Raw genomic sequence first — 72,089 nt, forward strand, 5'->3', positions numbered from 1 at the left:
TAAATTTGATCTCAAATGTCCAACAGAAACATTAAGCCCACATCAACTATGAAGACTGCTTTAGGAGACTTAGGAACAGTAATAAAATGAACAACCTACTGGCTTTGGGAAGGGAAAAACGAATTGCAGGCTGTAAGATGCCTATAAACTCTATCAGAGCTAAAGAAGTGACTACTGGTCAACAGAGATTTCCACTTAAACCTTGTGGAATTTGAACCTGGGTCTCCCATATGGGAGAATCAGTGCTCCAACCACTAGACTACAGAGGATGAGTTGGAGCTGGGCCAGCAAAACCTGGTCCTGTGTATTGCTGCCTATGCTAAGACTGTTGGCTGGCTGGTACAGTCAGAGTCAAACCCACAAATACATGAAAACTATCAGATCTAAAGAAGATTTGTTTGCTTCTTTCAAACCCCAAAGACACTGTTGGCATCTGATGCATTTTTGCTAATTGTATGTCTTGGTCTCTTTCTTAAATTGAAACTTACATGGATATATTTTGCCTGAAAGCACTAAATGCTATGTCCAGTACTCTATGTTAAATTTGATCTCAAATGTCCAGCAGAAACCTTAAGCCCACATCAACTATGAAGACTGCTTTAGGAGACTTAGGTACAGTAATAAAATGAACAACCTACTGGCTTTGGGAAGGGAAAATAGAATTGCAGGCTATAAGATGCCCACAAACTCTATCAGAGCTAAAGAAGTGACTACTGGTCAACAGAGATTTCCACTTAAACCTTGTGGAATTTGAACCTGGGTCTCCCATATGGGAGAATCAGTGCTACAACCACTAGACTACAGAGGATGAGTTGAAGCTGGGCCAGCAAAACCTGGTCCTGTGTATTGCTGCCTATGCTAAGACTGTTGGCTGGCTGGTACAGTCAGAGTCAAACCCATAAATACATGAAAACTATCAGATCTAAAGAAGATGTGTTTGCTTCTATCAAAACCCAAAGACACTGTTGGCATCTGATGTATTTTTTGCTAATTGTATGTCTTGGTCTCTTTCTTAAATTGAAACTTACATGGATATATTTTGCTTGAAAGCACTAAATGTTATGTCCAGTACTCTATGTTAAATTTGATCTCAAATGTCCAGCAGAAACCTTAAGCCCACATCAACTATGAAGACTGCTTTAGGAGACTTAGGAACAGTAATAAATTTAACAACCTACTGGCTTTGGGAAGGGAAAAACCAATTGCAGGCTGTAAGATGCCCATAAACTCTATCAGAGCTAAAGAAATAACTACTGGTCAACGGAGAATTCAACTTAAACCTTGTGGGATTTGAAACTGGGTCTCCCATATGGGAGAATCAGTGCTCTAATCACTAGACTACAGAGGATGAGTTGAAGCTGGTCCAGCAAAACCTGGTCCTGTGTATTGTTGCCTATGCCAAGACTGTTGGCTGGCTGGTACAGTCAGAGTCAAACCCACAAATACATGAAAACTATCAGATCTAAAGAAGATTTGTTTGCTTCTATCAAAACCAAAAGACACTGTTTGCATTTGCTGTATTTTTTGCTAATTGTATGTCTAGGACCCTTTCTTCAAGTGTAACTCACATGAACATTTGGCTTGAAAGTACTAAATGTTATGTCCAGTACTCTATGTTAAATTTGATCTCAAATGTCCAGCAGAAACCTTAAGCCCACATCAACTATGAAGACTGCTTTAGGAGACTTAGGTACAGTAATAAAATGAACAACCTACTGGCTTTGGGAAGGGAAAATAGAATTGCAGGCTATAAGATGCCCACAAACTCTATCAGAGCTAAAGAAGTGACTACTGGTCAACAGAGATTTCCACTTAAACCTTGTGGAATTTGAACCTGGGTCTCCCATATGGGAGAATCAGTGCTCCAACCACTAGACTACAGAGGATTAGTTGAAGCTGGGCCAGCAAAACCTGGTCCTGTGTATTGCTGCCTATGCTAAGACTGTTGGCTGGCTGGTACAGTCAGAGTCAAACCCATAAATACATAAAAACTATCAGATCTAAAGAAGATGTGTTTGCTTCTATCAAAACCCAAAGACACTGTTGGCATCTGATGTATTTTTTGCTAATTGTATGTCTTGGTCTCTTTCTTAAATTGAAACTTACATGGATATATTTTGCCTGAAAGCACTAAATGCTATGTCCAGTACTCTATGTTAAATTTGATCTCAAATGTCCAGCAGAAACCTTAAGCCCACATCAACTATGAAGACTGCTTTAGGAGACTTAGGAACAGTAATAAAATGAACAACCTACTGGCTTTGGGAAGGGAAAAACGAATTGCAGCCTGTAAGATGCCCACAAACTCTATCAGAGCTAAAGCAGTGACTACTGGTCCATGGATAATACCCCTTAAACCTTGTGGGATTTGAACCTGGGTCTCCCATATGGGAGACTCAATGCTCTAACCACTAGACTACAGAGGATGAGTTGAAGCTGGGCCAGCAAAACCTGTGTATTGCTGCCTATGCTAAGACTGTTGGCTGGCTGGTACAGTCAGAGTCAAACCCACAAATACATGAAAACTATCAGATCTAAAGAAGATTTGTTTGCTTCTTTCAAAACCCAAAGACACTGTTGGCATCTGATGTATTTTTTGTTAATTGTATGTCCAGGACTCTTTCTTAAATTGAAAATTACATGGATACATTTTGCTTGAAAGCACTAAATGTTATGTCCAGTACTCTATGTTAAATTTGATCTCAAATGTCCAGCAGAAACCTTAAGCCCACATCAACTATGAAGACTGCTTTAGGAGACTTAGGAACAGTAATAAAATGAACAACCTACTGGCTTTGGGAAGGGAAAAACGAATTGCAGGCTGTAAGATGCCTATAAACTCTATCAGAGCTAAAGAAGTGACAACTGGTCAATGGAGAATACCCCTTAAACCTTGTGGGATTTGAACCTGGGTCGCCCATATGGGAGAATCAGTGCTCTTACCACTAGACTACAGAGGATGAGTTGAAGCTGTGCCAGCAAAACCTGGTCCTGTGTATTGCTGCCTATGCTAAGACTGTTGGCTGGCTGGTACAGTCAGAGTCAAACCCACAAATACATGAAAACTATCAGAAGATTTGTTTGCTTCATTCAAAACCCAAAGACACTGTTGGCATCTGATGTATTTTTTGTTAATTGTATGTCTTGGTCTCTTTCTTAAATTGAAACTTACATGGATATATTTTGCTTGAAAGCACGAAATGCTATGTCCAGTACTCTATGTTAAATTTGATCTCAAATGTCCAGCAGAAACCTTAAGCCCACATCAACTATGAAGACTGCTTTAGGAGACTTAGGTACAGTAATAAAATGAACAACCTACTGGCTTTGGGAAGGGAAAATAGAATTGCAGGCTATAAGATGCCCAGCAACTCTGTCAGAGCTAAAGCAGTGACTACTGGTCAATGGATAATACCCCTTAAACCTTGTGGGATTTGAACCTGGTTCTCCCATATGGGAGAATCAATGCTCTAACCACTAGACTACAGAGGATGAGTTGAAGCTGGGCCAGCAAAACCTGGTCCTGTGTATTGCTGCCTATGCTAAGACTGTTGGCTGGCTGGTACAGTCAGAGTCAAACCCACAAATACATGAAAACTATCAGAAGATTTGTTTGCTTCTTTCAAAACCCAAAGACACTGTTGGCATCTGATGTATTTTTTGTTAATTGTATGTCCAGGACTCTTTCTTAAATTGAAACTTACATGGATACATTTTGCTTGAAAGCACTAAATGTTATGTCCAGTACTCTATGTTAAATTTGATCTCAAATGTCCAACAGAAACATTAAGCCCACATCAACTATGAAGACTGCTTTAGGAGACTTAGGAATAGTAATAAAATGAACAACCTATTGGCTTTGGGAAGGGAAAAACCAATTGCAGGCTGTAAGATGCCCATAAACTCTATCAGACCTAAAGCAGTGACTACTGGTCAATGGATAATACCCCTTAAACCTTGTGGGATTTGAACCTGGGTCTCCCAATGGGAGAATCAATGCTCTAACCACTAGACTACAGAGGATGAGTTGAAGCTGGGCCAGCAAAATCTGGTCCTGTGTATTGCTGACTATGATCAGACTGTTGGCTGGCTGGTACAGTCAGAGTCAAACCCACAAATACATGAAAACTATCAGAAGATTTGTTTGCTTCATTCAAAACCCAAAGACACTGTTGGCATCTGATGTATTTTTTGTTAATTGTATGTCTTGGTCTCTTTCTTAAATTGAAACTTACATGGATATATTTTGCCTGAAAGCACTAAATGCTATGTCCAGTACTCTATGTTAAATTTGATCTCAAATGTCCAGCAGAAACCTTAAGCCCACATCAACTATGAAGACTGCTTTAGGAGACTTAGGTACAGTAATAAAATGAACAACCTACTGGCTTTGGGAAGGGAAAATAGAATTGCAGGCTATAAGATGCCCACAAACTCTATCAGAGCTAAAGAAGTGACTACAGGTCAACAGAGATTTCCACTTAAACCTTGTGGAATTTGAACCTGGGTCTCCCATATGGGAGAATCAGTGCTCTAACCACTAGACTACAGCGGATGAGTTGAAGCTGGCCCAGCAAAACCTGGTCCTGTGTATTGCTGCCTATGCTAAGACTGTTGGCTGGCTGGTACAGTCAGAGTCAAACCCATAAATACATGAAAACTATCAGATCTAAAGAAGATGTGTTTGCTTGTATCAAAACCCAAAGACACTGTTGGCATCTGATGTATTTTTTGCTAATTGTATGTCTTGGTCTCTTTCTTAAATTGAAACTTACATGGATATATTTTGCTTGAAAGCACTAAATGTTATGTCCAGTACTCTATGTTAAATTTGATCTCAAATGTCCAGCAGAAACCTTAAGCCCACATCAACTATGAAGACTGCTTTAGGAGACTTAGGAACAGTAATAAAATGAACAACCTACTGGCTTTGGGAAGGGAAAAACCAATTGCAGGCTGTAATATGCCCATAAACTCTATCAGAGCTAAAGAAATAACTACTGGTCAACGGAGAATTCAACTTAAACCTTGTGGGATTTGAAACTGGGTCTCCCATATGGGAGAATCAGTGCTCTAATCACTAGACTACAGAGGATGAGTTGAAGCTGGGCCAGCAAAACCTGGTCCTGTGTATTGTTGCCTATGCCAAGACTGTTGGCTGGCTGGTACAGTCAGAGTCAAACCCACAAATACATGAAAACTATCAGATCTAAAGAAGATTTGTTTGCTTCTATCAAAACCCAAAGACACTGTTTGCATTTGCTGTATTTTTTGCTAATTGTATGTCTAGGACCCTTTCTTCAAGTGTAACTCACATGAACATTTGGCTTGAAAGTACTAAATGTTATGTCCAGTACTCTATGTTAAATTTGATCTCAAATGTCCAGCAGAAACCTTAAGCCCACATCAACTCTGAAGACTGATTTAGGATACTTAGGAACAGTAATAAAATGAACAACCTACTGGCTTTGGGAAGGGAAAAACGAATTGCAGGCTGTAAGATGCCTATAAACTCTATCAGAGCTAAAGAATTGACTACTGGTCAATGGAGAATACCCCTTAAACCTTGGGGGATTTGAACCTGGGTCTCCCATATGGGAGAATCAGTGCTCCAACCACTAGACTACAGAGGATTAGTTGAAGCTGGGCCAGCAAAACCTGGTCCTGTGTATTGCTGCCTATGCTAAGACTGTTGGCTGGCTGGTACAGTCAGAGTCAAACCCATAAATACATAAAAACTATCAGATCTAAAGAAGATGTGTTTGCTTCTATCAAAACCCAAAGACACTGTTGGCATCTGATGTATTTTTTGCTAATTGTATGTCTTGGTCTCTTTCTTAAATTGAAACTTACATGGATATATTTTGCCTGAAAGCACTAAATGCTATGTCCAGTACTCTATGTTAAATTTGATCTCAAATGTCCAGCAGAAACCTTAAGCCCACATCAACTATGAAGACTGCTTTAGGAGACTTAGGAACAGTAATAAAATGAACAACCTACTGGCTTTGGGAAGGGAAAAACGAATTGCAGGCTGTAAGATGCCCACAAACTCTATCAGAGCTAAAGCAGTGACTACTGGTCCATGGATAATACCCCTTAAACCTTGTGGGATTTGAACCTGGGTCTCCCATATGGGAGAATCAGTGCTCTAACCACTAGACTACAGCGGATGAGTTGAAGCTGGCCCAGCAAAACCTGGTCCTGTGTATTGCTGCCTATGCTAAGACTGTTGGCTGGCTGGTACAGTCAGAGTCAAACCCATAAATACATGAAAACTATCAGATCTAAAGAAGATGTGTTTGCTTGTATCAAAACCCAAAGACACTGTTGGCATCTGATGTATTTTTTGCTAATTGTATGTCTTGGTCTCTTTCTTAAATTGAAACTTACATGGATATATTTTGCTTGAAAGCACTAAATGTTATGTCCAGTACTCTATGTTAAATTTGATCTCAAATGTCCAGCAGAAACCTTAAGCCCACATCAACTATGAAGACTGCTTTAGGAGACTTAGGAACAGTAATAAATTTAACAACCTACTGGCTTTGGGAAGGGAAAAACCAATTGCAGGCTGTAATATGCCCATAAACTCTATCAGAGCTAAAGAAATAACTACTGGTCAACGGAGAATTCAACTTAAACCTTGTGGGATTTGAAACTGGGTCTCCCATATGGGAGAATCAGTGCTCTAATCACTAGACTACAGAGGATGAGTTGAAGCTGGGCCAGCAAAACCTGGTCCTGTGTATTGCTGACTATGATCAGACTGTTGGCTGGCTGGTACAGTCAGAGTCAAACCCACAAATACATGAAAACTATCAGATCTAAAGAAGATTTGTTTGCTTCTATCAAAACCCAAAGACACTGTTTGCATTTGCTGTATTTTTTGCTAATTGTATGTCTAGGACCCTTTCTTCAAGTGTAACTCACATGAACATTTGGCTTGAAAGTACTAAATGTTATGTCCAGTACTCTATGTTAAATTTGATCTCAAATGTCCAGCAGAAACCTTAAGCCCACATCAACTATGAAGACTGATTTAGGAGACTTAGGAACAGTAATAAAATGAACAACCTACTGGCTTTGGGAAGGGAAAAACGAATTGCAGGCTGTAAGATGCCTATAAACTCTATCAGAGCTAAAGAAGTGCCTACTGGTCAATGGAGTATACCCCTTAAACCTTGTGGGATTCGAACCTGGGTCTCCCATATGGGAGAATCAATGCTCTAACCACTAGACTACAGAGAATTAGTTGAAGCTGGGCCAGCAAAACCTGGTCCTGTGTATTGCTGCCTATGCTAAGACTGTTGGCTGGCTGGTACAGTCAGAGTCAAACCCACAAATACATGAAAACTATCAGATCTAAAGAAGATTTGTTTGCTTCTTTCAAAACCCAAAGACACTGTTGGCATCTGATGTATTTTTTGTTAATTGTATGTCTTGGTCTCTTTCTTAAATTGAAACTTACATGGATATATTTTGCTTGAAAGCACGAAATGCTATGTCCAGTACTCTATGTTAAATTTGATCTCAAATGTCCAGCAGAAACCTTAAGCCCACATCAACTATGAAGACTGATTTAGGAGACTTAAGAACAGTAATAAAATGAACAACCTACTGGCTTTGGGAAGGGAAAAAAGAATTGCAGGCTGTAAGATGCGTATAAACTCTATCAGAGCTAAAGAATTGACTACTGGTCAATGGTCCTGTGTATTGCTGACTATGATCAGACTGTTGGCTGGCTGGTACAGTCAGAGTCAAACCCACAAATACATGAAAACTATCAGATCTAAAGAAGATTTGTTTGCTTCTTTCAAACCCCAAAGACACTGTTGGCATCTGATGTATTTTTGCTAATTGTATGTCTTGGTCTCTTTCTTAAATTAAAACTTACATGGATATATTTTGCCTGAAAGCACTAAATGCTATGTCCAGTACTCTATGTTAAATTTGATCTCAAATGTCCAGCAGAAACCTTAAGCCCACATCAACTATGAAGACTGCTTTAGGAGACTTAGGTACAGTAATAAAATGAACAACCTACTGGCTTTGGGAAGGGAAAATAGAATTGCAGGCTATAAGATGCCCACAAACTCTATCAGAGCTAAAGAAGTGACTACTGGTCAACAGAGATTTCCACTTAAACCTTGTGGAATTTGAACCTGGGTCTCCCATATGGGAGAATCAGTGCTCCAACCACTAGACTACAGAGGATTAGTTGAAGCTGGGCCAGCAAAACCTGGTCCTGTGTATTGCTGCCTATGCTAAGACTGTTGGCTGGCTGGTACAGTCAGAGTCAAACCCATAAATACATGAAAACTATCAGATCTAAAGAAGATGTGTTTGCTTCTATCAAAACCCAAAGACACTGTTGGCATCTGATGTATTTTTTGCTAATTGTATGTCTTGGTCTCTTTCTTAAATTGAAACTTACATGGATATATTTTGCCTGAAAGCACTAAATGCTATGTCCAGTACTCTATGTTAAATTTGATCTCAAATGTCCAGCAGAAACCTTAAGCCCACATCAACTATGAAGTCTGCTTTAGGAGACTTAGGAACAGTAATAAAATGAACAACCTACTGGCTTTGGGAAGGGAAAAACGAATTGCAGGCTGTAAGATGCCCACAAACTCTATCAGAGCTAAAGCAGTGACTACTGGTCCATGGATAATACCCCTTAAACCTTGTGGGATTTGAACCTGGGTCTCCCATATGGGAGACTCAATGCTCTAACCACTAGACTACAGAGGATGAGTTGAAGCTGGGCCAGCAAAACCTGGTCCTGTGTATTGCTGCCTATGCTAAGACTGTTGGCTGGCTGGTACAGTCAGAGTCAAACCCACAAATACATGAAAACTATCAGAAGATTTGTTTGCTTCATTCAAAACCCAAAGACACTGTTGGCATCTGATGTATTTTTTGTTAATTGTATGTCCAGGACTCTTTCTTAAATTGAAACTTACATGGATACATTTTCCTTGAAAGCACTAAATGTTATGTCCAGTACTCTATGTTAAATTTGATCTCAAATGTCCAACAGAAACATTAAGCCCACATCAACTATGAAGACTGCTTTAGGAGACTTAGGAACAGTAATAAAATGAACAACCTACTGGCTTTGGGAAGGGAAAAACGAATTGCAGGCTGTAAGATGCCTATAAACTCTATCAGAGCTAAAGAAGTGACTACTGGTCAACAGAGATTTCCACTTAAACCTTGTGGAATTTGAACCTGGGTCTCCCATATGGGAGAATCAGTGCTCCAACCACTAGACTACAAAGGATGAGTTGGAGCTGGGCCAGCAAAACCTGGTCCTGTGTATTGCTGCCTATGCTAAGACTGTTGGCTGGCTGGTACAGTCAGAGTCAAACCCACAAATACATGAAAACTATCAGATCTAAAGAAGATTTGTTTGCTTCTTTCAAACCCCAAAGACACTGTTGGCATCTGATGTATTTTTGCTAATTGTATGTCTTGGTCTCTTTCTTAAATTGAAACTTACATGGATATATTTTGCCTGAAAGCACTAAATGCTATGTCCAGTACTCTATGTTAAATTTGATCTCAAATGTCCAGCAGAAACCTTAAGCCCACATCAACTATGAAGACTGCTTTAGGAGACTTAGGTACAGTAATAAAATGAACAACCTACTGGCTTTGGGAAGGGAAAATAGAATTGCAGGCTATAAGATGCCCACAAACTCTATCAGAGCTAAAGAAGTGACTACTGGTCAACAGAGATTTCCACTTAAACCTTGTGGAATTTAAACCTGGGTCTCCCATATGGGAGAATGAGTTCTACAACCACTAGACTACAGAGGATGAGTTGAAGCTGGGCCAGCAAAACCTGGTCCTGTGTATTGCTGCCTATGCTAAGACTGTTGGCTGGCTGGTACAGTCAGAGTCAAACCCATAAATACATGAAAACTATCAGATCTAAAGAAGATGTGTTTGCTTCTATCAAAACCCAAAGACACTGTTGGCATCTGATGTATTTTTTGCTAATTGTATGTCTTGGTCTCTTTCTTAAATTGAAACTTACATGGATATATTTTGCTTGAAAGCACTAAATGTTATGTCCAGTACTCTATGTTAAATTTGATCTCAAATGTCCAGCAGAAACCTTAAGCCCACATCAACTATGAAGACTGCTTTAGGAGACTTAGGAACAGTAATAAATTTAACAACCTACTGGCTTTGGGAAGGGAAAAACCAATTGCAGGCTGTAAGATGCCCATAAACTCTATCAGAGCTAAAGAAATAACTACTGGTCAACGGAGAATTCAACTTAAACCTTGTGGGATTTGAAACTGGGTCTCCCATATGGGAGAATCAGTGCTCTAATCACTAGACTACAGAGGATGAGTTGAAGCTGGGCCAGCAAAACCTGGTCCTGTGTATTGTTGCCTATGCCAAGACTGTTGGCTGGCTGGTACAGTCAGAGTCAAACCCACAAATACATGAAAACTATCAGATCTAAAGAAGATTTGTTTGCTTCTATCAAAACCAAAAGACACTGTTTGCATTTGCTGTATTTTTTGCTAATTGTATGTCTAGGACCCTTTCTTCAAGTGTAACTCACATGAACATTTGGCTTGAAAGTACTAAATGTTATGTCCAGTACTCTATGTTAAATTTGATCTCAAATGTCCAGCAGAAACCTTAAGCCCACATCAACTATGAAGACTGCTTTAGGAGACTTAGGTACAGTAATAAAATGAACAACCTACTGGCTTTGGGAAGGGAAAATAGAATTGCAGGCTATAAGATGCCCACAAACTCTATCAGAGCTAAAGAAGTGACTACTGGTCAACAGAGATTTCCACTTAAACCTTGTGGAATTTGAACCTGGGTCTCCCATATGGGAGAATCAGTGCTCCAACCACTAGACTACAGAGGATTAGTTGAAGCTGGGCCAGCAAAACCTGGTCCTGTGTATTGCTGCCTATGCTAAGACTGTTGGCTGGCTGGTACAGTCAGAGTCAAACCCATAAATACATAAAAACTATCAGATCTAAAGAAGATGTGTTTGCTTCTATCAAAACCCAAAGACACTGTTGGCATCTGATGTATTTTTTGCTAATTGTATGTCTTGGTCTCTTTCTTAAATTGAAACTTACATGGATATATTTTGCCTGAAAGCACTAAATGCTATGTCCAGTACTCTATGTTAAATTTGATCTCAAATGTCCAGCAGAAACCTTAAGCCCACATCAACTATGAAGACTGCTTTAGGAGACTTAGGAACAGTAATAAAATGAACAACCTACTGGCTTTGGGAAGGGAAAAACGAATTGCAGGCTGTAAGATGCCCACAAACTCTATCAGAGCTAAAGCAGTGACTACTGGTCCATGGATAATACCCCTTAAACCTTGTGGGATTTGAACCTGGGTCTCCCATATGGGAGACTCAATGCTCTAACCACTAGACTACAGAGGATGAGTTGAAGCTGGGCCAGCAAAACCTGGTCCTGTGTATTGCTGCCTATGCTAAGACTGTTGGCTGGCTGGTACAGTCAGAGTCAAACCCACAAATACATGAAAACTATCAGAAGATTTGTTTGCTTCATTCAAAACCCAAAGACACTGTTGGCATCTGATGTATTTTTTGTTAATTGTATGTCCAGGACTCTTTCTTAAATTGAAACTTACATGGATACATTTTCCTTGAAAGCACTAAATGTTATGTCCAGTACTCTATGTTAAATTTGATCTCAAATGTCCAACAGAAACATTAAGCCCACATCAACTATGAAGACTGCTTTAGGAGACTTAGGAACAGTAATAAAATGAACAACCTACTGGCTTTGGGAAGGGAAAAACGAATTGCAGGCTGTAAGATGCCTATAAACTCTATCAGAGCTAAAGAAGTGACTACTGGTCAACAGAGATTTCCACTTAAACCTTGTGGGATTTGAACCTGGGTCTCCCATATGGGAGAATCAGTGCTCCAACCACTAGACTACAGAGGATGAGTTGAAGCTGGGCCAGCAAAACCTGGTCCTGTGTATTGCTGCCTATGCTAAGACTGTTGGCTGGCTGGTACAGTCAGAGTCAAACCCACAAATACATGAAAACTATCAGATCTAAAGAAGATTTGTTTGCTTCTTTCAAACCCCAAAGACACTGTTGGCATCTGATGTATTTTTGCTAATTGTATGTCTTGGTCTCTTTCTTAAATTGAAACTTACATGGATATATTTTGCCTGAAAGCACTAAATGCTATGTCCAGTACTCTATGTTAAATTTGATCTCAAATGTCCAGCAGAAACCTTAAACCCACATCAACTATGAAGACTGCTTTAGGAGACTTAGGTACAGTAATAAAATGAACAACCTACTGGCTTTGGGAAGGGAAAATAGAATTGCAGGCTATAATATGCCCACAAACTCTATCAGAGCTAAAGAAGTGACTACTGGTCAACAGTGATTTCCACTTAAACCTTGTGGAATTTGAACCTGGGTCTCCCATATGGGATAATCAGTGCTCCAACCACTAGACTACAGAGGATAAGTTGAAGCCGGGCCAGCAAAACCTGGTCCTGTGTATTGCTGCCTATGCTAAGACTGTTGGCTGGCTGGTACAGTCAGAGTCAAACCCATAAATACATGAAAACTATCAGATCTAAAGAAGATGTGTTTGCTTCTATCAAAACCCAAAGACACTGTTGGCATCTGATGTATTTTTTGCTAATTGTATGTCTTGGTCTCTTTCTTAAATTGAAACTTACATGGATATATTTTGCTTGAAAGCACTAAATGTTATGTCCAGTACTCTATGTTAAATTTGATCTCAAATGTCCAGCAGAAACCTTAAGCCCACATCAACTATGAAGACTGCTTTAGGAGACTTAGGAACAGTAATAAATTTAACAACCTACTGGCTTTGGGAAGGGAAAAACCAATTGCAGGCTGTAAGATGCCCATAAACTCTATCAGAGCTAAAGAAATAACTACTGGTCAACGGAGAATTCAACTTAAACCTTGTGGGATTTGAAACTGGGTCTCCCATATGGGAGAATCAGTGCTCTAATCACTAGACTACAGAGGATGAGTTGAAGCTGGGCCAGCAAAACCTGGTCCTGTGTATTGTTGCCTATGCCAAGACTGTTGGCTGGCTGGTACAGTCAGAGTCAAACCCACAAATACATGAAAACTATCAGATCTAAAGAAGATTTGTTTGCTTCTATCAAAACCCAAAGACACTGTTTGCATTTGCTGTATTTTTTGCTAATTGTATGTCTAGGACCCTTTCTTCAAGTGTAACTCACATGAACATTTGGCTTGAAAGTACTAAATGTTATGTCCAGTACTCTATGTTAAATTTGATCTCAAATGTCCAGCAGAAACCTTAAGCCCACATCAACTATGAAGACTGATTTAGGAGACTTAGGAACAGTAATAAAATGAACAACCTACTGGCTTTGGGAAGGGAAAAACTAATTGCAGGCTGTAAGATGCCTATAAACTCTATCAGAGCTAAAGCAGTGACTACTGGTCAATGGATAATACCCCTTTATCCTTGTGGGATTTGAACTCGGGTCTCCCAATGGGAGAATCAATGCTCTAACCACTAGACAACAGAGGATGAGTTGAAGCTGGGCCAGCAAAACCTGGTCCTGTGTATTGCTGCCTATGCTAAGACTGTTGGCTGGCTGGTACAGTCAGAGTCAAACCCACAAATACATGAAAACTATCAGATCTAAAGAAAATTTGTTTGCTTCTTTCAAACCCCAAAGACACTGTTGGCATCTGATGTATTTTTGCTAATTGTATGTCTTGGTCTCTTTCTTAAATTGAAACTTACATGGATATATTTTGCCTGAAAGCACTAAATGCTATGTCCAGTACTCTATGTTAAATTTGATCTCAAATGTCCAGCAGAAACCTTAAGCCCACATCAACTATGAAGACTGCTTTAGGAGACTTAGGAACAGTAATAAAATGAACAACCTACTGGCTTTGGGAAGGGAAAAACGAATTGCAGGCTGTATGATGCCTATAAACTCTATCAGAGCTAAAGCAGCGACTACTGGTCAATGGATAATACCCCTTAAACCTTGTGGAATTTGAACCTGGGTCTCCCTTATAGGAGAATCAATGCTCTAACCACTAGACTACAGAGGATGAGTTGAAGCTGGGCCAGCAAAACCTGGTCCTGTGTATTGCTGCCTATGCTAAGACTGTTGGCTGGCTGGTACAGTCAGAGTCAAACCCACAAATACATGAAAACTATCAGATCTAAAGAAAATTTGTTTGCTTCTTTCAAACCCCAAAGACACTGTTGGCATCTGATGTATTTTTGCTAATTGTATGTCTTGGTCTCTTTCTTAAATTGAAACTTACATGGATATATTTTGCCTGAAAGCACTAAATGCTATGTCCAGTACTCTATGTTAAATTTGATCTCAAATGTCCAGCAGAAACCTTAAGCCCACATCAACTATGAAGACTGCTTTAGGAGACTTAAGAACAGTAATAAAATGAACAACCTACTGGCTTTGGGAAGGGAAAAACGAATTGCAGGCTGTAAGATGCCTATAAACTCTATCAGAGCTAAATAAGTGACTACTGGTCAATGGAGAATACCCCTTAAACCTTGTGGGATTTGAACCTGGGACTCCCATATGGGAAAATCAGTGCTCTTACCACTAGACTACAGAGGATGAGTTGAAGCTGGGCCAGCAAAACCTGGTCCTGTGTATTGCTGCCTATGCTCAGACTGTTGTCTGGCTGGTACAGTCAGAGTCAAACCCACAAATACATGAAAACTATCAGATCTAAAGAAGATTTGTTTGCTTCTTTCAAAACCCAAAGACACTGTTGGCATCTGATGTATTTTTTGTTAATTGTATGTCTTGGTCTCTTTCTTAAATTGAAACTTACATGGATATATTTTGCTTGAAAGCACGAAATGCTATGTCCAGTACTCTATGTTAAATTTGATCTCAAATGTCCAGCAGAAACCTTAAGCCCACATCAACTATGAAGACTGATTTAGGAGACTTAAGAACAGTAATAAAATGAACAACCTACTGGCTTTGGGAAGGGAAAAACGAATTGCAGGCTGTAAGATGCCTATAAACTCTATCAGAGCTAAAACAGTGACTACTGGTCAATGGATAATACCCCTTAAACAATGCGGGATTTGAACCTGGGTCTCCCATATGGGAGACTCAATGCTCTAACCACTAGACTACAGAGAATGAGTTGAAGCTGGGCCAGCAAAACCTGCTGCCTATGCTAAGACTGTTGGCTGGCTGGTACAGTCAGAGTCAAACCCACAAATACATGAAAACTATCAGATCTAAAGAAGATTTGTTTGCTTCTTTCAAAACCCAAAGACACTGTTGGCATCTGATGTATTTTTTGTTAATTGTATGTCTTGGTCTCTTTCTTAAATTGAAACTTACATGGATATATTTAGCTTGAAAGCACTAAATGCTATGTCCAGTACTCTATGTTAAATTTGATCTCAAATGTCCAGCAGAAACCTTAAGCCCACATCAACTATGAAGACTGATTTAGGAGACTTAGGAACAGTAATAAAATGAACAACCTACTGGCTTTGGGAAGGGAAAAACAAATTGCAGGCTGTAAGATGCCTATAAACTCTATCAAAGCTAAAGAAGTGACTACTGGTCAATGGAGAATACCCTTTAAAGCTTGTGGGATTTGAACCTGGGTCTCCCATATGGGAGAATCAGTGCTCTAACCACTAGACTACAGAGGATGAGTTGAACCTGGGCCAGCAAAACCTGGTCCTGTGTATTGCTGCCTATGCTCAGACTGTTGGCTGGCTGGTACAGTCAGAGTCAAACCCACAAATACATGAAAACTATCAGATCTAAAGAAGATTTGTTTGCTTCTTTCAAAACCCAAAGACACTGTTGGCATCTGATGTATTTTTTGTTAATTGTATGTCTTGGTCTCTTTCTTAAATTGAAACTTACATGGATATATTTTGCTTGAAAGCACGAAATGCTATGTCCAGTACTCTATGTTAAATTTGATCTCAAATGTCCAGCAGAAACCTTAAGCCCACATCAACTATGGAGTACTCTATGTTAAATTTGATCTCAAATGTCCAGCAGAAACCTTAAGCCCACATCAACTATGAAGACTGCTTTAGGAGACTTAAGAACAGTAATAAAATGAACAACCTACTGGCTTTGGGAAGGGAAAAACGAATTGCAGGCTGTAAGATGCCTATAAACTCTATCAGAGCTAAAGCAGTGACTACTGGTCAATGGATAATACCCCTTTAACCTTGCGGGATTTGAACCTGGGTCTCCCATATGGGAGACTCAATGCTCTAACCACTAGACTACAGAGGATGAGTTGAAGCTGGGCCAGCAAAACCTGGTCCTGTGTATTGCTGCCTATGCTAAGACTGTTGGCTGGCTGGTACAGTCAGAGTCAAACCCACAAATACATGAAAACTATCAGATCTAAAGAAGATTTGTTTGCTTCTTTCAAAACCCAAAGACACTGTTGGCATCTGATGTATTTTTTGTTAATTGTATTTCTTGGTCTCTTTCTTAAATTGAAACTTACATGGATATATTTTGCTTGAAAGCACTAAATGTTATGTCCAGTACTCTATGTTAAATTTGATCTCAAATGTCCAGCAGAAACCTTAAGCCCACATCAACTATGAAGACTGCTTTAGGAGACTTAGGAACAGTAATAAAATGAACAACCTACTGGCTTTGGGAAGGGAAAAACGAATTGCAGGCTGTAAGATGCCTATAAACTCTATCAGAGCTAAAGCAGTGACTACTGGTCAATGGATAATACCCCTTAAACCTTGTGGGATTTGAACCTGGGTCTCCCATATGGGAGAATCAATGCTCTAACCACTAGACTACAGAGGATGAGTTGAAGCTGGGCCAGCAAAACCTGGTCCTGTGTATTGCTGCCTATGCTAAGACTGTTGGCTGGCTGGTACAGTCAGAGTCAAACCCACAAATACATGAAAACTATCAGATCTAAAGAAGATTTGTTTGCTTCTTTCAAAACCCAAAGACACTGTTGGCATCTGATGTATTTTTTGTTAATTGTATGTCCAGGACTCTTTCTTAAATTGAAACTTACATGGATACATTTTGCTTGAAAGCACTAAATGTTATGTCCAGTACTCTATGTTAAATTTGATCTCAAATGTCCAACAGAAACATTAAGCCCACATCAACTATGAAGACTGCTTTAGGAGACTTAGGAACAGTAATAAAATGAACAACCTACTGGCTTTGGGAAGGGAAAAACGAATTGCAGGCTGTAAGATGCCTATAAACTCTATCAGAGCTAAAGAAGTGACTACTGGTCAATGGAGAATACCCCTTAAACCTTGTGGGATTTGAACCTGGGTCTCCCATATGGGAGAATCAGTGCTCTTACCACTAGACTACAGAGGATGAGTTGAAGCTGGGCCAGCAAAACCTGGTCCTGTGTATTGCTGCCTATGCTCAGACTGTTGTCTGGCTGGTACAGTCAGAGTCAAACCCACAAATACATGAAAACTATCAGATCTAAAGAAGATTTGTTTGCTTCTTTCAAAACCCAAAGACACTGTTGGCATCTGATGTATTTTTTGTTAATTGTATGTCTTGGTCTCTTTCTTAAATTGAAACTTACATGGATATATTTTGCTTGAAAGCACGAAATGCTATGTCCAGTACTCTATGTTAAATTTGATCTCAAATGTCCAGCAGAAACCTTAAGCCCACATCAACTATGAAGACTGATTTAGGAGACTTAAGAACAGTAATAAAATGAACAACCTACTGGCTTTGGGAAGGGAAAAACGAATTGCAGGCTGTAAGATGCCTATAAACTCTATCAGAGCTAAAACAGTGACTACTGGTCAATGGTCCTGTGTATTGCTGACTATGATCAGACTGTTGGCTGGCTGGTACAGTCAGAGTCAAACCCACAAATACATGAAAACTATCAGATCTAAAGAAGATTTGTTTGCTTCATTCAAAACCCAAAGACACTGTTGGCATCTGATGTATTTTTTGTTAATTGTATGTCCAGGACTCTTTCTTAAATTGAAACTTACATGGATATATTTTGCTTGAAAGCACGAAATGCTATGTCCAGTACTCTATGTTAAATTTGATCTCAAATGTCCAGCAGAAACCTTAAGCCCACATCAACTATGAAGACTGATTTAGGAGACTTAAGAACAGTAATAAAATGAACAACCTACTGGCTTTGGGAAGGGAAAAAAGAATTGCAGGCTGTAAGATGCCTATAAACTCTATCAGAGCTAAAGAATTGACTACTGGTCAATGGAGAATACTCTTTAAACCTTGAGGGATTTGAACCTGGGTCTCCCATATAGGAGAATCAGTGCTCTAACCACTAGACTAAAGAGGATGAGTTGAAGCTGGGCCAGCAAAACCTGGTCCTGTGTATTGCTGACTATGATCAGACTGTTGGCTGGCTGGTACAGTCAGAGTCAAACCCACAAATACATGAAAACTATCAGATCTAAAGAAGATTTGTTTGCTTCTTTCAAACCCCAAAGACACTGTTGGCATCTGATGTATTTTTGCTAATTGTATGTCTTGGTCTCTTTCTTAAATTGAAACTTAAATGGATATATTTTGCCTGAAAGCACTAAATGCTATGTCCAGTACTCTATGTTAAATTTGATCTCAAATGTCCAGCAGAAACCTTAAGCCCACATCAACTATGAAGACTGCTTTAGGAGACTTAGGTACAGTAATAAAATGAACAACCTACTGGCTTTGGGAAGGGAAAAACGAATTGCAGGCTGTAAGATGCCTATAAACTCTATCAGAGCTAAAGCAGTGACTACTGGTCAATGGATAATACCCCTTAAACCTTGTGGGATTTGAACCTGGGTCTCCCATATGGGAGAATCAATGCTCTAACCACTAGACTACAGAGGATGAGTTGAAGCTGGGCCAGCAAAACCTGGTCCTGTGTATTGCTGCCTATGCTAAGACTGTTGGCTGGCTGGTACAGTCAGAGTCAAACCCACAAATACATGAAAACTATCAGAAGATTTGTTTGCTTCTTTCAAAACCCAAAGACACTGTTGGCATCTGATGTATTTTTTGTTAATTGTATGTCTTGGTCTCTTTCTTAAATTGAAACTTACATGGATACATTTTGCTTGAAAGCACTAAATGTTATGTCCAGTACTCTATGTTAAATTTGATCTCAAATGTCCAACAGAAACATTAAGCCCACATCAACTATGAAGACTGCTTTAGGAGACTTAGGAACAGTAATAAAATGAACAACCTATTGGCTTTGGGAAGGGAAAAACCAATTGCAGGCTGTAAGATGCCCATAAACTCTATCAGACCTAAAGCAGTGACTACTGGTCAATGGATAATACCCCTTAAACCTTGTGGAATTTGAACCTGGGTCTCCCATATGGGAGAATCAGTGCTCCAACCACTAGACTACAGAGGATGAGTTGAAGCTGGACCAGCAAACCTGGTCCTGTGTATTGCTGCCTATGCTAAGACTGTTGGCTGGCTGGTACAGTCAGAGTCAAACCCATAAATACATGAAAACTATCAGATCTAAAGAAGATTTGTTTGCTTCTATCAAAACCCAAAGACACTGTTGGCATCTGATGTATTTTTTGCTAATTGTATGTCTTGGTCTCTTTCTTAAATTGAAACTTACATGGATATATTTTGCTTGAAAACACTAAATGTTATGTCCAGTACTCTATGTTAAATTTGATCTCAAATGTCCAGCAGAAACCTTAAGCCCACATCAACTATGAAGACTGCTTTAGGAGACTTAGGAACAGTAATAAAATGAACAACCTACTGGCTTTGGGAAGGGAAAACGAATTGCAGGCTGTAAGATGCCTATAAACTCTATCAGAGCTAAAGCAGTGACTACTGGTCAATGGATAATACCCCTTAAACCTTGTGGGATTTGAACCTGGGTCTCCCATATGGGAGAATCAATGCTCTAACCACTAGACTACAGAGGATGAGTTGAAGCTGGGCCAGCAAAACCTGGTCCTGTGTATTGCTGCCTATGCTAAGACAGTTGGTTGGCTGGTACAGTCAGAGTCAAACCCACAAATACATGAAAACTATCAGATCTAAAGAAGATTTGTTTGCTTCTTTCAAAACCCAAAGACACTGTTGGCATCTGATGTATTTTTTGTTAATTGTATGTCCAGGACTCTTTCTTAAATTGAAAATTACATGGATACATTTTGCTTGAAAGCACTAAATGTTATGTCCAGTACTCTATGTTAAATTTGATCTCAAATGTCCAACAGAAACATTAAGCCCACATCAACTATGGAGACTGCTTTAGGAGACTTAGGAACAGTAATAAAATGAACAACCTACTGGCTTTGGGAAGGGAAAAACGAATTGCAGGCTGTAAGATGCCTATAAACTCTATCAAAGCTAAAGAAGTGACTACTGGTCAATGGAGAATACCCTTTAAAGCTTGTGGGATTTGAACCTGGGTCTCCCATATGGGAGAATCAATGCTCTAACCACTAGACTACAGAGGATGAGTTGAGCCTGGGCCAGCAAAACCTGGTCCTGTGTATTGCTGCCTATGCTCAGACTGTTGGCTGGCTGGTACAGTCAGAGTCAAACCCACAAATACATGAAAACTATCAGATCTAAAGAAGATTTGTTTGCTTCTTTCAAAACCCAAAGACACTGTTGGCATCTGATGTATTTTTTGTTAATTGTATGTCTTGGTCTCTTTCTTAAATTGAAACTTACATGGATATATTTTGCTTGAAAGCACGAAATGCTATGTCCAGTACTCTATGTTAAATTTGATCTCAAATGTCCAGCAGAAACCTTAAGCCCACATCAACTATGAAGACTGATTTAGGAGACTTAAGAACAGTAATAAAATGAACAACCTACTGGCTTTGTGGCGGGGAAGGGAAAAAAGAATTGCAGGCTGTAAGATGCCTATAAACTCTATCAGAGCTAAAGAATTGACTTCTGGTCAATGGAGAATACCCCTTAAACCTTGGGGGATTTGAACCTGGGTCTCCCATATGGGAGAATCAGTGCTCTAACCACTAGACTAAAGAGGATAAGTTGAAGCTGGGCCAGCAAAATCTGGTCCTGTGTATTGCTGACTATGATCAGACTGTTGGCTGGCTGGTACAGTCAGAGTCAAACCCACAAATACATGAAAACTATCAGATCTAAAGAAGATTTGTTTGCTTCTTTCAAACCCCAAAGACACTGTTGGCATCTGATGTATTTTTGCTAATTGTATGTCTTGGTCTCTTTCTTAAATTGAAACTTACATGGATATATTTTGCCTGAAAGCACTAAATGCTATGTCCAGTACTCTATGTTAAATTTGATCTCAAATGTCCAGCAGAAACCTTAAGCCCACATCAACTATGAAGACTGCTTTAGGAGACTTAGGAACAGTAATAAAATGAACAACCTACTGGCTTTGGGAAGGGAAAAACGAATTGCAGGCTGTAAGATGCCTATAAACTCTATCAGAGCTAAAGCAGTGACTACTGGTCAATGGATAATACCCCTTAAACCTTGTGGGATTTGAACCTGGGTCTCCCATATGGGAGAATCAATGCTGCCTATGCTAAGACTGTTGGCTGGCTGGTACAGTCAGAGTCAAACCCACAAATACATGAAAACTATCAGATCTAAAGAAGATTTGTTTGCTTCTTTCAAAACCCAAAGACATTGTTGGCATCTGATGTATTTTTGTTAATTGTATGTCCAGGACTCTTTCTTAAATTGAAACTTACATGGATACATTTTGCTTGAAAGCACTAAATGTTATGTCCAGTACTCTATGTTAAATTTGATCTCAAATGTCCAACAGAAACATTAAGCCCACATCAACTATGAAGACTGCTTTAGGAGACTTAGGAACAGTAATAAAATGAACAACCTACTGGCTTTGGGAAGGGAAAATCGAATTGCAGGCTGTAAGATGCCTATAAACTCTATCAAAGCTAAAGAAGTGACTACTGGTCAATGGAGAATACCCTTTAAAGCTTGTGGGATTTGAACCTGGGTCTCCCATATGGGAGAATCAATGCTCTAACCACTAGACTACAGAGGATGAGTTGAAGCTGGGCCAGCAAAACCTGGTCCTGTGTATTGCTGCCTATGCTAAGACTGTTGGCTGGCTGGTACAGTCAGAGTCAAACCCACAAATACATGAAAACTATCAGAAGATTTGTTTGCTTCTTTCAAAACCCAAAGACACTGTTGGCATCTGATGTATTTTTTGTTAATTGTATGTCCAGGACTCTTTCTTAAATTGAAACTTACATGGATACATTTTGCTTGAAAGCACTAAATGTTATGTCCAGTACTCTATGTTAAATTTGATCTCAAATGTCCAACAGAAACATTAAGCCCACATCAACTATGAAGACTGCTTTAGGAGACTTAGGAACAGTAATAAAATGAACAACCTATTGGCTTTGGGAAGGGAAAAACCAATTGCAGGCTGTAAAATGCCCATAAACTCTATCAGACCTAAAGCAGTGACTACTGGTCAATGGATAATACCCCTTAAACCTTGTGGGATTTGAACCTGGGTCTCCCAATGGGAGAATCAATGCTCTAACCACTAGACTACAGAGGATGAGGTGAAGCTGGGCCAGCAAAACCTGGTCCTGTGTATTGCTGCCTATGCTAAGACTGTTGGCTGGCTGGAACAGTCAGAGTCAAACCCACAAATACATGAAAACTATCAGATCTAAAGAAAATTTGTTTGCTTCTTTCAAACCCCAAAGACACTGTTGGCATCTGATGTATTTTTGCTAATTGTATGTCTTGGTCTCTTTCTTAAATTGAAACTTACATGGATATATTTTGCCTGAAAGCACTAAATGCTATGTCCAGTACTCTATGTTAAATTTGATCTCAAATGTCCAGCAGAAACCTAAAGCCCACATCAACTATGAAGACTGCTTTAGGAGACTTAGGTACAGTAATAAAATGAACAACCTACTGGCTTTGGGAAGGGAAAATAGAATTGCAGGCTATAAGATGCCCACAAACTCTATCAGAGCTAAAGCAGTGACTACTGGTCAATGGATAATACCCCTTAAACCTTGTGGACTTTGAACCTGGGTCTCCCATATGGGAGAATCAGTGCTCCAACCACTAGACTACAGAGGATGAGTTGAAGCTGGGCCAGCAAAACCTGGTCCTGTGTATTGCTGCCTATGCTAAGACTGTTGGCTGGCTGGTACAGTCAGAGTCAAACCCACAAATACATGAAAACTATCAGATCTAAAGAAGATTTGTTTGCTTCTTTCAAACCCCAAAGACACTGTTGGCATCTGATGTATTTTTGCTAATTGTGTGTCTTGGTCTGTTTCTTAAATTGAAACTTACATGGATATATTTTGCCTGAAAGCACTTAATGCTATGTCCAGTACTCTATGTTAAATTTGATCTCAAATGTCCAGCAGAAACCTTAAGCCCACATCAACTATGAAGACTGCTTTAGGAGACTTAGGTACAGTAATAAAATGAACAACCTACTGGCTTTGGGAAGGGAAAATAGAATTGCAGGCTATAAGATGCCCACAAACCTGGTCCTGTGTATTGCTGCCTATGCTAAGACTGTTGGCTGGCTGGTACAGTCAGAGTCAAACCCATAAATACATGAAAACTATCAGATCTAAAGAAGATTTGTTTGCTTCTATCAAAACCCAAAGACACTGTTTGCATCTGATGTATTTTTTGCTAATTGTATGTCTTGGTCTCTTTCTTAAATTGAAACTTACATGGATATATTTTGCTTGAAAGCACTAAATGTTATGTCCAGTACTCTATGTTAAATTTGATCTCAAATGTCCAGCAGAAACCTTAAGCCCACATCAACTATGAAGACTGCTTTAGGAGACTTAGGAACAGTAATAAAATGAACAACCTACTGGCTTTGGGAAGGGAAAAACGAATTGCAGGCTGTAAGATGCCTATAAACTCTATCAGAGCTAAAGCAGTGACTACTGGTCAATGGATAATACCCCTTAAACCTTGTGGGATTTGAACCTGGGTCTCCCATATGGGAGAATCAATGCTCTAACCACTAGACTACAGAGGATGAGTTGAAGCTGGGCCAGCAAAACCTGGTCCTGTGTATTGCTGCCTATGCTAAGACTGTTGGCTGGCTGGTACAGTCAGAGTCAAACCCACAAATACATGAAAACTATCAGATCTAAAGAAGATTTGTTTGCTTCTTTCAAACCCCAAAGACACTGTTGGCATCTGATGTATTTTTGCTAATTGTATGTCTTGGTCTCTTTCTTAAATTGAAACTTACATGGATATATTTTGCCTGAAAGCACTAAATGCTATGTCCAGTACTCTATGTTAAATTTGATCTCAAATGTCCAGCAGAAACCTTAAGCCCACATCAACTATGAAGACTGCTTTAGGAGACTTAGGTACAGTAATAAAATGAACAACCTACTGGCTTTGGGAAGGGAAAAACGAATTGCAGGCTATAAGATGCCCACAAACTCTATCAGAGCTAAAGCAGTGACTACTGGTCAATGGATAATATCCCTTAAACCTTGTGGGATTTGAACCCCAACCTTGTGGGATGCTCTAACCACTAGACTACAGAGGATGAGTTGAAGCTGGGCCAGCAAAACCTGGTCCTGTGTATTGCTGCCTATGCTAAGACTGTTGGCTGGCTGATACAGTCAGAGTCAAACCCACAAATACATGAAAACTATCAGATCTAAAGAAGATTTGTTTGCTTCTTTCAAACCCCAAAGACACTGTTGGCATCTGATGTATTTTTGCTAATTGTATGTCTTGGTCTCTTTCTTAAATTGAAACTTACATGGATATATTTTGCCTGAAAGCACTAAATGCTATGTCCAGTACTCTATGTTAAATTTGATCTCAAATGTCCAGCAGAAACCTTAAGCCCACATCAACTATGAAGACTGCTTTAGGAGACTTAGGTACAGTAATAAAATGAACAACCTACTGGCTTTGGGAAGGGAAAATAGAATTGCAGACTATAAGATGCCCACAAACTCTATCAGAGCTAAAGCAGTGACTACTGGTCAATGGATAATACCCCTTAAACCTTGTGGAATTTGAACCTGGGTCTCCCATATGGGAGAATCAGTGCTCCAACCACTAGACTACAGAGGATGAGTTGAAGCTGGACCAGCAAACCTGGTCCTGTGTATTGCTGCCTATGCTAAGACTGTTGGCTGGCTGGTACAGTCAGAGTCAAACCCATAAATACATGAAAACTATCAGATCTAAAGAAGATTTGTCTGCTTCTATCAAAACCCAAAGACACTGTTGGCATCTGATGTATTTTTTGCTAATTGTATGTCTTGGTCTCTTTCTTAAATTGAAACTTACATGGATATATTTTGCTTGAAAGCACTAAATGTTATGTCCAGTACTCTATGTTAAATTTGATCTCAAATGTCCAGCAGAAACCTTAAGCCCACATCAACTATGAAGACTGCTTTAGGAGACTTAGGAACAGTAATAAAATGAACAACCTACTGGCTTTGGGAAGGGAAAATAGAATTGCAGACTATAAGATGCCCACAAACTCTATCAGAGCTAAAGCAGTGACTACTGGTCAATGGATAATACCCCTTAAACCTTGTGGAATTTGAACCTGGGTCTCCCATATGGGAGAATCAGTGCTCCAACCACTAGACTACAGAGGATGAGTTGAAGCTGGACCAGCAAACCTGGTCCTGTGTATTGCTGCCTATGCTAAGACTGTTGGCTGGCTGGTACAGTCAGAGTCAAACCCACAAATACATGAAAACTATCAGATCTAAAGAAGATTTGTTTGCTTCTTTCAAAACCCAAAGACACTGTTGGCATCTGATGTATTTTTTGTTAATTGTATGTCCAGGACTCTTTCTTAAATTGAAACTTACATGGATACATTTTGCTTGAAAGCACTAAATGTTATGTCAAGTACTCTATGTTAAATTTGATCTCAAATGTCCAACAGAAACATTAAGCCCACATCAACTATGAAGACTGCTTTAGGAGACTTAGGAACAGTAATAAAATGAACAACCTACTGGCTTTGGGAAGGGAAAAACGAATTGCAGGCTATAAGATGCCCACAAACTCTATCAGAGCTAAAGCAGTGACTACTGGTCAATGGATAATACCCCTTAAACCTTGTGGGATTTGAACCTGGGTCTCCCATATGGGAGAATCAATGCTCTAACCACTAGACTACAGAGGATGAGTTGAAGCTGGGCCAGCAAAACCTGGTCCTGTGTATTGCTGCCTATGCTAAGACTGTTGGCTGGCTGGTACAGTCAGAGTCAAACCCACAAATACATGAAAACTATCAGAAGATTTGTTTGCTTCTTTCAAAACCCAAAGACACTGTTGGCATCTGATGTATTTTTTGTTAATTGTATGTCCAGGACTCTTTCTTAAATTGAAACTTACATGGATACATTTTGCTTGAAAGCACTAAATGTTATGTCCAGTACTCTATGTTAAATTTGATCTCAAATGTCCAACAGAAACATTAAGCCCACATCAACTATGAAGACTGCTTTAGGAGACTTAGGAACAGTAATAAAATGAACAACCTATTGGCTTTGGGAAGGGAAAAACCAATTGCAGGCTGTAAGATGCCCATAAACTCTATCAGACCTAAAGCAGTGACTACTGGTCAATGGATAATACCCCTTAAACCTTGTGGGATTTGAACCTGGGTCTCCCAATGGGAGAATCAATGCTCTAACCACTAGACTACAGAGGATGAGGTGAAGCTGGGCCAGCAAAACCTGGTCCTGTGTATTGCTGCCTATGCTAAGACTGTTGGCTGGCTGGTACAGTCAGAGTCAAACCCACAAATACATGAAAACTATCAGATCTAAAGAAAATTTGTTTGCTTCTTTCAAACCCCAAAGACACTGTTGGCATCTGATGTATTTTTTCTAATTGTATGTCTTGGTCTCTTTCTTAAATTGAAACTTACATGGATATATTTTGCCTGAAAGCACTAAATGCTATGTCCAGTACTCTATGTTAAATTTGATCTCAAATGTCCAGCAGAAACCTTAAGCCCAAATCAACTATGAAGACTGCTTTAGGAGACTTAGGTACAGTAATAAAATGAACAACCTACTGGCTTTGGGAAGGGAAAATAGAATTGCAGGCTATAAGATGCCCACAAACTCTATCAGAGCTAAAGCAGTGACTACTGGTCAATGGATAATACCCCTTAAACCTTGTGGAATTTGAACCTGGGTCTCCCATATGGGAGAATCAGTGCTCCAACCACTAGACTACAGAGGATGAGTTGAAGCTGGGCCAGCAAAACCTGGTCCTGTGTATTGCTGCCTATGCTCAGACTGTTGGCTGGCTGGTACAGTCAGAGTCAAACCCACAAATACATGAAAACTATCAGATCTAAAGAAGATTTGTTTGCTTCTTTCAAAACCCAAAGACACTGTTGGCATCTGATGTATTTTTTGTTAATTGTATGTCTTGGTCTCTTTCTTAAATTGAAACTTACATGGATATATTTTGCTTGAAAGCACGAAATGCTATGTCCAGTACTCTATGTTAAATTTGATCTCAAATGTCCAGCAGAAACCTTAAGCCCACATCAACTATGAAGACTGCTTTAGGAGACTTAGGTACAGTAATAAAATGAACAACCTACTGGCTTTGGGAAGGGAAAAACGAATTGCAGGCTATAAGATGCCCACAAACTCTATCAGAGCTAAAGCAGTGACTACTGGTCAATGGATAATACCCCTTAAACCTTGTGGGATTTGAACCTGGGTCTCCCATATGGGAGAATCAATGCTCTAACCACTAGACTACAGAGGATGAGTTGAAGCTGGGCCAGCAAAACCTGGTCCTGTGTATTGCTGCCTATGCTAAGACTGTTGGCTGGCTGGTACAGTCAGAGTCAAACCCACAAATACATGAAAACTATCAGAAGATTTGTTTGCTTCTTTCAAAACCCAAAGACACTGTTGGCATCTGATGTATTTTTTGTTAATTGTATGTCCAGGACTCTTTCTTAAATTGAAACTTACATGGATACATTTTGCTTGAAAGCACTAAATGTTATGTCCAGTACTCTATGTTAAATTTGATCTCAAATGTCCAACAGAAACATTAAGCCCACATCAACTATGAAGACTGCTTTAGGAGACTTAGGAACAGTAATAAAATGAACAACCTACTGGCTTTGGGAAGGGAAAAACGAATTGCAGGCTGTAAGATGCCTATAAACTCTATCAAAGCTAAAGAAGTGACTACTGGTCAATGGAGAATACCCTTTAAAGCTTGTGGGATTTGAACCTGGGTCTCCCATATGGGAGAATCAATGCTCTAACCACTAGACTACAGAGGATGAGTTGAAGCTGGGCCAGCAAAACCTGGTCCTGTGTATTGCTGCCTATGCTAAGACTGTTGGCTGGCTGGTACAGTCAGAGTCAAACCCACAAATACATGAAAACTATCAGAAGATTTGTTTGCTTCTTTCAAAACCCAAAGACACTGTTGGCATCTGATGTATTTTTTGTTAATTGTATGTCCAGGACTCTTTCTTAAATTGAAACTTACATGGATACATTTTGCTTGAAAGCACTAAATGTTATGTCCAGTACTCTATGTTAAATTTGATCTCAAATGTCCAACAGAAACATTAAGCCCACATCAACTATGAAGACTGCTTTAGGAGACTTAGGAACAGTAATAAAATGAACAACCTATTGGCTTTGGGAAGGGAAAAACCAATTGCAGGCTGTAAAATGCCCATAAACTCTATCAGACCTAAAGCAGTGACTACTGGTCAATGGATAATACCCCTTAAACCTTGTGGGATTTGAACCTGGGTCTCCCAATGGGAGAATCAATGCTCTAACCACTAGACTACAGAGGATGAGGTGAAGCTGGGCCAGCAAAACCTGGTCCTGTGTATTGCTGCCTATGCTAAGACTGTTGGCTGGCTGGAACAGTCAGAGTCAAACCCACAAATACATGAAAACTATCAGATCTAAAGAAAATTTGTTTGCTTCTTTCAAACCCCAAAGACACTGTTGGCATCTGATGTATTTTTGCTAATTGTATGTCTTGGTCTCTTTCTTAAATTGAAACTTACATGGATATATTTTGCCTGAAAGCACTAAATGCTATGTCCAGTACTCTATGTTAAATTTGATCTCAAATGTCCAGCAGAAACCTAAAGCCCACATCAACTATGAAGACTGCTTTAGGAGACTTAGGTACAGTAATAAAATGAACAACCTACTGGCTTTGGGAAGGGAAAATAGAATTGCAGGCTATAAGATGCCCACAAACTCTATCAGAGCTAAAGCAGTGACTACTGGTCAATGGATAATACCCCTTAAACCTTGTGGACTTTGAACCTGGGTCTCCCATATGGGAGAATCAGTGCTCCAACCACTAGACTACAGAGGATGAGTTGAAGCTGGGCCAGCAAAACCTGGTCCTGTGTATTGCTGCCTATGCTAAGACTGTTGGCTGGCTGGTACAGTCAGAGTCAAACCCACAAATACATGAAAACTATCAGATCTAAAGAAGATTTGTTTGCTTCTTTCAAACCCCAAAGACACTGTTGGCATCTGATGTATTTTTGCTAATTGTGTGTCTTGGTCTGTTTCTTAAATTGAAACTTACATGGATATATTTTGCCTGAAAGCACTTAATGCTATGTCCAGTACTCTATGTTAAATTTGATCTCAAATGTCCAGCAGAAACCTTAAGCCCACATCAACTATGAAGACTGCTTTAGGAGACTTAGGTACAGTAATAAAATGAACAACCTACTGGCTTTGGGAAGGGAAAATAGAATTGCAGGCTATAAGATGCCCACAAACCTGGTCCTGTGTATTGCTGCCTATGCTAAGACTGTTGGCTGGCTGGTACAGTCAGAGTCAAACCCATAAATACATGAAAACTATCAGATCTAAAGAAGATTTGTTTGCTTCTATCAAAACCCAAAGACACTGTTTGCATCTGATGTATTTTTTGCTAATTGTATGTCTTGGTCTCTTTCTTAAATTGAAACTTACATGGATATATTTTGCTTGAAAGCACTAAATGTTATGTCCAGTACTCTATGTTAAATTTGATCTCAAATGTCCAGCAGAAACCTTAAGCCCACATCAACTATGAAGACTGCTTTAGGAGACTTAGGAACAGTAATAAAATGAACAACCTACTGGCTTTGGGAAGGGAAAAACGAATTGCAGGCTGTAAGATGCCTATAAACTCTATCAGAGCTAAAGCAGTGACTACTGGTCAATGGATAATACCCCTTAAACCTTGTGGGATTTGAACCTGGGTCTCCCATATGGGAGAATCAATGCTCTAACCACTAGACTACAGAGGATGAGTTGAAGCTGGGCCAGCAAAACCTGGTCCTGTGTATTGCTGCCTATGCTAAGACTGTTGGCTGGCTGGTACAGTCAGAGTCAAACCCACAAATACATGAAAACTATCAGATCTAAAGAAGATTTGTTTGCTTCTTTCAAACCCCAAAGACACTGTTGGCATCTGATGTATTTTTGCTAATTGTATGTCTTGGTCTCTTTCTTAAATTGAAACTTACATGGATATATTTTGCCTGAAAGCACTAAATGCTATGTCCAGTACTCTATGTTAAATTTGATCTCAAATGTCCAGCAGAAACCTTAAGCCCACATCAACTATGAAGACTGCTTTAGGAGACTTAGGTACAGTAATAAAATGAACAACCTACTGGCTTTGGGAAGGGAAAAACGAATTGCAGGCTATAAGATGCCCACAAACTCTATCAGAGCTAAAGCAGTGACTACTGGTCAATGGATAATACCCCTTAAACCTTGTGGGATTTGAACCCCAACCTTGTGGGATGCTCTAACCACTAGACTACAGAGGATGAGTTGAAGCTGGGCCAGCAAAACCTGGTCCTGTGTATTGCTGCCTATGCTAAGACTGTTGGCTGGCTGATACAGTCAGAGTCAAACCCACAAATACATGAAAACTATCAGATCTAAAGAAGATTTGTTTGCTTCTTTCAAACCCCAAAGACACTGTTGGCATCTGATGTATTTTTGCTAATTGTATGTCTTGGTCTCTTTCTTAAATTGAAACTTACATGGATATATTTTGCCTGAAAGCACTAAATGCTATGTCCAGTACTCTATGTTAAATTTGATCTCAAATGTCCAGCAGAAACCTTAAGCCCACATCAACTATGAAGACTGCTTTAGGAGACTTAGGTACAGTAATAAAATGAACAACCTACTGGCTTTGGGAAGGGAAAATAGAATTGCAGACTATAAGATGCCCACAAACTCTATCAGAGCTAAAGCAGTGACTACTGGTCAATGGATAATACCCCTTAAACCTTGTGGAATTTGAACCTGGGTCTCCCATATGGGAGAATCAGTGCTCCAACCACTAGACTACAGAGGATGAGTTGAAGCTGGACCAGCAAACCTGGTCCTGTGTATTGCTGCCTATGCTAAGACTGTTGGCTGGCTGGTACAGTCAGAGTCAAACCCATAAATACATGAAAACTATCAGATCTAAAGAAGATTTGTCTGCTTCTATCAAAACCCAAAGACACTGTTGGCATCTGATGTATTTTTTGCTAATTGTATGTCTTGGTCTCTTTCTTAAATTGAAACTTACATGGATATATTTTGCTTGAAAGCACTAAATGTTATGTCCAGTACTCTATGTTAAATTTGATCTCAAATGTCCAGCAGAAACCTTAAGCCCACATCAACTATGAAGACTGCTTTAGGAGACTTAGGAACAGTAATAAAATGAACAACCTACTGGCTTTGGGAAGGGAAAATAGAATTGCAGACTATAAGATGCCCACAAACTCTATCAGAGCTAAAGCAGTGACTACTGGTCAATGGATAATACCCCTTAAACCTTGTGGAATTTGAACCTGGGTCTCCCATATGGGAGAATCAGTGCTCCAACCACTAGACTACAGAGGATGAGTTGAAGCTGGACCAGCAAACCTGGTCCTGTGTATTGCTGCCTATGCTAAGACTGTTGGCTGGCTGGTACAGTCAGAGTCAAACCCACAAATACATGAAAACTATCAGATCTAAAGAAGATTTGTTTGCTTCTTTCAAAACCCAAAGACACTGTTGGCATCTGATGTATTTTTTGTTAATTGTATGTCCAGGACTCTTTCTTAAATTGAAACTTACATGGATACATTTTGCTTGAAAGCACTAAATGTTATGTCAAGTACTCTATGTTAAATTTGATCTCAAATGTCCAACAGAAACATTAAGCCCACATCAACTATGAAGACTGCTTTAGGAGACTTAGGAACAGTAATAAAATGAACAACCTACTGGCTTTGGGAAGGGAAAAACGAATTGCAGGCTATAAGATGCCCACAAACTCTATCAGAGCTAAAGCAGTGACTACTGGTCAATGGATAATACCCCTTAAACCTTGTGGGATTTGAACCTGGGTCTCCCATATGGGAGAATCAATGCTCTAACCACTAGACTACAGAGGATGAGTTGAAGCTGGGCCAGCAAAACCTGGTCCTGTGTATTGCTGCCTATGCTAAGACTGTTGGCTGGCTGGTACAGTCAGAGTCAAACCCACAAATACATGAAAACTATCAGAAGATTTGTTTGCTTCTTTCAAAACCCAAAGACACTGTTGGCATCTGATGTATTTTTTGTTAATTGTATGTCCAGGACTCTTTCTTAAATTGAAACTTACATGGATACATTTTGCTTGAAAGCACTAAATGTTATGTCCAGTACTCTATGTTAAATTTGATCTCAAATGTCCAACAGAAACATTAAGCCCACATCAACTATGAAGACTGCTTTAGGAGACTTAGGAACAGTAATAAAATGAACAACCTATTGGCTTTGGGAAGGGAAAAACCAATTGCAGGCTGTAAGATGCCCATAAACTCTATCAGACCTAAAGCAGTGACTACTGGTCAATGGATAATACCCCTTAAACCTTGTGGGATTTGAACCTGGGTCTCCCAATGGGAGAATCAATGCTCTAACCACTAGACTACAGAGGATGAGGTGAAGCTGGGCCAGCAAAACCTGGTCCTGTGTATTGCTGCCTATGCTAAGACTGTTGGCTGGCTGGTACAGTCAGAGTCAAACCCACAAATACATGAAAACTATCAGATCTAAAGAAAATTTGTTTGCTTCTTTCAAACCCCAAAGACACTGTTGGCATCTGATGTATTTTTTCTAATTGTATGTCTTGGTCTCTTTCTTAAATTGAAACTTACATGGATATATTTTGCCTGAAAGCACTAAATGCTATGTCCAGTACTCTATGTTAAATTTGATCTCAAATGTCCAGCAGAAACCTTAAGCCCAAATCAACTATGAAGACTGCTTTAGGAGACTTAGGTACAGTAATAAAATGAACAACCTACTGGCTTTGGGAAGGGAAAATAGAATTGCAGGCTATAAGATGCCCACAAACTCTATCAGAGCTAAAGCAGTGACTACTGGTCAATGGATAATACCCCTTAAACCTTGTGGAATTTGAACCTGGGTCTCCCATATGGGAGAATCAGTGCTCCAACCACTAGACTACAGAGGATGAGTTGAAGCTGGGCCAGCAAAACCTGGTCCTGTGTATTGCTGCCTATGCTCAGACTGTTGGCTGGCTGGTACAGTCAGAGTCAAACCCACAAATACATGAAAACTATCAGATCTAAAGAAGATTTGTTTGCTTCTTTCAAAACCCAAAGACACTGTTGGCATCTGATGTATTTTTTGTTAATTGTATGTCTTGGTCTCTTTCTTAAATTGAAACTTACATGGATATATTTTGCTTGAAAGCACGAAATGCTATGTCCAGTACTCTATGTTAAATTTGATCTCAAATGTCCAGCAGAAACCTTAAGCCCACATCAACTATGAAGACTGCTTTAGGAGACTTAGGTACAGTAATAAAATGAACAACCTACTGGCTTTGGGAAGGGAAAAACGAATTGCAGGCTATAAGATGCCCACAAACTCTATCAGAGCTAAAGCAGTGACTACTGGTCAATGGATAATACCCCTTAAACCTTGTGGGATTTGAACCTGGGTCTCCCATATGGGAGAATCAATGCTCTAACCACTAGACTACAGAGGATGAGTTGAAGCTGGGCCAGCAAAACCTGGTCCTGTGTATTGCTGCCTATGCTAAGACTGTTGGCTGGCTGGTACAGTCAGAGTCAAACCCACAAATACATGAAAACTATCAGAAGATTTGTTTGCTTCTTTCAAAACCCAAAGACACTGTTGGCATCTGATGTATTTTTTGTTAATTGTATGTCCAGGACTCTTTCTTAAATTGAAACTTACATGGATACATTTTGCTTGAAAGCACTAAATGTTATGTCCAGTACTCTATGTTAAATTTGATCTCAAATGTCCAACAGAAACATTAAGCCCACATCAACTATGAAGACTGCTTTAGGAGACTTAGGAACAGTAATAAAATGAACAACCTACTGGCTTTGGGAAGGGAAAAACGAATTGCAGGCTGTAAGATGCCTATAAACTCTATCAAAGCTAAAGAAGTGACTACTGGTCAATGGAGAATACCCTTTAAAGCTTGTGGGATTTGAACCTGGGTCTCCCATATGGGAGAATCAATGCTCTAACCACTAGACTACAGAGGATGAGTTGAAGCTGGGCCAGCAAAACCTGGTCCTGTGTATTGCTGCCTATGCTAAGACTGTTGGCTGGCTGGTACAGTCAGAGTCAAACCCACAAATACATGAAAACTATCAGAAGATTTGTTTGCTTCTTTCAAAACCCAAAGACACTGTTGGCATCTGATGTATTTTTTGTTAATTGTATGTCCAGGACTCTTTCTTAAATTGAAACTTACATGGATACATTTTGCTTGAAAGCACTAAATGTTATGTCCAGTACTCTATGTTAAATTTGATCTCAAATGTCCAACAGAAACATTAAGCCCACATCAACTATGAAGACTGCTTTAGGAGACTTAGGAACAGTAATAAAATGAACAACCTATTGGCTTTGGGAAGGGAAAAACCAATTGCAGGCTGTAAAATGCCCATAAACTCTATCAGACCTAAAGCAGTGACTACTGGTCAATGGATAATACCCCTTAAACCTTGTGGGATTTGAACCTGGGTCTCCCAATGGGAGAATCAATGCTCTAACCACTAGACTACAGAGGATGAGGTGAAGCTGGGCCAGCAAAACCTGGTCCTGTGTATTGCTGTCTATGCTAAGACTGTTGGCTGGCTGGAACAGTCAGAGTCAAACCCACAAATACATGAAAACTATCAGATCTAAAGAAAATTTGTTTGCTTCTTTCAAACCCCAAAGACACTGTTGGCATCTGATGTATTTTTGCTAATTGTATGTCTTGGTCTCTTTCTTAAATTGAAACTTACATGGATATATTTTGCCTGAAAGCACTAAATGCTATGTCCAGTACTCTATGTTAAATTTGATCTCAAATGTCCAGCAGAAACCTAAAGCCCACATCAACTATGAAGACTGCTTTAGGAGACTTAGGTACAGTAATAAAATGAACAACCTACTGGCTTTGGGAAGGGAAAATAGAATTGCAGGCTATAAGATGCCCACAAACTCTATCAGAGCTAAAGCAGTGACTACTGGTCAATGGATAATACCCCTTAAACCTTGTGGACTTTGAACCTGGGTCTCCCATATGGGAGAATCAGTGCTCCAACCACTAGACTACAGAGGATGAGTTGAAGCTGGGCCAGCAAAACCTGGTCCTGTGTATTGCTGCCTATGCTAAGACTGTTGGCTGGCTGGTACAGTCAGAGTCAAACCCACAAATACATGAAAACTATCAGATCTAAAGAAGATTTGTTTGCTTCTTTCAAACCCCAAAGACACTGTTGGCATCTGATGTATTTTTGCTAATTGTGTGTCTTGGTCTGTTTCTTAAATTGAAACTTACATGGATATATTTTGCCTGAAAGCACTTAATGCTATGTCCAGTACTCTATGTTAAATTTGATCTCAAATGTCCAGCAGAAACCTTAAGCCCACATCAACTATGAAGACTGCTTTAGGAGACTTAGGTACAGTAATAAAATGAACAACCTACTGGCTTTGGGAAGGGAAAATAGAATTGCAGGCTATAAGATGCCCACAAACCTGGTCCTGTGTATTGCTGCCTATGCTAAGACTGTTGGCTGGCTGGTACAGTCAGAGTCAAACCCATAAATACATGAAAACTATCAGATCTAAAGAAGATTTGTTTGCTTCTATCAAAACCCAAAGACACTGTTTGCATCTGATGTATTTTTTGCTAATTGTATGTCTTGGTCTCTTTCTTAAATTGAAACTTACATGGATATATTTTGCTTGAAAGCACTAAATGTTATGTCCAGTACTCTATGTTAAATTTGATCTCAAATGTCCAGCAGAAACCTTAAGCCCACATCAACTATGAAGACTGCTTTAGGAGACTTAGGAACAGTAATAAAATGAACAACCTACTGGCTTTGGGAAGGGAAAAACGAATTGCAGGCTGTAAGATGCCTATAAACTCTATCAGAGCTAAAGCAGTGACTACTGGTCAATGGACAATACCCCTTAAACCTTGTGGGATTTGAACCTGGGTCTCCCATATGGGAGAATCAATGCTCTAACCACTAGACTACAGAGGATGAGTTGAAGCTGGGCCAGCAAAACCTGGTCCTGTGTATTGCTGCCTATGCTAAGACTGTTGGCTGGCTGGTACAGTCAGAGTCAAACCCACAAATACATGAAAACTATCAGATCTAAAGAAGATTTGTTTGCTTCTTTCAAACCCCAAAGACACTGTTGGCATCTGATGTATTTTTGCTAATTGTATGTCTTGGTCTCTTTCTTAAATTGAAACTTACATGGATATATTTTGCCTGAAAGCACTAAATGCTATGTCCAGTACTCTATGTTAAATTTGATCTCAAATGTCCAGCAGAAACCTTAAGCCCACATCAACTATGAAGACTGCTTTAGGAGACTTAGGTACAGTAATAAAATGAACAACCTACTGGCTTTGGGAAGGTAAAAAACGAATTGCAGGCTATAAGATGCCCACAAACTCTATCAGAGCTAAAGCAGTGACTACTGGTCAATGGATAATACCCCTTAAACCTTGTGGGATTTGAACCCCAACCTTGTGGGATGCTCTAACCACTAGACTACAGAGGATGAGTTGAAGCTGGGCCAGCAAAACCTGGTCCTGTGTATTGCTGCCTATGCTAAGACTGTTGGCTGGCTGATACAGTCAGAGTCAAACCCACAAATACATGAAAACTATCAGATCTAAAGAAGATTTGTTTGCTTCTTTCAAACCCCAAAGACACTGTTGGCATCTGATGTATTTTTGCTAATTGTATGTCTTGGTCTCTTTCTTAAATTGAAACTTACATGGATATATTTTGCCTGAAAGCACTAAATGCTATGTCCAGTACTCTATGTTAAATTTGATCTCAAATGTCCAGCAGAAACCTTAAGCCCACATCAACTATGAAGACTGCTTTAGGAGACTTAGGTACAGTAATAAAATGAACAACCTACTGGCTTTGGGAAGGGAAAATAGAATTGCAGACTATAAGATGCCCACAAACTCTATCAGAGCTAAAGCAGTGACTACTGGTCAATGGATAATACCCCTTAAACCTTGTGGAATTTGAACCTGGGTCTCCCATATGGGAGAATCAGTGCTCCAACCACTAGACTACAGAGGATGAGTTGAAGCTGGACCAGCAAACCTGGTCCTGTGTATTGCTGCCTATGCTAAGACTGTTGGCTGGCTGGTACAGTCAGAGTCAAACCCATAAATACATGAAAACTATCAGATCTAAAGAAGATTTGTCTGCTTCTATCAAAACCCAAAGACACTGTTGGCATCTGATGTATTTTTTGCTAATTGTATGTCTTGGTCTCTTTCTTAAATTGAAACTTACATGGATATATTTTGCTTGAAAGCACTAAATGTTATGTCCAGTACTCTATGTTAAATTTGATCTCAAATGTCCAGCAGAAACCTTAAGCCCACATCAACTATGAAGACTGCTTTAGGAGACTTAGGAACAGTAATAAAATGAACAACCTACTGGCTTTGGGAAGGGAAAATAGAATTGCAGACTATAAGATGCCCACAAACTCTATCAGAGCTAAAGCAGTGACTACTGGTCAATGGATAATACCCCTTAAACCTTGTGGAATTTGAACCTGGGTCTCCCATATGGGAGAATCAGTGCTCCAACCACTAGACTACAGAGGATGAGTTGAAGCTGGACCAGCAAACCTGGTCCTGTGTATTGCTGCCTATGCTAAGACTGTTGGCTGGCTGGTACAGTCAGAGTCAAACCCACAAATACATGAAAACTATCAGATCTAAAGAAGATTTGTTTGCTTCTTTCAAAACCCAAAGACACTGTTGGCATCTGATGTATTTTTTGTTAATTGTATGTCCAGGACTCTTTCTTAAATTGAAACTTACATGGATACATTTTGCTTGAAAGCACTAAATGTTATGTCCAGTACTCTATGTTAAATTTGATCTCAAATGTCCAACAGAAACATTAAGCCCACATCAACTATGAAGACTGCTTTAGGAGACTTAGGAACAGTAATAAAATGAACAACCTACTGGCTTTGGGAAGGGAAAAACGAATTGCAGGCTATAAGATGCCCACAAACTCTATCAGAGCTAAAGCAGTGACTACTGGTCAATGGATAATACCCCTTAAACCTTGTGGGATTTGAACCTGGGTCTCCCATATGGGAGAATCAATGCTCTAACCACTAGACTACAGAGGATGAGTTGAAGCTGGGCCAGCAAAACCTGGTCCTGTGTATTGCTGCCTATGCTAAGACTGTTGGCTGGCTGGTACAGTCAGAGTCAAACCCACAAATACATGAAAACTATCAGATCTAAAGAAGATTTGTCTGCTTCTATCAAAACCCAAAGACACTGTTGGCATCTGATGTATTTTTTGCTAATTGTATGTCTTGGTCTCTTTCTTAAATTGAAACTTACATGGATATATTTTGCTTGAAAGCACTAAATGTTATGTCCAGTACTCTATGTTAAATTTGATCTCAAATGTCCAGCAGAAACCTTAAGCCCACATCAACTATGAAGACTGCTTTAGGAGACTTAGGAACAGTAATAAAATGAACAACCTACTGGCTTTGGGAAGGGAAAATAGAATTGCAGACTATAAGATGCCCACAAACTCTATCAGAGCTAAAGCAGTGACTACTGGTCAATGGATAATACCCCTTAAACCTTGTGGAATTTGAACCTGGGTCTCCCATATGGGAGAATCAGTGCTCCAACCACTAGACTACAGAGGATGAGTTGAAGCTGGACCAGCAAACCTGGTCCTGTGTATTGCTGCCTATGCTAAGACTGTTGGCTGGCTGGTACAGTCAGAGTCAAACCCACAAATACATGAAAACTATCAGATCTAAAGAAGATTTGTTTGCTTCTTTCAAAACCCAAAGACACTGTTGGCATCTGATGTATTTTTTGTTAATTGTATGTCCAGGACTCTTTCTTAAATTGAAACTTACATGGATACATTTTGCTTGAAAGCACTAAATGTTATGTCAAGTACTCTATGTTAAATTTGATCTCAAATGTCCAACAGAAACATTAAGCCCACATCAACTATGAAGACTGCTTTAGGAGACTTAGGAACAGTAATAAAATGAACAACCTACTGGCTTTGGGAAGGGAAAAACGAATTGCAGGCTATAAGATGCCCACAAACTCTATCAGAGCTAAAGCAGTGACTACTGGTCAATGGATAATACCCCTTAAACCTTGTGGGATTTGAACCTGGGTCTCCCATATGGGAGAATCAATGCTCTAACCACTAGACTACAGAGGATGAGTTGAAGCTGGGCCAGCAAAACCTGGTCCTGTGTATTGCTGCCTATGCTAAGACTGTTGGCTGGCTGGTACAGTCAGAGTCAAACCCACAAATACATGAAAACTATCAGAAGATTTGTTTGCTTCTTTCAAAACCCAAAGACACTGTTGGCATCTGATGTATTTTTTGTTAATTGTATGTCCAGGACTCTTTCTTAAATTGAAACTTACATGGATACATTTTGCTTGAAAGCACTAAATGTTATGTCCAGTACTCTATGTTAAATTTGATCTCAAATGTCCAACAGAAACATTAAGCCCACATCAACTATGAAGACTGCTTTAGGAGACTTAGGAACAGTAATAAAATGAACAACCTATTGGCTTTGGGAAGGGAAAAACCAATTGCAGGCTGTAAGATGCCCATAAACTCTATCAGACCTAAAGCAGTGACTACTGGTCAATGGATAATACCCCTTAAACCTTGTGGGATTTGAACCTGGGTCTCCCAATGGGAGAATCAATGCTCTAACCACTAGACTACAGAGGATGAGGTGAAGCTGGGCCAGCAAAACCTGGTCCTGTGTATTGCTGCCTATGCTAAGACTGTTGGCTGGCTGGTACAGTCAGAGTCAAACCCACAAATACATGAAAACTATCAGATCTAAAGAAAATTTGTTTGCTTCTTTCAAACCCCAAAGACACTGTTGGCATCTGATGTATTTTTTCTAATTGTATGTCTTGGTCTCTTTCTTAAATTGAAACTTACATGGATATATTTTGCCTGAAAGCACTAAATGCTATGTCCAGTACTCTATGTTAAATTTGATCTCAAATGTCCAGCAGAAACCTTAAGCCCAAATCAACTATGAAGACTGCTTTAGGAGACTTAGGTACAGTAATAAAATGAACAACCTACTGGCTTTGGGAAGGGAAAATAGAATTGCAGGCTATAAGATGCCCACAAACTCTATCAGAGCTAAAGCAGTGACTACTGGTCAATGGATAATACCCCTTAAACCTTGTGGAATTTGAACCTGGGTCTCCCATATGGGAGAATCAGTGCTCCAACCACTAGACTACAGAGGATGAGTTGAAGCTGGGCCAGCAAAACCTGGTCCTGTGTATTGCTGCCTATGCTCAGACTGTTGGCTGGCTGGTACAGTCAGAGTCAAACCCACAAATACATGAAAACTATCAGATCTAAAGAAGATTTGTTTGCTTCTTTCAAAACCCAAAGACACTGTTGGCATCTGATGTATTTTTTGTTAATTGTATGTCTTGGTCTCTTTCTTAAATTGAAACTTACATGGATATATTTTGCTTGAAAGCACGAAATGCTATGTCCAGTACTCTATGTTAAATTTGATCTCAAATGTCCAGCAGAAACCTTAAGCCCACATCAACTATGAAGACTGCTTTAGGAGACTTAGGTACAGTAATAAAATGAACAACCTACTGGCTTTGGGAAGGGAAAAACGAATTGCAGGCTATAAGATGCCCACAAACTCTATCAGAGCTAAAGCAGTGACTACTGGTCAATGGATAATACCCCTTAAACCTTGTGGGATTTGAACCTGGGTCTCCCATATGGGAGAATCAATGCTCTAACCACTAGACTACAGAGGATGAGTTGAAGCTGGGCCAGCAAAACCTGGTCCTGTGTATTGCTGCCTATGCTAAGACTGTTGGCTGGCTGGTACAGTCAGAGTCAAACCCACAAATACATGAAAACTATCAGAAGATTTGTTTGCTTCTTTCAAAACCCAAAGACACTGTTGGCATCTGATGTATTTTTTGTTAATTGTATGTCCAGGACTCTTTCTTAAATTGAAACTTACATGGATACATTTTGCTTGAAAGCACTAAATGTTATGTCCAGTACTCTATGTTAAATTTGATCTCAAATGTCCAACAGAAACATTAAGCCCACATCAACTATGAAGACTGCTTTAGGAGACTTAGGAACAGTAATAAAATGAACAACCTACTGGCTTTGGGAAGGGAAAAACGAATTGCAGGCTGTAAGATGCCTATAAACTCTATCAAAGCTAAAGAAGTGACTACTGGTCAATGGAGAATACCCTTTAAAGCTTGTGGGATTTGAACCTGGGTCTCCCATATGGGAGAATCAATGCTCTAACCACTAGACTACAGAGGATGAGTTGAAGCTGGGCCAGCAAAACCTGGTCCTGTGTATTGCTGCCTATGCTAAGACTGTTGGCTGGCTGGTACAGTCAGAGTCAAACCCACAAATACATGAAAACTATCAGAAGATTTGTTTGCTTCTTTCAAAACCCAAAGACACTGTTGGCATCTGATGTATTTTTTGTTAATTGTATGTCCAGGACTCTTTCTTAAATTGAAACTTACATGGATACATTTTGCTTGAAAGCACTAAATGTTATGTCCAGTACTCTATGTTAAATTTGATCTCAAATGTCCAACAGAAACATTAAGCCCACATCAACTATGAAGACTGCTTTAGGAGACTTAGGAACAGTAATAAAATGAACAACCTATTGGCTTTGGGAAGGGAAAAACCAATTGCAGGCTGTAAAATGCCCATAAACTCTATCAGACCTAAAGCAGTGACTACTGGTCAATGGATAATACCCCTTAAACCTTGTGGGATTTGAACCTGGGTCTCCCAATGGGAGAATCAATGCTCTAACCACTAGACTACAGAGGATGAGGTGAAGCTGGGCCAGCAAAACCTGGTCCTGTGTATTGCTGTCTATGCTAAGACTGTTGGCTGGCTGGAACAGTCAGAGTCAAACCCACAAATACATGAAAACTATCAGATCTAAAGAAAATTTGTTTGCTTCTTTCAAACCCCAAAGACACTGTTGGCATCTGATGTATTTTTGCTAATTGTATGTCTTGGTCTCTTTCTTAAATTGAAACTTACATGGATATATTTTGCCTGAAAGCACTAAATGCTATGTCCAGTACTCTATGTTAAATTTGATCTCAAATGTCCAGCAGAAACCTAAAGCCCACATCAACTATGAAGACTGCTTTAGGAGACTTAGGTACAGTAATAAAATGAACAACCTACTGGCTTTGGGAAGGGAAAATAGAATTGCAGGCTATAAGATGCCCACAAACTCTATCAGAGCTAAAGCAGTGACTACTGGTCAATGGATAATACCCCTTAAACCTTGTGGACTTTGAACCTGGGTCTCCCATATGGGAGAATCAGTGCTCCAACCACTAGACTACAGAGGATGAGTTGAAGCTGGGCCAGCAAAACCTGGTCCTGTGTATTGCTGCCTATGCTAAGACTGTTGGCTGGCTGGTACAGTCAGAGTCAAACCCACAAATACATGAAAACTATCAGATCTAAAGAAGATTTGTTTGCTTCTTTCAAACCCCAAAGACACTGTTGGCATCTGATGTATTTTTGCTAATTGTGTGTCTTGGTCTGTTTCTTAAATTGAAACTTACATGGATATATTTTGCCTGAAAGCACTTAATGCTATGTCCAGTACTCTATGTTAAATTTGATCTCAAATGTCCAGCAGAAACCTTAAGCCCACATCAACTATGAAGACTGCTTTAGGAGACTTAGGTACAGTAATAAAATGAACAACCTACTGGCTTTGGGAAGGGAAAATAGAATTGCAGGCTATAAGATGCCCACAAACCTGGTCCTGTGTATTGCTGCCTATGCTAAGACTGTTGGCTGGCTGGTACAGTCAGAGTCAAACCCATAAATACATGAAAACTATCAGATCTAAAGAAGATTTGTTTGCTTCTATCAAAACCCAAAGACACTGTTTGCATCTGATGTATTTTTTGCTAATTGTATGTCTTGGTCTCTTTCTTAAATTGAAACTTACATGGATATATTTTGCTTGAAAGCACTAAATGTTATGTCCAGTACTCTATGTTAAATTTGATCTCAAATGTCCAGCAGAAACCTTAAGCCCACATCAACTATGAAGACTGCTTTAGGAGACTTAGGAACAGTAATGAAATGAACAACCTACTGGCTTTGGGAAGGGAAAAACGAATTGCAGGCTGTAAGATGCCTATAAACTCTATCAGAGCTAAAGCAGTGACTACTGGTCAATGGATAATACCCCTTAAACCTTGTGGGATTTGAACCTGGGTCTCCCATATGGGAGAATCAATGCTCTAACCACTAGACTACAGAGGATGAGTTGAAGCTGGGCCAGCAAAACCTGGTCCTGTGTATTGCTGCCTATGCTAAGACTGTTGGCTGGCTGGTACAGTCAGAGTCAAACCCACAAATACATGAAAACTATCAGATCTAAAGAAGATTTGTTTGCTTCTTTCAAACCCCAAAGACACTGTTGGCATCTGATGTATTTTTGCTAATTGTATGTCTTGGTCTCTTTCTTAAATTGAAACTTACATGGATATATTTTGCCTGAAAGCACTAAATGCTATGTCCAGTACTCTATGTTAAATTTGATCTCAAATGTCCAGCAGAAACCTTAAGCCCACATCAACTATGAAGACTGCTTTAGGAGACTTAGGTACAGTAATAAAATGAACAACCTACTGGCTTTGGGAAGGTAAAAAACGAATTGCAGGCTATAAGATGCCCACAAACTCTATCAGAGCTAAAGCAGTGACTACTGGTCAATGGATAATACCCCTTAAACCTTGTGGGATTTGAACCCCAACCTTGTGGGATGCTCTAACCACTAGACTACAGAGGATGAGTTGAAGCTGGGCCAGCAAAACCTGGTCCTGTGTATTGCTGCCTATGCTAAGACTGTTGGCTGGCTGATACAGTCAGAGTCAAACCCACAAATACATGAAAACTATCAGATCTAAAGAAGATTTGTTTGCTTCTTTCAAACCCCAAAGACACTGTTGGCATCTGATGTATTTTTGCTAATTGTATGTCTTGGTCTCTTTCTTAAATTGAAACTTACATGGATATATTTTGCCTGAAAGCACTAAATGCTATGTCCAGTACTCTATGTTAAATTTGATCTCAAATGTCCAGCAGAAACCTTAAGCCCACATCAACTATGAAGACTGCTTTAGGAGACTTAGGTACAGTAATAAAATGAACAACCTACTGGCTTTGGGAAGGGAAAATAGAATTGCAGACTATAAGATGCCCACAAACTCTATCAGAGCTAAAGCAGTGACTACTGGTCAATGGATAATACCCCTTAAACCTTGTGGAATTTGAACCTGGGTCTCCCATATGGGAGAATCAGTGCTCCAACCACTAGACTACAGAGGATGAGTTGAAGCTGGACCAGCAAACCTGGTCCTGTGTATTGCTGCCTATGCTAAGACTGTTGGCTGGCTGGTACAGTCAGAGTCAAACCCATAAATACATGAAAACTATCAGATCTAAAGAAGATTTGTCTGCTTCTATCAAAACCCAAAGACACTGTTGGCATCTGATGTATTTTTTGCTAATTGTATGTCTTGGTCTCTTTCTTAAATTGAAACTTACATGGATATATTTTGCTTGAAAGCACTAAATGTTATGTCCAGTACTCTATGTTAAATTTGATCTCAAATGTCCAGCAGAAACCTTAAGCCCACATCAACTATGAAGACTGCTTTAGGAGACTTAGGAACAGTAATAAAATGAACAACCTACTGGCTTTGGGAAGGGAAAATAGAATTGCAGACTATAAGATGCCCACAAACTCTATCAGAGCTAAAGCAGTGACTACTGGTCAATGGATAATACCCCTTAAACCTTGTGGAATTTGAACCTGGGTCTCCCATATGGGAGAATCAGTGCTCCAACCACTAGACTACAGAGGATGAGTTGAAGCTGGACCAGCAAACCTGGTCCTGTGTATTGCTGCCTATGCTAAGACTGTTGGCTGGCTGGTACAGTCAGAGTCAAACCCACAAATACATGAAAACTATCAGAAGATTTGTTTGCTTCTTTCAAAACCCAAAGACACTGTTGGCATCTGATGTATTTTTTGTTAATTGTATGTCCAGGACTCTTTCTTAAATTGAAACTTACATGGATACATTTTGCTTGAAAGCACTAAATGTTATGTCCAGTACTCTATGTTAAATTTGATCTCAAATGTCCAACAGAAACATTAAGCCCACATCAACTATGAAGACTGCTTTAGGAGACTTAGGAACAGTAATAAAATGAACAACCTATTGGCTTTGGGAAGGGAAAAACCAATTGCAGGCTGTAAGATGCCCATAAACTCTATCAGACCTAAAGCAGTGACTACTGGTCAATGGATAATACCCCTTAAACCTTGTGGGATTTGAACCTGGGTCTCCCAATGGGAGAATCAATGCTCTAACCACTAGACTACAGAGGATGAGGTGAAGCTGGGCCAGCAAAACCTGGTCCTGTGTATTGCTGCCTATGCTAAGACTGTTGGCTGGCTGGTACAGTCAGAGTCAAACCCACAAATACATGAAAACTATCAGATCTAAAGAAAATTTGTTTGCTTCTTTCAAACCCCAAAGACACTGTTGGCATCTGATGTATTTTTTCTAATTGCATGTCTTGGTCTCTTTCTTAAATTGAAACTTACATGGATATATTTTGCCTGAAAGCACTAAATGCTATGTCCAGTACTCTATGTTAAATTTGATCTCAAATGTCCAGCAGAAACCTTAAGCCCACATCAACTATGAAGACTGCTTTAGGAGACTTAGGTACAGTAATAAAATGAACAACCTACTGGCTTTGGGAAGGGAAAAACGAATTGCAGGCTATAAGATGCCCACAAACTCTATCAGAGCTAAAGCAGTGACTACTGGTCAATGGATAATACCCCTTAAACCTTGTGGGATTTGAACCTGGGTCTCCCATATGGGAGAATCAGTGCTCCAACCACTGAACTACAGAGGATGAGTTGAAGCTGGGCCAGCAAAACCTGGTCCTGTGTATTGCTGCCTATGCTAAGACTGTTGGCTGGCTGGTACAGTCAGAGTCAAACCCACAAATACATGAAAACTATCAGAAGATTTGTTTGCTTCATTCAAAACCCAAAGACACTGTTGGCATCTGATGTATTTTTTGTTAATTGTATGTCCAGGACTCTTTCTTAAATTGAAACTTACATGGATATATTTTGCTTGAAAGCACGAAATGCTATGTCCAGTACTCTATGTTAAATTTGATCTCAAATGTCCAGCAGAAACCTTAAGCCCACATCAACTATGAAGACTGATTTAGGAGACTTAAGAACAGTAATAAAATGAACAACCTACTGGCTTTGGGAAGGGAAAAACGAATTGCAGGCTGTAAGATGCCAATAAACTCTATCAGAGCTAAAGCGGTGACTACTGGTCAATGGATAATACCCCTTAAACCTTGTGGGATTTGAACCTGGGTCTCCCAATGGGAGAATCAATGCTCTAACCACTAGACTACAGAGGATGAGTTGAAGCTGGGCCAGCAAAACCTGGTCCTGTGTATTGCTGCCTATGCTAAGACTGTTGGCTGGCTGGTACAGTCAGAGTCAAACCCACAAATACATGAAAACTATCAGATCTAAAGAAGATTTGTTTGCTTCTTTCAAACCCCAAAGACACTGTTGGCATCTGATGTATTTTTGCTAATTGTATGTCTTGGTCTCTTTCTTAAATTGAAACTTACATCGATATATTTTGCTTGAAAGCACTAAATGCTATGTCCAGTACTCTATGTTAAATTTGATCTCAAATGTCCAGCAGAAACTTTAAGCCCACATCAACTATGAAGACTGATTTAGGAGACTTAGGAACAGTAATAAAATGAACAACCTACTGGCTTTGGGAAGGGAAAAACGAATTGCAGGCTGTAAGATGCCAATAAACTCTATCAGAGCTAAAGCGGTGACTACTGGTCAATGGATAATACCCCTTAAACCTTGTGGGATTTGAACCTGGGTCTCCCAATGGGAGAATCAATGCTCTAACCACTAGACTACAGAGGATGAGTTGAAGCTGGGCCAGCAAAACCTGGTCCTGTGTATTGCTGCCTATGCTAAGACTGTTGGCTGGCTGGTACAGTCAGAGTCAAACCCACAAATACATGAAAACTATCAGATCTAAAGAAGATTTGTTTGCTTCTATCAAAACCCAAAGACACTGTTTGCATTTGCTGTATTTTTTGCTAATTGTTTGTCTAGGACCCTTTCTTCAAGTGTAACTCACATGAACATTTGGCTTGAAAGTACTAAATGTTATGTCCAGTACTCTATGTTAAATTTGATCTCAAATGTCCAGGAGAAACCTTAAGCCCACATCAACTATGAAGACTGATTTAGGAGACTTAGGAACAGTAATAAAATGAACAACCTACTGGCTTTGGGAAGGGAAAAACGAATTGCAGGCTGTAAGATGCCTATAAACTCTATCAGAGCTAAAGAATTGATTACTGGTCAATGGAGAATACCCCTTAAACCTTGTGGGATTCGAACCTGGGTCTCCCATATGGGAGAATCAGTGCTCTAACCACTAGACTACAGAGGATGAGTTGAAGCTGGGCCAGCAAAACCTGCTTCTGTGTATTGCTGCCTATGCTAAGACTGTTGGCTGGCTGGTACAGTCAGAGTCAAACCCACAAATACATGAAAACTATCAGAAGATTTGTTTGCTTCATTCAAAACCCAAAGACACTGTTGGCATCTGATGTATTTTTTGTTAATTGTATGTCCAGGACTCTTTCTTAAATTGAAACTTACATGGATATATTTTGCTTGAAAGCACGAAATGCTATGTCCAGTACTCTATGTTAAATTTGATCTCAAATGTCCAGCAGAAACCTTAAGCCCACATCAACTATGAAGACTGCTTTAGGAGACTTAGGTACAGTAATAAAATGAACAACCTACTGGCTTTGGGAAGGGAAAATAGAATTGCAGGCTATAAGATGCCCACAAACTCTATCAGAGCTAAAGCAGTGACTACTGGTCAATGGATAATACCCCTTAAACCTTGTGGAATTTGAACCTGGGTCTCCCATATGGGAGAATCAGTGCTCCAACCACTAGACTACAGAGGATGAGTTGAAGCTGGGCCAGCAAAACCTGGTCCTGTGTATTGCTGCCTATGCTCAGACTGTTGGCTGGCTGGTACAGTCAGAGTCAAACCCACAAATACATGAAAACTATCAGATCTAAAGAAGATTTGTTTGCTTCTTTCAAAACCCAAAGACACTGTTGGCATCTGATGTATTTTTTGTTAATTGTATGTCTTGGTCTCTTTCTTAAATTGAAACTTACATGGATATATTTTGCTTGAAAGCACGAAATGCTATGTCCAGTACTCTATGTTAAATTTGATCTCAAATGTCCAGCAGAAACCTTAAGCCCACATCAACTATGAAGACTGCTTTAGGAGACTTAGGTACAGTAATAAAATGAACAACCTACTGGCTTTGGGAAGGGAAAAACGAATTGCAGGCTATAAGATGCCCACAAACTCTATCAGAGCTAAAGCAGTGACTACTGGTCAATGGATAATACCCCTTAAACCTTGTGGGATTTGAACCTGGGTCTCCCATATGGGAGAATCATTGCTCTAACCACTAGACTACAGAGGATGAGTTGAAGCTGGGCCAGCAAAACCTGGTCCTGTGTATTGCTGCCTATGCTAAGACTGTTGGCTGGCTGGTACAGTCAGAGTCAAACCCACAAATACATGAAAACTATCAGAAGATTTGTTTGCTTCTTTCAAAACCCAAAGACACTGTTGGCATCTGATGTATTTTTTGTTAATTGTATGTCCAGGACTCTTTCTTAAATTGAAACTTACATGGATACATTTTGCTTGAAAGCACTAAATGTTATGTCCAGTACTCTATGTTAAATTTGATCTCAAATGTCCAACAGAAACATTAAGCCCACATCAACTATGAAGACTGCTTTAGGAGACTTAGGAACAGTAATAAAATGAACAACCTATTGGCTTTGGGAAGGGAAAAACCAATTGCAGGCTGTAAGATGCCCATAAACTCTATCAGACCTAAAGCAGTGACTACTGGTCAATGGATAATACCCCTTAAACCTTGTGGGATTTGAACCTGGGTCTCCCAATGGGAGAATCAATGCTCTAACCACTAGACTACAGAGGATGAGGTGAAGCTGGGCCAGCAAAACCTGGTCCTGTGTATTGCTGCCTATGCTAAGACTGTTGGCTGGCTGGTACAGTCAGAGTCAAACCCACAAATACATGAAAACTATCAGATCTAAAGAAAATTTGTTTGCTTCTTTCAAACCCCAAAGACACTGTTGGCATCTGATGTATTTTTTCTAATTGCATGTCTTGGTCTCTTTCTTAAATTGAAACTTACATGGATATATTTTGCCTGAAAGCACTAAATGCTATGTCCAGTACTCTATGTTAAATTTGATCTCAAATGTCCAGCAGAAACCTTAAGCCCACATCAACTATGAAGACTGCTTTAGGAGACTTAGGTACAGTAATAAAATGAACAACCTACTGGCTTTGGGAAGGGAAAAACGAATTGCAGGCTATAAGATGCCCACAAACTCTATCAGAGCTAAAGCAGTGACTACTGGTCAATGGATAATACCCCTTAAACCTTGTGGGATTTGAACCTGGGTCTCCCAATGGGAGAATCAATGCTCTAACCACTAGACTACAGAGGATGAGTTGAAGCTGGGCCAGCAAAACCTGGTCCTGTGTATTGTTGCCTATGCTAAGACTGTTGGCTGGCTGGTACAGTCAGAGTCAAACCCACAAATACATGAAAACTATCAGATCTAAAGAAGATTTGTTTGCTTCTATCAAAACCCAAAGACACTGTTTGCATTTGCTGTATTTTTTGCTAATTGTTTGTCTAGGACCCTTTCTTCAAGTGTAACTCACATGAACATTTGGCTTGAAAGTACTAAATGTTATGTCCAGTACTCTATGTTAAATTTGATCTCAAATGTCCAGCAGAAACCTTAAGCCCACATCAACTATGAAGACTGATTTAGGAGACTTAGGAACAGTAATAAAATGAACAACCTACTGGCTTTGGGAAGGGAAAAACGAATTGCAGGCTGTAAGATGCCAATAAACTCTATCAGAGCTAAAGCGGTGACTACTGGTCAATGGATAATACCCCTTAAACCTTGTGGGATTTGAACCTGGGTCTCCCAATGGGAGAATCAATGCTCTAACCACTAGACTACAGAGGATGAGTTGAAGCTGGGCCAGCAAAACCTGGTCCTGTGTATTGCTGCCTATGCTAAGACTGTTGGCTGGCTGGTACAGTCAGAGTCAAACCCACAAATACATGAAAACTATCAGATCTAAAGAAGATTTGTTTGCTTCTTTCAAACCCCAAAGACACTGTTGGCATCTGATGTATTTTTGCTAATTGTATGTCTTGGTCTCTTTCTTAAATTGAAACTTACATGGATATATTTTGCTTGAAAGCACTAAATGCTATGTCCAGTACTCTATGTTAAATTTGATCTCAAATGTCCAGCAGAAACCTTAAGCCCACATCAACTATGAAGACTGCTTTAGGAGACTTAGGTACAGTAATAAAATGAACAACCTACTGGCTTTGGGAAGGGAAAAACCAATTGCAGGCTGTAAGATGCCCATAAACTCTATCAGAGCTAAAGCAGTGACTACTGGTCAATGGATAATACCCCTTAAACCTTGTGGGATTTGAACCTGGGTCTCCCAATGGGAGAATCAATGCTCTAACCACTAGACTACAGAGGATGAGTTGAAGCTGGGCCAGCAAAACCTGGTCCTGTGTATTGTTGCCTATGCTAAGACTGTTGGCTGGCTGGTACAGTCAGAGTCAAACCCACAAATACATGAAAACTATCAGATCTAAAGAAGATTTGTTTGCTTCTATCAAAACCCAAAGACACTGTTTGCATTTGCTGTATTTTTTGCTAATTGTTTGTCTAGGACCCTTTCTTCAAGTGTAACTCACATGAACATTTGGCTTGAAAGTACTAAATGTTATGTCCAGTACTCTATGTTAAATTTGATCTCAAATGTCCAGCAGAAACCTTAAGCCCACATCAACTATGAAGACTGATTTAGGAGACTTAGGAACAGTAATAAAATGAACAACCTACTGGCTTTGGGAAGGGAAAAACGAATTGCAGGCTGTAAGATTCCTATAAACTCTATCAGAGCTAAAGAAGTGATTACTGGTCAATGGAGAATACCCCTTAAACCTTGTGGGATTCGAACCTGGGTCTCCCATATGGGAGAATCAGTGCTCTAACCACTAGACTACAGAGGATGAGTTGAAGCTGGGCCAGCAAAACCTGCTTCTGTGTATTGCTGCCTATGCTAAGACTGTTGGCTGGCTGGTACAGTCAGAGTCAAACCCACAAATACATGAAATCTATCAGAAGATTTGTTTGCTTCATTCAAAACCCAAAGACACTGTTGGCTTCTGATGTATTTTTTGTTAATTGTATGTCCAGGACTCTTTCTTAAATTGAAACTTACATGGATATATTTTGCTTGAAAGCACGAAATGCTATGTCCAGTACTCTATGTTAAATTTGATCTCAAATGTCCAGCAGAAACCTTAAGCCCACATCAACTATGAAGACTGATTTAGGAGACTTAAGAACATTAATAAAATGAACAACCTACTGGCTTTGGGAAGGGAAAAAAGAATTGCAGGCTGTAAGATGCCTATAAACTCTATCAGAGCTAAAGATTTGACTACTGGTCAATGGAGAATACCCTTTAAACCTTGGGGGATTTGAACCTGGGTCTCCCATATGGGAGAATCAGTGCTCTAACCACTAGACTAAAGAGGATGAGTTGAAGCTGGGCCAGCAAAATCTGGTCCTGTGTATTGCTGACTATGATCAGACTGTTGGCTGGCTGGTACAGTAAGAGTCAAACCCACAAATACATGGAAACTATCAGATCTAAAGAAGATTTGTTTGCTTCTTTCAAACCCCAAAGACACTGTTGGCATCTGATGTATTTTTGCTAATTGTATGTCTTGGTCTCTTTCTTAAATTGAAACTTACATGGATATATTTTGCCTGAAAGCACTAAATGCTATGTCCAGTACTCTATGTTAAATTTGATCTCAAATGTCCAGCAGAAACCTTAAGCCCACATCAACTATGAAGACTGCTTTAGGAGACTTAGGTACAGTAATAAAATGAACAACCTACTGGCTTTGGGAAGGGAAAAACGAATTGCAGGCTATAAGATGCCCACAAACTCTATCAGAGCTAAAGCAGTGACTACTGGTCAATGGATAATACCCCTTAAACCTTGTGGGATTTGAACCTGGGTCTCCCATATGGGAGAATCAGTGCTCCAACCACTGAACTACAGAGGATGAGTTGAAGCTGGGCCAGCAAAACCTGGTCCTGTGTATTGCTGCCTATGCTAAGACTGTTGGCTGGCTGGTACAGTCAGAGTCAAACCCACAAATACATGAAAACTATCAGATCTAAAGAAGATTTGTTTGCTTCTTTCAAACCCCAAAGACACTGTTGGCATCTGATGTATTTTTGCTAATTGTGTGTCTTGGTCTCTTTCTTAAATTGAAACTTACATGGATATATTTTGCTTGAAAGCACTAAATGTTATGTCCAGTACTCTATGTTAAATTTGATCTCAAATGTCCAGCAGAAACCTTAAGCCCACATCAACTATGAAGACTGCTTTAGGAGACTTAGGAACAGTAATAAAATGAACAACCTACTGGCTTTGGGAAGGGAAAAATGAATTGCAGGCTGTAAGATGCCTATAAACTCTATCAGAGCTAAAGCAGTGACTACTGGTCAATGGATAATACCCCTTAAACCTTGTGGGATTTGAACCTGGGTCTCCCAATGGAAGAATCAATGCTCTAACCACTAGACTACAGAGGATGAGTTGAAGCTGGGCCAGCAAAACCTGGTCCTGTGTATTGGTGCCTATGCTAAGACTGTTGGCTGGCTGGTACAGTCAGAGTCAAACCCACAAATACATGAAAACTATCAGATCTAAAGAAGATTTGTTTGCTTCTTTCAAACCCCAAAGACACTGTTGGCATCTGATGTATTTTTGCTAATTGTATGTCTTGGTCTCTTTCTTAAATTGAAACTTACATGGATATATTTTGCCTGAAAGCACTAAATGCTATGTCCAGTACTCTATGTTAAATTTGATCTCAAATGTCCAACAGAAACCTTAAGCCCACATCAACTATGAAGACTGCTTTAGGAGACTTGGGTACAGTAATAAAATGAACAACCTACTGGCTTTGGGAAGGGAAAATAGAATTGCAGGCTATAAGATGCCCACAAACTCTATCAGAGCTAAAGAAGTGACTACTGGTCAACAGAGATTTCCACTTAAATCTTGTGGAATTTGAACCTGGGTCTCCCATATGGGAGAATCAGTGCTCCAACCACTAGACTACAAAGGATGAGTTGAAGCTGGGCCAGCAAAACCTGGTCCTGTGTATTGCTGCCTATGCTAAGACTGTTGGCTGGCTGGTACAGTCAGAGTCAAACCCATAAATACATGAAAACTATCAGATCTAAAGAAGATTTGTTTGCTTCTATCAAAACCCAAAGACACTGTTGGCATCTGATGTATTTTTTGCTAATTGTATGTCTTGGTCTCTTTCTTAAATTGAAACTTACATGGATATATTTTGCTTGAAAGCACTAAATGTTATGTCCAGTACTCTATGTTAAATTTGATCTCAAATGTCCAACAGAAACATTAAGCCCACATCAACTATGAAGACTGCTTTAGGAGACTTATGAACAGTAATAAAATGAACAACCTATTGGCTTTGGGAAGGGAAAAACCAATTGCAGGCTGTAAGATGCCCATAAACTCTATCAGAGCTAAAGCAGTTACTACTGGTCAATGAATAATACCCCTTAAACCTTGTGGGATTTGAACCTGGGTCTCCCAATGGGAGAATCAATGCTCTAACCACTAGACTACAGAGGATGAGTTGAAGCTGGGCCAGCAAAACCTGGTCCTGTGTATTGCTGCCTATGCTAAGACTGTTGGCTGGCTGGTACAGTCAGAGTCAAACCCACAAATACATGAAAACTATCAGATCTAAAGAAGATTTGTTTGCTTCTTTCAAACCCCAAAGACACTGTTGGCATCTGATGAATTTTTGCTAATTGTATGTCTTGGTCTCTTTCTTAAATTGAAACTTACATGGATATATTTTGCCTGAAAGCACTAAATGCTATGTCCAGTACTCTATGTTAAATTTGATCTCAAATGTCCAGCAGAAACCTTAAGCCCACATCAACTATGAAGACTGCTTTAGGAGACTTAGGTACAGTAATAAAATGAACAACCTACTGGCTTTGGGAAGGGAAAATAGAATTGCAGGCTATAAGATGCCCACAAACCTGGTCCTGTGTATTGCTGCCTATGCTAAGACTGTTGGCTGGCTGGTACAGTCAGAGTCAAACCCATAAATACATGAAAACTATCAGATCTAAAGAAGATTTGTTTGCTTCTATCAAAACCCAAAGACACTGTTGGCATCTGATGTATTTTTTGCTAATTGTATGTCTTGGTCTCTTTCTAAAAATTAAAACTTACATGGATATATTTTGCTTGAAAGCACTAAATGTTATGTCCAGTACTCTATGTTAAATTTGATCTCAAATGTCCAGCAGAAACCTTAAGCCCACATCAACTATGAAGACTGCTTTAGGAGACTTAGGAACAGTAATAAAATGAACAACCTACTGGCTTTGGGAAGGGAAAAACGAATTGCAGGCTGTAAGATGCCTATAAACTCTATCAGAGCTAAAACAGTGACTACTGGTCAATGGATAATACCCCTTAAACCTTGTGGTATTTGAACCTGGGTCTCCCATATGGGAGACTCAACGCTCTAACCACTAGACTACAGAGGATGAGTTGAAGCTGGGCCAGCAAAACCTGGTCCTGTGTATTGCTGCCTATGCTAAGACTGTTGGCTGGCTGGTACAGTTAGAGTCAAACCCACAAATACATGAAAACTTTCAGAAGATTTGTTTGCTTCATTCAAAACCCAAAGACACTGTTGGCATCTGATGTATTTTTTGTTAATTGTATGTCCAGGACTCTTTCTTAAATTGAAACTTACATGGATATATTTTGCTTGAAAGCACGAAATGCTATGTCCAGTACTCTATGTTAAATTTGATCTCAAATGTCCAGCAGAAACCTTAAGCCCACATCAACTATGAAGACTGATTTAGGAGACTTAAGAACAGTAATAAAATGAACAACCTACTTGCTTTGGGAAGGGAAAAACGAATTGCAGGCTGTAAGATGCCAATAAACTCTATCAGAGCTAAAGCGGTGACTACTGGTCAATGGATAATACCCCTCAAACCTTGTGGGATTTGAACCTGGGTCTCCCAATGGGAGAATCAATGCTCTAACCACTAGACTACAGAGGATGAGTTGAAGCTGGGCCAGCAAAACCTGGTCCTGTGTATTGCTGCCTATGCTAAGACTGTTGGCTGGCTGGTACAGTCAGAGTCAAACCCACAAATACATGAAAACTATCAGATCTAAAGAAGATTTGTTTGCTTCTTTCAAACCCCAAAGACACTGTTGGCATCTGATGTATTTTTGCTAATTGTATGTCTTGGTCTCTTTCTTAAATTGAAACTTACATGGATATATTTTGCTTGAAAGCACTAAATGCTATGTCCAGTACTCTATGTTAAATTTGATCTCAAATGTCCAGCAGAAACCTTAAGCCCACATCAACTATGAAGACTGCTTTAGGAGACTTAGGTACAGTAATAAAATGAACAACCTACTGGCTTTGGGAAGGGAAAATAGAATTGCAGGCTATAAGATGCCCAGCAACTCTATCAGAGCTAAAGCAGTGACTACTGGTCAATGGATAATACCCCTTAAACCTTGTGGAATTTGAACCTGGGTCTCCCATATGGGAGAATCAGTGCTGCAACCACTAGACTACAGAGGATGAGTTGAAGCAGGGCCAGCAAAACCTGGTCCTGTGTATTGCTGCCTATGCTAAGACTGTTGGCTTGCTGGTACAGTCAGAGTCAAACCCATAAATACATGAAAACTATCAGATCTAAAGAAGATGTGTTTGCTTCTATCAAAACCCAAAGACACTGTTGGCATCTGGGGTATTTTTTGCTAATTGTATGTCCAGGACTCTTTCTTAAATTGAAAATTACATGGATACATTTTGCTTGAAAGCACTAAATGTTATGTCCAGTACTCTATGTTAAATTTGATCTCAAATGTCCAACAGAAACATTAAGCCCACATCAACTATGAAGACTGCTTTAGGAGACTTAGGAACAGTAATAAAATGAACAACCTACTGGCTTTGGGAAGGGAAAAACGAATTGCAGGCTGTAAGATGCCTATAAACTCTATCAGAGCTCAAGCAGTGACTACTGGTCAATGGATAATACCCCTTAAACCTTGTGGGATTTGAACCTGGGTCTCCTGGGTCTCCCATATGCTCTAACCACTAGACTACAGAGGATGAGTTGAAGCTGGGCCAGCAAAATCTGGTCCTGTGTATTGCTGACTATGATCAGATTGTTGGCTGGCTGGTACAGTCAGAGTCAAACCCACAAATACATGAAAACTATCAGAAGATTTGTTTGCTTCATTCAAAACCCAAAGACACTGTTGGCATCTGATGTATTTTTTGTTAATTGTATGTCTTGGTCTCTTTCTTAAATTGAAACTTACATGGATATATTTTGCCTGAAAGCACTAAATGCTATGTCCAGTACTCTATGTTAAATTTGATCTCAAATGTCCAGTAGAAACCTTAAGCCCACATCAACTATGAAGACTGCTTTAGGAGACTTAGGTACAGTAATAAAATGAACAACCTACTGGCTTTGGGAAGGGAAAATAGAATTGCAGGCTATAAGATGCCCACAAACTCTATCAGAGCTAAAGAAGTGACTACTGGTCAACAGAGATTTCCACTTAAACCTTGTGGAATTTGAACCTGGGTCTCCCATATGGGAGAATCAGTGCTCTAACCACTAGACTACAGCGGATGAGTTGAAGCTGGGCCAGCAAAACCTGGTCCTGTGTATTGCTGCCTATGCTAAGACTGTTGGCTGGCTGGTACAGTCAGAGTCAAACCCATAAATACATGAAAACTATCAGATCTAAAGAAGATGTGTTTGCTTCTATCAAAACCCAAAGACACTGTTGGCATCTGATGTATTTTTTGCTAATTGTATGTCTTGGTCTCTTTCTTAAATTGAAACTTACATGGATATATTTTGCTTGAAAGCACTAAATGTTATGTCCAGTACTCTATGTTAAATTTGATCTCAAATGTCCAACAGAAACATTAAGCCCACATCAACTATGAAGACTGCTTTAGGAGACTTAGGAACAGTAATAAAATGAACAACCTACTGGCTTTGGGAAGGGAAAAACGAATTGCAGGCTGTAAGATGCCTATAAACTCTATCAGAGCTAAAGAAGTGACTACTGGTCAATGGAGAATACCCCTTAAACCTTGTGGGATTTGAACCTGGGTCGCCCATATGGGAGAATCAGTGCTCTTACCACTAGACTACAGAGGATGAGTTGAAGCTGGGCCAGCAAAACCTGGTCCTGTGTATTGCTGCCTATGCTAAGACTGTTGGCTGGCTGGTACAGTCAGAGTCAAACCCACAAATACATGAAAACTATCAGATCTAAAGAAGATTTGTTTGCTTCTTTCAAACCCCAAAGACACTGTTGGCATCTGATGTATTTTTGCTAATTGTATGTATTGGTCTCTTTCTTAAATTGAAACTTACATGGATATATTTTGCCTGAAAGCACTAAATGCTATGTCCAGTACTCTATGTTAAATTTGATCTCAAATGTCCAGCAGAAACATTAAGCCCACATCAACTATGAAGACTGCTTTAGGAGACTTGGGTACAGTAATAAAATGAACAACCTACTGGCTTTGGGAAGGGAAAATAGAATTGCAGGCTATAAGATGCCCACAAACTCTATCAGAGCTAAAGAAGTGACTACTGGTCAACAGAGATTTCCACTTAAACCTTGTGGAATTTGAACCTGGGTCTCCCATATGGGAGAATCAGTGCTCCAACCACTAGACTACAGAGGATGAGTTGCCGCTGGGCCAGCAAAACCTGGTCCTGTGTATTGCTGCCTATGCTAAGACTGTTGGCTGGCTGGTACAGTCAGAGTCAAACCCACAAATACATGAAAACTATCAGATCTAAAGAAGATTTGTTTGCTTCTTTCAAACCCCAAAGACAATGTTGGCATCTGATGTATTTTTGCTAATTGTGTGTCTTGGTCTCTTTCTTAAATTGAAACTTACATGGATATATTTTGCCTGAAAGCACTAAATGCTATGTCCAGTACTCTATGTTAAATTTGATCTCAAATGTCCAGCAGAAACCTTAAGCCCACATCAACTATGAAGACTGCTTTAGGAGACTTAGGTACAGTAATAAAATGAACAACCTACTGGCTTTGGGAAGGGAAAATAGAATTGCAGGCTATAAGATGCCCACAAACCTGGTTCTGTGTATTGCTGCCTATGCTAAGACTGTTGGCTGGCTGGTACAGTCAGAGTCAAACCCATAAATACATGAAAACTATCAGATCTAAAGAAGATTTGTTTGCTTCTATCAAAACCCAAAGACACTGTTGGCATCTGATGTATTTTTTGCTAATTGTATGTCTTGGTCTCTTTCTTAAATTGAAACTTACATGGATATATTTTGCTTGAAAGCACTAAATGTTATGTCCAGTACTCTATGTTAAATTTGATTTCAAATGTCCAGCAGAAACCTTAAGCCCACATCAACTATGAAGACTGCTTTAGGAGACTTAGGAACAGTAATAAAATGAACAACCTACTGGCTTTGGGAAGGGAAAAACGAATTGCAGGCTGTAAGATGCCTATAAACTCTATCAGAGCTAAAGCAGTGACTACTGGTCAATGGATAATACCCCTTAAACCTTGTGGGATTTGAACCGGGGTCTCCCAATGGGAGAATCAATGCTCTAACCACTAGACTACAGAGGATGAGTTGAAGCTGGGCCAGCAAAACCTGGTCCTGTGTATTGCTGCCTATGCTAAGACTGTTGGCTGGCTGGTACAGTCAGAGTCAAACCCATAAATACATGAAAACTATCAGATCTAAAGAAGATTTGTTTGCTTCTATCAAAACCCAAAGACACTGTTGGCATCTGGTGTATTTTTTGCTAATTGTATGTCCAGGACTCTATCTTAAATTGAAAATTACATGGATACATTTTGCTTGAAAGCACTAAATGTTATGTCCAGTACTCTATGTTAAATTTGATCTCAAATGTCCAACAGAAACATTAAGCCCACATCAACTATGAAGACTGCTTTAGGAGACTTAGGAACAGTAAAAAAATGAACAACCTACTGGCTTTGGGAAGGGAAAAACGAATTGCAGGCTGTAAGATGCCTATAAACTCTATCAGAGCTAAAGAAGTGACTACTGGTCAATGGAGAATACCCCTTAAACCTTGTGGGATTTGAACCTGGGTCGCCCATATGGGAGAATCAGTGCTCTTACCACTAGACTACAGAGGATGAGTTGAAGCTGGGCCAGCAAAACCTGGTCCTGTGTATTGCTGCCTATGCTAAGACTGTTGGCTGGCTGGTACAGTCAGAGTCAAACCCACAAATACATGAAAACTATCAGATCTAAAGAAGATTTGTTTGCTTCTTTCAAACCCCAAAGACACTGTTGGCATCTGATGTATTTTTGCTAATTGTATGTCTTGGTCTCTTTCTTAAATTGAAACTTACATGGATATATTTTGCCTGAAAGCACTAAATGCTATGTCCAGTACTCTATGTTAAATTTGATCTCAAATGTCCAGCAGAAACCTTAAGCCCACATCAACTATGAAGACTGCTTTAGGAGACTTAGGTACAGTAATAAAATGAACAACCTACTGGCTTTGGGAAGGGAAAATAGAATTGCAGGCTGTAAGATGCCTATAAACTCTATCAGAGCTAAAGCAGTGACTACTGGTCAATGGATAATACCCCTTAAACCTTGTGGGATTTGAACCTGGGTCTCCCAATGGGAGAATCAATGCTCTAACCACTAGACTACAGAGGATGCGTTGAAGCTGGGCCAGCAAAACCTGGTCCTGTGTATTGCTGCCTATGCTAAGACTGTTGGCTGGCTGGTACAGTCAGAGTCAAACCCATAAATACATGAAAACTATCAGATCTAAAGAAGATTTGTTTGCTTCTATCAAAACCCAAATACACTGTTGGCATCTGGTGTATTTTTTGCTAATTGTATGTCCAGGACTCTATCTTAAATTGAAAATTACATGGATACATTTTGCTTGAAAGCACTAAATGTTATGTCCAGTACTCTATGTTAAATTTGATCTCAAATGTCCAACAGAAACATTAAGCCCACATCAACTATGAAGACTGCTTTAGGAGACTTAGGAACAGTAATAAAATGAACAACCTACTGGCTTTGGGAAGGGAAAAACGAATTGCAGGCTGTAAGATGCCTATAAACTCTATCAGAGCTAAAGAAGTGACTACTGGTCAATGGAGAATACCCCTTAAACCTTGTGGGATTTGAACCTGGGTCGCCCATATGGGAGAATCAGTGCTCTTACCACTAGACTACAGAGGATGAGTTGAAGCTGGCCCAGCAAAACCTGGTCCTGTGTATTGCTGCCTATGCTAAGACTGTTGGCTGGCTGGTACAGTCAGAGTCAAACCCACAAATACATGAAAACTATCAGATCTAAAGAAGATTTGTTTGCTTCTTTCAAACCCCAAAGACACTGTTGGCATCTGATGTATTTTTGCTAATTGTATGTCTTGGTCTCTTTCTTAAATTGAAACTTACATGGATATATTTTGCCTGAAAGCACTAAATGCTATGTCCAGTACTCTATGTTAAATTTGATCTCAAATGTCCAGCAGAAACCTTAAGCCCACATCAACTATGAAGACTGCTTTAGGAGACTTGGGTACAGTAATAAAATGAACAACCTACTGGCTTTGGGAAGGGAAAATAGAATTGCAGGCTATAAGATGCCCACAAACCTGGTCCTGTGTATTGCTGCCTATGCTAAGACTGTTGGCTGGCTGGTACAGTCAGAGTCAAACCCATAAATACATGAAAACTATCAGATCTAAAGAAGATTTGTTTGCTTCTATCAAAACCCAAAGACACTGTTGGCATCTGATGTATTTTTTGCTAATTGTATGTCTTGGTCTCTTTCTAAAAATTAAAACTTACATGGATATATTTTGCTTGAAAGCACTAAATGTTATGTCCAGTACTCTATGTTAAATTTGATTCCAAATGTCCAGCAGAAACCTTAAGCCCACATCAACTATGAAGACTGCTTTAGGAGACTTAGGAACAGTAATAAAATGAACAACCTACTGGCTTTGGGAAGGGAAAAACGAATTGCAGGCTGTAAGATGCCTATAAACTCTATCAGAGCTAAAACAGTGACTACTGGTCAATGGATAATACCCCTTAAACCTTGTGGGATTTGAACCTGGGTCTCCCATATGGGAGACTCAACGCTCTAACCACTAGACTACAGAGGATGAGTTGAAGCTGGGCCAGCAAAACCTGGTCCTGTGTATTGCTGCCTATGCTAAGACTGTTGGCTGGCTGGTACAGTTAGAGTCAAACCCACAAATACATGAAAACTTTCAGAAGATTTGTTTGCTTCATTCAAAACCCAAAGACACTGTTGGCATCTGATGTATTTTTTGTTAATTGTATGTCCAGGACTCTTTCTTAAATTGAAACTTACATGGATATATTTTGCTTGAAAGCACGAAATGCTATGTCCAGTACTCTATGTTAAATTTGATCTCAAATGTCCAGCAGAAACCTTAAGCCCACATCAACTATGAAGACTGATTTAGGAGACTTAAGAACAGTAATAAAATGAACAACCTACTTGCTTTGGGAAGGGAAAAACGAATTGCAGGCTGTAAGATGCCAATAAACTCTATCAGAGCTAAAGCGGTGACTACTGGTCAATGGATAATACCCCTTAAACCTTGTGGGATTTGAACCTGGGTCTCCCAATGGGAGAATCAATGCTCTAACCACTAGACTACAGAGGATGAGTTGAAGCTGGGCCAGCAAAACCTGGTCCTGTGTATTGCTGCCTATGCTAAGACTGTTGGCTGGCTGGTACAGTCAGAGTCAAACCCACAAATACATGAAAACTATCAGATCTAAAGAAGATTTGTTTGCTTCTTTCAAACCCCAAAGACACTGTTGGCATCTGATGTATTTTTGCTAATTGTATGTCTTGGTCTCTTTCTTAAATTGAAACTTACATGGATATATTTTGCTTGAAAGCACTAAATGCTATGTCCAGTACTCTATGTTAAATTTGATCTCAAATGTCCAGCAGAAACCTTAAGCCCACATCAACTATGAAGACTGCTTTAGGAGACTTAGGTACAGTAATAAAATGAACAACCTACTGGCTTTGGGAAGGGAAAATAGAATTGCAGGCTATAAGATGCCCAGCAACTCTATCAGAGCTAAAGCAGTGACTACTGGTCAATGGATAATACCCCTTAAACCTTGTGGAATTTGAACCTGGGTCTCCCATATGGGAGAATCAGTGCTGCAACCACTAGACTACAGAGGATGAGTTGAAGCAGGGCCAGCAAAACCTGGTCCTGTGTATTGCTGCCTATGCTAAGACTGTTGGCTTGCTGGTACAGTCAGAGTCAAACCCATAAATACATGAAAACTATCAGATCTAAAGAAGATGTGTTTGCTTCTATCAAAACCCAAAGACACTGTTGGCATCTGGGGTATTTTTTGCTAATTGTATGTCCAGGACTCTTTCTTAAATTGAAAATTACATGGATACATTTTGCTTGAAAGCACTAAATGTTATGTCCAGTACTCTATGTTAAATTTGATCTCAAATGTCCAACAGAAACATTAAGCCCACATCAACTATGAAGACTGCTTTAGGAGACTTAGGAACAGTAATAAAATGAACAACCTACTGGCTTTGGGAAGGGAAAAACGAATTGCAGGCTGTAAGATGCCTATAAACTCTATCAGAGCTCAAGCAGTGACTACTGGTCAATGGATAATACCCCTTAAACCTTGTGGGATTTGAACCTGGGTCTCCTGGGTCTCCCATATGCTCTAACCACTAGACTACAGAGGATGAGTTGAAGCTGGGCCAGCAAAATCTGGTCCTGTGTATTGCTGACTATGATCAGATTGTTGGCTGGCTGGTACAGTCAGAGTCAAACCCACAAATACATGAAAACTATCAGAAGATTTGTTTGCTTCATTCAAAACCCAAAGACACTGTTGGCATCTGATGTATTTTTTGTTAATTGTATGTCTTGGTCTCTTTCTTAAATTGAAACTTACATGGATATATTTTGCCTGAAAGCACTAAATGCTATGTCCAGTACTCTATGTTAAATTTGATCTCAAATGTCCAGCAGAAACCTTAAGCCCACATCAACTATGAAGACTGCTTTAGGAGACTTAGGTACAGTAATAAAATGAACAACCTACTGGCTTTGGGAAGGGAAAATAGAATTGCAGGCTATAAGATGCCCACAAACTCTATCAGAGCTAAAGAAGTGACTACTGGTCAACAGAGATTTCCACTTAAACCTTGTGGGATTTGAACCTGGGTCTCCCATATGGGAGAATCAATGCTCTAACCACTAGACTACAGAGGATGAGTTGAAGCTGGGCCAGCAAAACCTGTGTATTGCTGCCTATGCTAAGACTGTTGGCTGGCTGGTACAGTCAGAGTCAAACCCACAAATACATGAAAACTATCAGATCTAAAGAAGATTTGTTTGCTTCTTTCAAAACCCAAAGACACTGTTGGCATCTGATGTATTTTTTGTTAATTGTATGTCCAGGACTCTTTCTTAAATTGAAAATTACATGGATACATTTTGCTTGAAAGCACTAAATGTTATGTCCAGTACTCTATGTTAAATTTGATCTCAAATGTCCAGCAGAAACCTTAAGCCCACATCAACTATGAAGACTGCTTTAGGAGACTTAGGAACAGTAATAAAATGAACAACCTACTGGCTTTGGGAAGGGAAAAACGAATTGCAGGCTGTAAGATGCCTATAAACTCTATCAGAGCTAAAGAAGTGACAACTGGTCAATGGAGAATACCCCTTAAACCTTGTGGGATTTGAACCTGGGTCGCCCATATGGGAGAATCAGTGCTCTTACCACTAGACTACAGAGGATGAGTTGAAGCTGGGCCAGCAAAACCTGGTCCTGTGTATTGCTGCCTATGCTAAGACTGTTGGCTGGCTGGTACAGTCAGAGTCAAACCCACAAATACATGAAAACTATCAGAAGATTTGTTTGCTTCATTCAAAACCCAAAGACACTGTTGGCATCTGATGTATTTTTTGTTAATTGTATGTCTTGGTCTCTTTCTTAAATTGAAACTTACATGGATATATTTTGCTTGAAAGCACGAAATGCTATGTCCAGTACTCTATGTTAAATTTGATCTCAAATGTCCAGCAGAAACCTTAAGCCCACATCAACTATGAAGACTGCTTTAGGAGACTTAGGTACAGTAATAAAATGAACAACCTACTGGCTTTGGGAAGGGAAAATAGAATTGCAGGCTATAAGATGCCCAGCAACTCTATCAGAGCTAAAGCAGTGACTACTGGTCAATGGATAATACCCCTTAAACCTTGTGGGATTTGAACCTGGGTCTCCCATATGGGAGAATCAATGCTCTAACCACTAGACTACAGAGGATGAGTTGAAGCTGGGCCAGCAAAACCTGGTCCTGTGTATTGCTGCCTATGTTAAGACTGTTGGCTGGCTGGTACAGTCAGAGTCAAACCCACAAATACATGAAAACTATCAGAAGATTTGTTTGCTTCTTTCAAAACCCAAAGACACTGTTGGCATCTGATGTATTTTTTGTTAATTGTATGTCCAGGACTCTTTCTTAAATTGAAACTTACATGGATACATTTTGCTTGAAAGCACTAAATGTTATGTCCAGTACTCTATGTTAAATTTGATCTCAAATGTCCAACAGAAACATTAAGCCCACATCAACTATGAAGACTGCTTTAGGAGACTTAGGAACAGTAATAAAATGAACAACCTATTGGCTTTGGGAAGGGAAAAACCAATTGCAGGCTGTAAGATGCCCATAAACTCTATCAGACCTAAAGCAGTGACTACTGGTCAATGGATAATACCCCTTAAACCTTGTGGGATTTGAACCTGGGTCTCCCAATGGGAGAATCAATGCTCTAACCACTAGACTACAGAGGATGAGTTGAAGCTGGGCCAGCAAAATCTGGTCCTGTGTATTGCTGACTATGATCAGACTGTTGGCTGGCTGGTACAGTCAGAGTCAAACCCACAAATACATGAAAACTATCAGAAGATTTGTTTGCTTCATTCAAAACCCAAAGACACTGTTGGCATCTGATGTATTTTTTGTTAATTGTATGTCTTGGTCTCTTTCTTAAATTGAAACTTACATGGATATATTTTGCCTGAAAGCACTAAATGCTATGTCCAGTACTCTATGTTAAATTTGATCTCAAATGTCCAGCAGAAACCTTAAGCCCACATCAACTATGAAGACTGCTTTAGGAGACTTAGGTACAGTAATAAAATGAACAACCTACTGGCTTTGGGAAGGGAAAATAGAATTGCAGGCTATAAGATGCCCACAAACTCTATCAGAGCTAAAGAAGTGACTACTGGTCAACAGAGATTTCCACTTAAACCTTGTGGAATTTGAACCTGGGTCTCCCATATGGGAGAATCAGTGCTCTAACCACTAGACTACAGCGGATGAGTTGAAGCTGGCCCAGCAAAACCTGGTCCTGTGTATTGCTGCCTATGCTAAGACTGTTGGCTGGCTGGTACAGTCAGAGTCAAACCCATAAATACATGAAAACTATCAGATCTAAAGAAGATGTGTTTGCTTGTATCAAAACCCAAAGACACTGTTGGCATCTGATGTATTTTTTGCTAATTGTATGTCTTGGTCTCTTTCTTAAATTGAAACTTACATGGATATATTTTGCTTGAAAGCACTAAATGTTATGTCCAGTACTCTATGTTAAATTTGATCTCAAATGTCCAGCAGAAACCTTAAGCCCACATCAACTATGAAGACTGCTTTAGGAGACTTAGGAACAGTAATAAAATGAACAACCTACTGGCTTTGGGAAGGGAAAAACCAATTGCAGGCTGTAATATGCCCATAAACTCTATCAGAGCTAAAGAAATAACTACTGGTCAACGGAGAATTCAACTTAAACCTTGTGGGATTTGAAACTGGGTCTCCCATATGGGAGAATCAGTGCTCTAATCACTAGACTACAGAGGATGAGTTGAAGCTGGGCCAGCAAAACCTGGTCCTGTGTATTGTTGCCTATGCCAAGACTGTTGGCTGGCTGGTACAGTCAGAGTCAAACCCACAAATACATGAAAACTATCAGATCTAAAGAAGATTTGTTTGCTTCTATCAAAACCCAAAGACACTGTTTGCATTTGCTGTATTTTTTGCTAATTGTATGTCTAGGACCCTTTCTTCAAGTGTAACTCACATGAACATTTGGCTTGAAAGTACTAAATGTTATGTCCAGTACTCTATGTTAAATTTGATCTCAAATGTCCAGCAGAAACCTTAAGCCCACATCAACTATGAAGACTGATTTAGGAGACTTAGGAACAGTAATAAAATGAACAACCTACTGGCTTTGGGAAGGGAAAAACGAATTGCAGGCTGTAAGATGCCTATAAACTCTATCAGAGCTAAAGAATTGACTACTGGTCAATGGAGAATACCCCTTAAACCTTGGGGGATTTGAACCTGGGTCTCCCATATGGGAGAATCAGTGCTCCAACCACTAGACTACAGAGGATTAGTTGAAGCTGGGCCAGCAAAACCTGGTCCTGTGTATTGCTGCCTATGCTAAGACTGTTGGCTGGCTGGTACAGTCAGAGTCAAACCCATAAATACATAAAAACTATCAGATCTAAAGAAGATGTGTTTGCTTCTATCAAAACCCAAAGACACTGTTGGCATCTGATGTATTTTTTGCTAATTGTATGTCTTGGTCTCTTTCTTAAATTGAAACTTACATGGATATATTTTGCCTGAAAGCACTAAATGCTATGTCCAGTACTCTATGTTAAATTTGATCTCAAATGTCCAGCAGAAACCTTAAGCCCACATCAACTATGAAGACTGCTTTAGGAGACTTAGGAACAGTAATAAAATGAACAACCTACTGGCTTTGGGAAGGGAAAAACGAATTGCAGGCTGTAAGATGCCCACAAACTCTATCAGAGCTAAAGCAGTGACTACTGGTCCATGGATAATACCCCTTAAACCTTGTGGGATTTGAACCTGGGTCTCCCATATGGGAGAATCAGTGCTCCAACCACTAGACTACAGAGGATTAGTTGAAGCTGGGCCAGCAAAACCTGGTCCTGTGTATTGCTGCCTATGCTAAGACTGTTGGCTGGCTGGTACAGTCAGAGTCAAACCCATAAATACATAAAAACTATCAGATCTAAAGAAGATGTGTTTGCTTCTATCAAAACCCAAAGACACTGTTGGCATCTGATGTATTTTTTGCTAATTGTATGTCTTGGTCTCTTTCTTAAATTGAAACTTACATGGATATATTTTGCCTGAAAGCACTAAATGCTATGTCCAGTACTCTATGTTAAATTTGATCTCAAATGTCCAGCAGAAACCTTAAGCCCACATCAACTATGAAGACTGCTTTAGGAGACTTAGGAACAGTAATAAAATGAACAACCTACTGGCTTTGGGAAGGGAAAAACGAATTGCAGGCTGTAAGATGCCCACAAACTCTATCAGAGCTAAAGCAGTGACTACTGGTCCATGGATAATACCCCTTAAACCTTGTGGGATTTGAACCTGGGTCTCCCATATGGGAGAATCAGTGCTCTAACCACTAGACTACAGCGGATGAGTTGAAGCTGGCCCAGCAAAACCTGGTCCTGTGTATTGCTGCCTATGCTAAGACTGTTGGCTGGCTGGTACAGTCAGAGTCAAACCCATAAATACATGAAAACTATCAGATCTAAAGAAGATGTGTTTGCTTGTATCAAAACCCAAAGACACTGTTGGCATCTGATGTATTTTTTGCTAATTGTATGTCTTGGTCTCTTTCTTAAATTGAAACTTACATGGATATATTTTGCTTGAAAGCACTAAATGTTATGTCCAGTACTCTATGTTAAATTTGATCTCAAATGTCCAGCAGAAACCTTAAGCCCACATCAACTATGAAGACTGCTTTAGGAGACTTAGGAACAGTAATAAATTTAACAACCTACTGGCTTTGGGAAGGGAAAAACCAATTGCAGGCTGTAATATGCCCATAAACTCTATCAGAGCTAAAGAAATAACTACTGGTCAACGGAGAATTCAACTTAAACCTTGTGGGATTTGAAACTGGGTCTCCCATATGGGAGAATCAGTGCTCTAATCACTAGACTACAGAGGATGAGTTGAAGCTGGGCCAGCAAAACCTGGTCCTGTGTATTGTTGCCTATGCCAAGACTGTTGGCTGGCTGGTACAGTCAGAGTCAAACCCACAAATACATGAAAACTATCAGATCTAAAGAAGATTTGTTTGCTTCTATCAAAACCCAAAGACACTGTTTGCATTTGCTGTATTTTTTGCTAATTGTATGTCTAGGACCCTTTCTTCAAGTGTAACTCACATGAACATTTGGCTTGAAAGTACTAAATGTTATGTCCAGTACTCTATGTTAAATTTGATCTCAAATGTCCAGCAGAAACCTTAAGCCCACATCAACTATGAAGACTGATTTAGGAGACTTAGGAACAGTAATAAAATGAACAACCTACTGGCTTTGGGAAGGGAAAAACGAATTGCAGGCTGTAAGATGCCTATAAACTCTATCAGAGCTAAAGAAGTGCCTACTGGTCAATGGAGTATACCCCTTAAACCTTGTGGGATTCGAACCTGGGTCTCCCATATGGGAGAATCAATGCTCTAACCACTAGACTACAGAGAATTAGTTGAAGCTGGGCCAGCAAAACCTGGTCCTGTGTATTGCTGCCTATGCTAAGACTGTTGGCTGGCTGGTACAGTCAGAGTCAAACCCACAAATACATGAAAACTATCAGATCTAAAGAAGATTTGTTTGCTTCTTTCAAAACCCAAAGACACTGTTGGCATCTGATGTATTTTTTGTTAATTGTATGTCCAGGACTCTTTCTTAAATTGAAACTTACATGGATACATTTTCCTTGAAAGCACTAAATGTTATGTCCAGTACTCTATGTTAAATTTGATCTCAAATGTCCAACAGAAACATTAAGCCCACATCAACTATGAAGACTGCTTTAGGAGACTTAGGAACAGTAATAAAATGAACAACCTACTGGCTTTGGGAAGGGAAAAACGAATTGCAGGCTGTAAGATGCCTATAAACTCTATCAGAGCTAAAGAAGTGACTACTGGTCAACAGAGATTTCCACTTAAACCTTGTGGAATTTGAACCTGGGTCTCCCATATGGGAGAATCAGTGCTCCAACCACTAGACTACAGAGGATGAGTTGGAGCTGGGCCAGCAAAACCTGGTCCTGTGTATTGCTGCCTATGCTAAGACTGTTGGCTGGCTGGTACAGTCAGAGTCAAACCCACAAATACATGAAAACTATCAGATCTAAAGAAGATTTGTTTGCTTCTTTCAAACCCCAAAGACACTGTTGGCATCTGATGTATTTTTGCTAATTGTATGTCTTGGTCTCTTTCTTAAATTGAAACTTACATGGATATATTTTGCCTGAAAGCACTAAATGCTATGTCCAGTACTCTATGTTAAATTTGATCTCAAATGTCCAGCAGAAACCTTAAGCCCACATCAACTATGAAGACTGCTTTAGGAGACTTAAATACAGTAATAAAATGAACAACCTACTGGCTTTGGGAAGGGAAAATAGAATTGCAGGCTATAAGATGCCCACAAACTCTATCAGAGCTAAAGAAGTGACTACTGGTCAACAGAGATTTCCACTTAAACCTTGTGGAATTTGAACCTGGGTCTCCCATATGGGAGAATCAGTGCTACAACCACTAGACTACAGAGGATGAGTTGAAGCTGGGCCAGCAAAACCTGGTCCTGTGTATTGCTGCCTATGCTAAGACTGTTGGCTGGCTGGTACAGTCAGAGTCAAACCCATAAATACATGAAAACTATCAGATCTAAAGAAGATGTGTTTGCTTCTATCAAAACCCAAAGACACTGTTGGCATCTGATGTATTTTTTGCTAATTGTATGTCTTGGTCTCTTTCTTAAATTGAAACTTACATGGATATATTTTGCTTGAAAGCACTAAATGTTATGTCCAGTACTCTATGTTAAATTTGATCTCAAATGTCCAGCAGAAACCTTAAGCCCACATCAACTATGAAGACTGCTTTAGGAGACTTAGGAACAGTAATAAATTTAACAACCTACTGGCTTTGGGAAGGGAAAAACCAATTGCAGGCTGTAAGATGCCCATAAACTCTATCAGAGCTAAAGAAATAACTACTGGTCAACGGAGAATTCAACTTAAACCTTGTGGGATTTGAAACTGGGTCTCCCATATGGGAGAATCAGTGCTCTAATCACTAGACTACAGAGGATGAGTTGAAGCTGGGCCAGCAAAACCTGGTCCTGTGTATTGTTGCCTATGCCAAGACTGTTGGCTGGCTGGTACAGTCAGAGTCAAACCCACAAATACATGAAAACTATCAGATCTAAAGAAGATTTGTTTGCTTCTATCAAAACCAAAAGACACTGTTTGCATTTGCTGTATTTTTTGCTAATTGTATGTCTAGGACCCTTTCTTCAAGTGTAACTCACATGAACATTTGGCTTGAAAGTACTAAATGTTATGTCCAGTACTCTATGTTAAATTTGATCTCAAATGTCCAGCAGAAACCTTAAGCCCACATCAACTATGAAGACTGCTTTAGGAGACTTAGGTACAGTAATAAAATGAACAACCTACTGGCTTTGGGAAGGGAAAATAGAATTGCAGGCTATAAGATGCCCACAAACTCTATCAGAGCTAAAGAAGTGACTACTGGTCAACAGAGATTTCCACTTAAACCTTGTGGAATTTGAACCTGGGTCTCCCATATGGGAGAATCAGTGCTCCAACCACTAGACTACAGAGGATTAGTTGAAG

This window comes from Misgurnus anguillicaudatus, chromosome 5 (genome assembly GCF_027580225.2).
Source record: "Misgurnus anguillicaudatus chromosome 5, ASM2758022v2, whole genome shotgun sequence".
Classification (NCBI taxonomy): Eukaryota; Metazoa; Chordata; class Actinopteri; order Cypriniformes; family Cobitidae; genus Misgurnus; species Misgurnus anguillicaudatus.